This window comes from Scyliorhinus torazame, chromosome 7, assembly GCF_047496885.1.
Source record: "Scyliorhinus torazame isolate Kashiwa2021f chromosome 7, sScyTor2.1, whole genome shotgun sequence".
Lineage (NCBI taxonomy): Eukaryota > Metazoa > Chordata > Chondrichthyes > Carcharhiniformes > Scyliorhinidae > Scyliorhinus > Scyliorhinus torazame.
This window is the reverse complement of record NC_092713.1, coordinates 306,608,887-306,680,975: the sequence shown is the minus strand read 5'-3', so window position 1 is coordinate 306,680,975 and position 72,089 is coordinate 306,608,887. Positions and strand designations below refer to the sequence as shown.

At 51.8% G+C, this 72,089-nt stretch overlaps 1 long non-coding RNA gene across 1 annotated transcript; it reads right to left on the bottom strand.

Annotated features, from left to right (window-relative positions):
- Positions 1 to 24,675: 24,675 nt before the first annotated feature.
- Positions 24,676 to 59,319, bottom strand: LOC140427495 (uncharacterized). The gene is made up of 4 exons (XR_011948522.1): positions 59,205 to 59,319; positions 51,705 to 51,786; positions 39,225 to 39,303; positions 24,676 to 24,899 (listed from the first exon to the last, which is right to left on the bottom strand). It is a non-coding gene; the product is annotated as an uncharacterized lncRNA (long non-coding RNA).
- Positions 59,320 to 72,089: the final 12,770 nt, after the last annotated feature.

Below are 72,089 nucleotides of genomic sequence, written 5' to 3'. Positions count from 1 at the left end.
TGGGACGGTCAGCTCGGCAGTCTCCTGTTAGTTATGTTTATGTACGTGACTCAGTTCTTGTACTCCACTTTTTAACTATTCACTCTCGATGAGTGGACATCATAGGGGACATCAATAATTTATTGCTCATCCATCCGTTCCTGAGAGTGAGTGTTGACAGGATTCATGGACTTTCACAACAGCAAAACTGGCGTTGAACCTGGATCCATTCAGCGGCTGTGGAGGGGCTAGCACCAGAACCACGTGGAACACAACCGATTCCAATGCGAAACAGTGCGGAATTCGCCGGGTCTGTGATGGACACTCAGGAGGCTGACAAGCTGCGGCCGCACATACACATTACCCTCCCCGCACACACTCAGCCCAGCCAACAAGGTGGCATTGGTTGTGCTGGAACGCGCCCATACAGTTGATGTGTCGGCTGGGGCCAGAGGGCACCTGGGGGGGTGGCTTCGGGGACACCTCTATGACCTGTGGCCCATAGTCCACAGTGGGCAGTCAGTGGTGTGCGCAGCTGCACGGTTGCATTTCCGGCTGCGGCATTGGTGTTCCGTGTCCATCCGCCCTGACCCCACAGCCCTTCCCCTTTTCCTGGCACCCCCCCCCCCGCCCGCCCCCCCCCCCCCCCCCCCCCCCCCCCCCGCCCCCGCTCCTCCCCTCGGCCCTGGTAGAAGCCCCCCAGCCAGCGGACAATTGCCAGTAAACTAGGCGATGTTGGACACCTTCCATACCCCCTCTCTCCCCCTCAGCAGCCGCCACGCCGGTTTCACGGTTTTTAAAAGCGCAAGAGAACCGCGCCGTCGGGAACGCGGCCCATTGGAGGCGGAGAATCGCAGATTCCTGGAGAATACCGGGTCGGGTACCCACTAATGATATGCAAACGGAGTTAACTGAACGTGCGTTCCAGAACGCATTGACGCCGCTGTTGAGGTGACGGAGAATTACGATTTGCATTCAAATTGGCGACTGCCGTAATTTTGGCATCGGAACCTATTCTCCGCCCAATCGCGTTTGGCAATTTTGGCACCAGCCATTGGAGAATCCCGTCCTGTATATTTTCAAGAAGCAGTTAGATACAGCACTTGGGGCTAAAGGGATTAAAGGATATGGCGGGGACATGCGGGGACAGATTACTGAGTTGGATAATCAGCCATGATCATAATGAATGGTGGAGCAGGCTCAAAGGGCCGAATGGCCTAATGTCCTCCTCCATAAGGGCAGCACGGTAGCACATGTGGCTAGCAATGTGGCTTCACAGCTCCAGGGTCCCAGGTTCGATTCCCCGCTGGGTCACTGTCAGTGCGGAGTCTGCACGTTCTCCCCGTGTCTGCGTGGGTTTCCCCCGGGTGCTCCGGTTTCCTCCCACAGTCCAAAGACGTGCAGGTTAGGTGGATTGGCCATGATAAATTGCCCTTAGTGACCCAAAAAAGTATAGATGGGGTTATTGGGTTAAGGGGACAGGGTGGAAGTGAGGGCTTAATGAAAAACTGAAAATCACTTATTGTCACAAGTAGGCTTCAATGAAGTTACTGTGAAAAGCCCCTAGTCACCACATTCCGGCGCCTGTTCGAGGAGGCTGGTACGGGAATTGAACCGTGCTGCTGGCCTGCCCTGGTCTGCTTTAAAAGCCAGCGATTTAGCCGAGTGTGCTGAGTGGGTCGGTGCAGACTCGATGGGCCGAAGGGCCTCCTTCTACACTGTATGTTCTATGTTCAATAAGCCCATAGGACCATAAGACAGAGGGGCAGAATTAGGCTATTCTGCCCATCGAGTCTGCTCCGCCATTCAATCATGGCTCCTGCTCCTAATTTCTATGTTTTATGAGTGTAACTAACAACAAATGGACAGGGGACACCGGAAGGAGGACAAAGCCGTTCTCGAACTCAGGGCAGCCAGGGAAGTCTGTTCACAGGAGAACAGGACTTTCTGGGAGTTAAGACGCAGCCAGATGAATTTTGGATGGCTTGAAATTAATGGAGGGTTGAATGTGGGAGACTGGCCAGGAGTGTGCTGGAATAGGTAAGGTTCCTGGCCTAGATGATGCCTCCAGACCCACACTGAGGTGGTTGACACATAACTGCCCTCTGAAGTGACGGGGCAAGTCACTCAGTCATGACCAGGGGACTCTCCCAACACCAACTCGGGATGGGTAATAAACCCCAGCCTTACCAGTGACGGGAATGAATAAGAAAAAGCTTAATGATGTGCCAAACCAGTGTCGAACTGACTATTCTAGCCAGGCCTTTGTCTGTAAGCTAAGATTGTTGCTTCAAATGCACATCTGAGTCCCACGTCGAGTTTCTGTTGAAGCGACGCTTGAGGGCAATTATTTTGGAACAGATCTTCAGTGCGATTTATGCCAGCTGGATGACTTACTGAGTCAGGGCATGTTTCATAGCATAAGCATTTAGGCCCTGCAGAGTGTGTTACTGGGAGGCATGGCTCAGAATTGCAGATGTGACCTGTGTGGGAGGAAGAAAGAAACCAGGGCCCGTTTGTTTTTAAAACAAAAGTCGTGATCGATTCATTCAGCACAGGAGGCCATTCCGCCGACTGTGCATGTGCTAACCGTTTGAAGGAGATCCTCCTGTTCCTGTATTTCTATCGTGCCTGGTTTGGCGAGTTGTCTCGTTACCAAGACTGCACACTAATCACAAACTCCTGTGAAGCGCCTTGGACTCCTTATTGAGAGAAATGTGCTGTAGGAGCATGAGAAATGGATGCAGGGGTAGGCTGTATAAATGTAAGTTGTTGTTGGTTTCAGTCCACGGGCATATTTGCTGAGTAAGGGCATGTTTCATCGCATGCACAAAAGAACCCCCCCCACACACACTCACACACTCACACAAGGACACTCCCTCCCCTCATGGACATGGGGACCCTGTCCCCCATACACACACATGGTAACCCTCCCCCCATGGACACGCGGCCCCTGTCTCCCAGGCACACACACAGAGACCCTCCCCCCATGGACACGTGGCCCCTATCCCCCAGGCACACACACAGAGACCCTCCCCCCATGGACAAGGTCCCTGTCCCCCAGGCACACACACAGAGACCCTCCCTCCATGGACAAGGACCCTGTCCCCCAGGCACACACAGAGACACTTCCCCCATGGACATGGAACCCTGCCCCTCACACACACACACACACGGAGCCACCCACGATGGACAGGGGGACCCTGCCCCCCAGCAAACAACCCGAACCCAAGCCGGACTGTTAAGGGTAACCCGCACCAATGGTGAGCCCCAGAGGGACTCTTGGAACTGCCCCTGGCATCCTAACACTGCCCCTGGCATCCTGGGTACTGCCCGGCATGGCCCTCCCCCCAGGGGCTGTACATACCTGTGCAATGGCCCCTCAAGCACAAATCTGGTGTTCTTGAGTAATAAGGGGATTCGGGGTTATGGGGAGAAGGCAGGAGAATGGGGATGAGAAAAACATCAGCCAAGATTGAATGGCGGAGCAGACTCGATGGGCCGAGTGGCCTAATTCTGCTCCTATATCGCATGGTCTTAGTATGGTCTGTGCGCCCCTGGGGAGGTCCAATCATCTGGTTCCAGTTTTTTAAAATCACTGACATGAATTCCAAACCTGGGGGTGGAGGTGCGTGAAGGTGCGGATGGTGGGTAGGGGACCAGTGTTGGAGTGGGGGGGGGAGGGGGGGTTGGATACGTCAGGGAATTCTACTAATTGTATTAAAATGGATTTAAATGGGCTTCCTGACCTACCTGGTCAGGAACCGCGTGACATCAAGGTGAGTGGTTGGGGTGAATTGGAAAATGAGATCTTGCCGGCAAGAATCTCGTTCCCTGAGTCTCGCGATATTTAGCGTACACGTTGCTGTTCCCCCTTGCGACTGGCTGGAACACATAGCAACAGAAGTAGGCCATTTGGCCCCTCATTACCTCGTCATGAAATGACGAAATTGTCCCATCCCTGAGTTACAATCTTGCACTGCCATTAATTGTGTTGACTGAGTTCAACTTTAGCATTAGGTGCGGATTAAATATGAGACTTGTCGGTACATTTACCAATGCATACAGAGGGAAAACAAAGGGCTAGGGAACATCTTCAAGACACTCCTCGGACACTTGTGTTTTGCTAACCCAGCGATTGATGACTCATTGTTTACTGGGGAATGATCTGACCTGCCACAGCAGCTGGGAATGACTTTCACGATAACATTAAGGCAGTTATGTCTCTCTCTGATTTGCCAGTTCCTTTCTGTGTGAGTGTAATGATAGGAACAGATCTGTAGTTTGAGCTGTACTGGTCATGCTGATGTGATTCAGTTTCTTCCCAGACAACTTGACGTTTGAAAAATGTCCAACTGGTTTGCAAAGGAAATGAGCTTATTTTCTAATCTGAATTTATTTCTCGCTGTCCATTTCTTGGCAAGTTTATATTCCCTTCTTCCAAAGCCCTGACTCAAACCGAGGTACAGTTCTCCGGCTGCTAAATACCAACTTTAGTTGGGGTCCATTCAACTGAGTGCCGTTGCCCTGAAACTAATTGGGACACAGATCTATGGGTGCACTTTTTCGGGGACAGTTCCATTGGTGTACCTGCCCTGACTCTGAAGGCAATGCAGTTTCTTTAGCCACCCCTATGGTGCTTTGTTCACTCGCCACCATTCAGTTGTGAACATCGGAGGGTTGTTTGACCGGGAGGAGAACCACAGCAGAGCGGGAGGGGGGGAGGGAGGGCGGGAGGCCAGGGAAACGTGGTGGGCAGTGGACTGGGCCCTCTGTGCTTTCTGTCCAGCAGGGAGTAGCTGCAATGCAGGCAAGCGGGACCGGCTCGCGGTGAGTGGGAGCGCGAACGAGGCGGGTTTTTTTTCTCATTCGCAGGGTGTGGGTGTCAATGGCAAAACCAACATTTGCTGCCCACCTCTAATTATCTTGGAGAAGGTGGTGGTGAAAAGTGAGTGACATACTCGGCCACTCCAGAGGTCAGTTAAGAGTCAACCACATGGCTGTGGGGTCTGGAGTCACGTGTAGGCCAGACCGGGTGAGAATGGCAGATTTCCTTCCCGAAAGTCCATTTGTGAATCATTACCGACAATCCATCAGTTTGATTTCTATCAAATTTCAGATTTATTTCATTAATTGAATTAAGTGAGATAATGAAGTGGGCGAAATTGGAAAGGTTTCTGCGGGAATACAGTGAACAGTTGTTTCCAATGGTTGATGAGCGGAGATTGAGGGGAAAAGACCAAACATTCTCACTCCCAAAGGGAACAGGAAAGGAACTGAGGGTTAATTCGATGGTCAGATACTTCCTCACAAGTGACCATTGAGGTACAGTCTGGGGTACCAGTCGAGAACATTGGAGAACTAGGCTGAATATGGAAGTTGTGTCAAAGAAAGGGAAAAACAACGATAAGAAGCAAAGAGAGTGAGGGGGGGAGGGTTCAGTGATGATATCGTTTAAAACTGAATCGTTAGCATGAGTAGTTTTACGTAAGTTATTTTATTAAGGATTGAGATGAATTATAGGACTGAGTAATCATTATTAACCATTAAACATGTATTTTTAGGACATAGCAGTAATAAGTACTCAAATGGGACTGAGGATAGCTCACTTGACTAAAAGGACATTGGGCGTCATTCTCCGACCCCCCGCCGGGTCGGAGAATGGCCGTTGGCCACCGTGAATCCCGCCCCCGCCCCCGCCGAAGTCTCCGGTACCGGATGGGCCGAAGTCCCGCCCAGAAATTGCCTGTCCCGCCGGCGTAAATTAAACCTGGTATTTACCGGCGGGACCAGGCGGCGTGGGCGGGGTCCTGGGGGGGGGCGCGGGGCGATCTGACCCCGGGGGGTGCCCCCACGGTGGCCTGGCCCGCGATCGGGGCCCACCGATCCGCGGCGGGCCTGTGCCGTGGGGGCACTCTTTCCCTTCCGCCTCCGCCACGGCCTCCACCATGGCGGAGGCGGAAGTGACTCTCCCCACTGCGCATGTGCGGGAAACTTTCAGCGGCCGCTGACGCTCCCGTGCATGCTCCGGGAAACTGTCAACGGCCGCTGACGCTCCCGCGCATGCGCCGCATTCCCGCGCCAGCTGGCGGGGCAACAAACGCCATTTCCGCCAGCTGGCGGGGCGGAAATCCCTCCGGCATCGGCCTAGCCCCTCAATGTTGGGGCTCAGCCCACAAAGATGCAGAGCATTCCGCACCTTTGGGCTGGCGCGATGCCCGTCTGATTGGTGCCGTTTTTGGCGCCAGTCGGCGGACATCGCGCCGTTGGCTCTGGGCAGGCGATGGCGTGGCCGCAGTCTGAATGCGTGAGGAGAGGTGTGTCTCGGGTTGTGTGTGTGCGTGTACGGCGGGGGGGGGGGCGGGGGGGGTTGGTTAGAGTGGGCTGGGCTCTGGGGGGGTGCCGGGAGGGGGTCCGTGCCGGGGAGGGGGATGGGGGGGTCCGTGCCGGGGTGGAGGTTGGGGGGGGTCCGTGCCGGGGTGGAGGTTGGGGGGGGGTCCGTGCCGGGGAGGGGGATCGGGGGTCCGTGCCGGGGTGGAGGTTGGGGTCCGTGCCGGGGTGGAGGTTGGGGGGGGGGGTCCGTGCCGGGGTGGAGGTGGGGGGGGTCCGTGCCGGGGAGGGGGATGGGGGGGGTCCGTGCCGGGGAGGGGGATGGGGGGTCCGTGCCGGGGTGGAGGTTGGGGTCCGTGCCGGGGTGGAGGTTGGGGGGGGGTCCGTGCCGGGGTGGAGGTTGGGGGGGGGTCCGTGCCGGGGTGGAGGTTGGGGGGGTGTCCGTGCCGGGGAGGGGGATGCGAGAGCAAGTGAGTTGGTCCACCCGGCCAGATGCCAGCCTCCAACAGTTGGACCCATGCGGTCCATGCCACCTGGCTGGGGGGAGGAGGGGATATGGGCAATGATGACATGTCGTCGTTCCCCTCCCCCCAACCAGGCCGTCATGTTTTCCGATCATCCAGCGATGTTGGCCGCCGTGGCGGCAGCCGCTAATGTCTATGTTGCCCTGGAGGAGCGTGCCAGAGAGGCGGCGCAGGCTGCCGCAGAGGGACAGGCGGCAGCCGCCCAGGCTGGAGGGACACCTGACCGACAGGACGAGGAGGGGGAGGAGGACGTCGCGGCCCCACGGCAATGGAGGCACCCGAGGGCGCCCCGTGTGTACCGGCCCCGGCAGTCATACCAGGACCTCACGGACCGGGAATGCAGGAGGAGACTCCGGATGAGGCGGGAAACCGTGGCACACATCTGCCACCTGCTGGCACACCTGTCACCGCGTGGCACTGGCGGGGGACACCCTCTCCCCGTGTCCGTCAAGGTTACGGTGGCTCTGAACTTTTATGCAACGGGGTCATTCCAGGCACCGAGTGGGGACCTGTCCGGCATATCGCAGACATCGGTGCATCGGTGCATCCGGGCAGTGACAGATGCCCTATATGCCATGGCACACCGCTACATCCGCTTCCCCGTGGACCGGGCCAGCCAAGATGCCTGGGCCGTGGGCTTCTCTGCCGTGGCCGGGTTCCCCATGGTCCAGGGCGCGATCGATGGGATGCACGTCGCCGTGCGGCCACCTGCAGGTAACAGGGCCGTGTTCACCAATAGGAAGGGGACCTATTCGATGAACATACAGGTGGTCTGCGACACCGCATGATGTTCCTGCACGTTTGCGCCCGTTACCCAGGCAGTGTACACGACTCATACGTGTTGTCGCGGTCATCCATCCCCAGCCTGTACGAGGGACGCCATCCCCGGCTGAGGGGCTGGTTGCTGGGCGACAGGGGCTACCCATTGCGATCGTGGCTGATGACGCCTATACGGAGGCCACGCAATGAGGCGGAGAACCGCTACAATGATGCCCATGTAGCGACAAGGGGAGTGATAGAGAGGTGCTTTGGCGTGCTGAAGATGCGTTTCAGGTGCCTGGACCTCTCTGGGGGCGCCCTCCAGTATCGGTCAGATAGGGTCGGCCGCATCATTGTGGTGTGCTGCGTCCTGCACAACATAGCCCAGCAGAGGGGCGATGTGCCGCAGGCAGAGGAGGGCGGAGTGGAGGAGCAGCAGGAAGAGGCCCAGTCCTCCCCAGATGAGGGGGATGGGGGTAATGGTCAGGGCAGACGGGGTAGACACAGGCGGGTGGCTGTCCACCGTTACCGGCTGGCCCAGCGGGCACGGGACAGACTGATAGCCGCCCGCTTCACTGACTAGATGGGCTTGGGAATCGGGTAGTATGGCCACAGACCGCACACCATGGCAACAGCCGACCACCCACACCCCCCACCCATCCACCCACCCAGCACCCTCACCCCCCTCCCCAACCCCACCCACCCCACCCGCATGCACACCACCCCCCCCATTGCCGATCCACCTGCGGCACAATGGGCCGGGCTCACACAGTTGCGGGTGGACGCGTGTCTATTGCAGGCCACGGAGGATGATGACAACCCACCCTGCGGTGAGCTCCTGGCTCTACATCGTTGGACTATGTCTGACCAATGGCCACAGTACCACCATCCACCCGGACCATCCCTGCATGCGGCTGTGACACTGCAGCGCACGGTCCCGTCCTCTGCCCGGGGGATGTTGATGGTGGCCCAGGGGGAAGGGGGCAGACTCACCTGGGGCTGAGGTAAGACCACCCCTCACACACACACTTGCGCTCAACGTACATGACACCCCCCGCACGCTTTGGACAGAGCACAAAGGCAGCTTCTGTAGGTGTAACATTGACTTTAATAACCAAAGGAGTTCATGCACGTGCCCCAGCCCCTAAAACTCATCTGTGCCCTACACCCGTGCCAACTTACTCAGTGTCTAATTGTTTGGCCTTACGGGCTCTTTGGCTACGTCTACGTGGTTCCCCAGACGGTACAGCAGAACTGGAGGTGGACTCCTGTGATTCCTGCCCTCTGACACTGGATTCCTTTGGCGGCCGTTTCCTGGGGCGTCCTGGCCTAGATGGGCCAGGCTGCGGCCCGGGCGACTGGGATGGCGAGCTGCCAGCCTGTCCTGCCCGTTGCCCACCCGATGCACCTGGGACGGAAGGGGGGGAGTCCGAGGTGTCGCGGTGTACCGGGAGCTCCCCTACAGGGGGAGCTGGGACGGACCACACCACCTCCTCCTCCCTCGGGGTGCCCGATGGCCCCCAGGCCTCTACATGGGTGGGGGATGCGAACGGACTGGCCATCCGACGCCCCCCCGACATCTGCCGCTGCCAGTCCTGGAGGCCCGTGCTGGTATCGACAGGGGTCTGCAGGTTTGCAGCCATGGAGCCCAGGGGGCTGGCAAACCCTGTCTGTGACAGTGCGACGCCGGCTCGCACATGGCCACTGGCGCCGATGCCCTCAGCGATGGCCTGCAGAGACTGGGCCATGGCCTGCTGAGACTGGGCCATGGCCTGCTGAGACTGGGCCATGGCCTGCAGAGACTGGGCTATGGCGTTGAGCACCTCTGCCATCTGGCGCTGGCACTGGCTCATGGCCTCCTGTGAGAGGGCAGCCATGTCCTGGGCCACAGACGCCGCCTGCACGGAAAGCCCCAGGCCTCGCAAACCATTCCCCATGTCTGACACCGTCGCACCCATTGCCTCCACCGCGGACGCCACCCGTGTGGTGTCGGCCTGGGTGGCACGCATGACCGGGACCACTCCCAGCTCCTGGACGCGGGTGGACTCCTCCACCTGCGACTGCAGCCGCCACAAGCCGCCCGTCATCCTCTTCGCTCGTCTCCGGGTCGGTGGTTGCATCGGATCTATGTGTGGGTGTGGTAACTCCAGGAACCCGGGATCCATCTGGGCGGCAGATGTTCGCTTGGGCTGGGCTGCCCTCCGACCGCCCGGCCCCTCTGCTGCTCCTACCTCCACCTGCTGTACCGGGACGGCTGTGTTGTGCGCACCAGTGAGTGTAGCAGACGCCTCATCACTAAAGTGCCCAACCGAGGTGAGTGTTTCTGCGATGGTGGAGGGTGTTGGTGACAGCAGTGGCGTTGTGTCGTGCTCTTCGTCCCACTCTGAGTCCATGGCACTTTGGGGTGGGGGTTCGTCTCCACCCATCCACTCTGAGTCACTGTCCGGTATTTCGTCTTCCTGGGTAGTGCTGTCCCGGGTAGGGGTGTCCTGGGCAGTGCTGTCCCGGGTAGTGGTGTCCCGGGTAGTGGTGTCCTGGTTAGTGGTGTCCAGGCTCGGATGTGACGGGGGCCTGTGGCTGCCCCCCTCGTCGCTGGGTGGTCGCTCCCGCACGTGACGGGGGTGTCGTCTCCCTGTTGCTCCAGGTCTCTCCGTCTCCCGTGGTGTGCAAGGGGCATCCTGCGGGCGTCGCATGCTGGAGGGTGTGGGTCTCTCTGTCTCCCGTGGCCTCCGAGGGGCATCCTGCGGGCGTCGCATGCTGGAGGGTGCGGGTCTCTCCGTCTCCCGTGGTGTGCGAGGGGCATCCTGCGGGCGTTGCATGCTGGAGGGTCCGTGTCTCTCCGTCTCCCATGGCCTCCGAGGGGCATCCTGCGGGCGGTCTGCATCTGCGGGGATGGGTGCCTGGACGTTTGGTCCTGCGATACACAATGAAGCATGCATGGTTAGACATCAGGCAGTGATCAGGTGATATGGGGGAGGGGGATATAGGGGAGGGGGGATATGGGGACGTGCTGTCGGTGGCTCACTTGCTACTACGCCCCCGACCTCTGCATCAGCAACCTCCCAGTCGTCAGGTCTGCCAGCCAGTTCCAGGGCCCTTTCCTGGTGTTCGGTCAGTGGCCTCTCATCAGCTGGGCCTCCTCCAGTCCTCACATGCTCCCTATTGTTGTGTGCGCGCTTATCCTGTGGGGGGGGCGGTGGCAGGGGTAAAAGGCAACACTGTTAGGCAGGTATATGAATGCACACCATCGGTTGCGCGTGCATTGCAGAGGTTAAGGTTAGGGCTGGATTCACTTGGGGATATGGGGGATATGGGGAAGGGGGGATATGGGGGAGGGAGGGATATGGGGGAGGGGGGATATGGGGGAAGGGGGGATATGGGGGAGGGGGATATGGGGGAGGGGGAATATGGGGGAAGGGGGATATGGGGGAGGGGGGATATGGGGGAAGGGGGGATATGGGGGAGGGGGGATATGGGGAGGGGGGATATGGGGGAGGGGGGATATGGGAGCAGGGGGGATATGGAGAGGGGGATATGGGGAAGGGGGGATATGGGGAGGGGGATATGGGGGAGGGGGGATATGGGAGAAGGGGGTATATGGGGAGGGGGATATGGGGGAAGGGGGGATATGGGGAGGGGGGATATGGGGGAGGGGGGATATGGGGGAAGGGGGGATATGGGGGAGGGGGGATATGGGGAGGGGGGATATGGGGGAGGGGGGATATGGGAGAAGGGGGGATATGGGGAGGGGGATATGGGGGAAGGGGGATATGGGGAGGGGGGATATGGGGGAGGGGGATATGGGGGAAGGGGGGATATGGGGGAGGGGGGATATGGGGAGGGGGGATATGGGGGAGGGGGGATATGGGAGAAGGGGGGATATGGGGAGGGGGATATGGGGGAAGGGGGGATATGGGGAGGGGGATATGGGGGAGGGGGGATATGGGGGAAGGAGGGATATGGGGGAGGGAGGGATATGGGGGAGGGGGATATGGGTGAGGGGGGATATGGGGGAGGGGGGATCTGGGGGAAGGGGGATATGAGGGAGGGGGGATATGGGGAGGGGGGGATATGGGGAAGGGGGGATATGGGGAGGGGGGATATGGGGAGGGGGGATATGGGGAGGGGGGATATGGGGAGGGGGGATATGGGGGAGGCTCACCCTGCCTGCTCTGACGAGTTCGTTCACCTTCTTGTGGCACTGGGTGCCTGTCCGTGGTGTCAGGGCCGCAGCGGTGATGGCCTCTGCCCCTTCCCTCCACAGACGCCGGCTGTGGCGTGGGGCAACTCTGCGGCCGTGCCCGGGATACAGGGCGTCCCTCCTCTGCTCCACCGCGTCCAGGAGCGCCTCCACATCCCGTGACTCGAACCTCGGGGCTGAGCGGCGGCCAGCCATCCAGTCGGGTGTTCCGGTCGGGTGGGGGGGGAGCAGCGCGGCCTTATGAGCCGTCACGCCGTGCGGCGCGTATGACGCTGCACGGCGTGAACCACTGCGCAAGCGCGGATCCCGTTACGTCGCTGCTAGCCCATTTTGGGCCGGAGACTTTCGACCCATTTTTCCGACGTGTCGCAAGTCGGATTTGCGCCAATCAGCGGACTTTCCGCCGATAACGGAGAATTTCGCCCCTGGTCACTGCCGGCGGGAACAGCGCGGGAATGCTGGGGAGGCGGCCTGTGGGGGGGGGTTTCCTGCACCGGGGGGGGGTCTCAAAAGGGGTCTGGCCCGCGATTGGTGCCCAGCGATCAGCAGGCCGGCCTCTCTGAAGGAGAACCTCCTTTCCTCCGCTGCCCCGCAAGATCCATCCGACATCTTTTTGCGGGGCGGCCGCGGGTGGATGCGCATGCACGGGTTGGCGCCGGTCAACCTGCGCATGCGCGGCTGACGTTATTTACGCGGCGCCGGCCGTGTCCTTTACGCGGCGCCAAGGCCGGGCGCGTGTAAATGACGCGACGCCACTCCTAGCCCCCCGGGGGCGGGAGAATAGGGGGCTGGGAACGGCCTCCGACGCCGGAGTGAGACACTCCGGTTTTCACTCCGGCGTCGGCACTTAGTCTCCCGATGGGAGAATTGCACCCCTGGTCTTTGTGAAACAATCCAGGGTGCTGGTTCTGTTTCTCACAGTCAGCACAGGCTGCTGGGATTGTACGCAGCTGTCAGGATGAGGATCAATCATGCGCTGCTTGCGATTCTATTGGGTGAAGTTTAAACACTGCTTGCAATTCTATTCGATAAGTTTAAACGTAGTAGCTTCAGGGATTGGATCACGTTCAACGGGGGTGGGCTATTGAATTTTGAACGTTGTAAAAGTACTATGTTCTGGTCTTTGTTCGGTAGAACAGGTCTTGGCTGATATCCAGTCTGTTCTCCGTGTACACGTAACAAGCTTGATTAAATAGCCATCTTGTCCAGGTTGTGGTGTTTTTACTTCTCTCTGTACTGAGCTGAGCCACAGGGAATAACCCCACGTGGAAGAGCTCAATACACTGGTCTTGAAATCGCTCTTACAGAGAGAGTATGAAAAGAAAATGGCAGCAAACATAAAAGGGAATCATAAAGTCTTTAGGCATATAAATAGTAAAAGGGTGGTAAAGAGAATAGTAGGATTGATTTGGGACCAAAAAGGAGTTTTATACATGGAGGTAGCGGGGGATTCAATGACGTCAAGCCATTGGGCACGAGTTGATGCCATCACATGTCTTTCAGCCATTAAAATGGGTAATGTTGCAGTATAAATGGAGCCCAGATATTAAAAATGAAGCCCATTAAAATTAAATCATTTCAGAAGGAGACCCTAAAATGGGGATTTACTCTATTGGGAAGGTTGTCAATATTTAAAGTTTATACAGTCCCAGGACCGTATGAGATGCACCCAAGGATACTGAGGAAAATGAGGATGGAAATTGCAGAGGCACTGCCCAGAATTTTCCATTCTTCCAGAGACTCAGGGACACTGCCTGGGGAATTGCAAATCTCATACCCTTGATCAAAAGAGTTTGCAAAGATGAGCCCAGCAACTGCCGGTTTAACTTAAGTGGCGGGGGAAATTCTAGAAACAATGATATGGGGGGAAAATGAATAGTCACATGGACAAATGTGGGATAATTAAGGAAAGCCAGAACGCATACTTTGGAGGAAAACTTGAAGCGGTGACAGAGAAGGTTGATGAGGGCAATGCTGTCGATGTGATGTACACGGACTTCCAAATGGCATTTGATACAGTGTCGCACAGCAGGCGTGTGAGGAAAGTTACAGCTCATGGAATAGAAGGGAGAGCAACACGGATACGAATTGGCTGAGTGACAAGAAGCAGCGAGTGATGGTTTATGAAAGATTTTCCGGTTGGAGAAAGGTTTGCTGTGGACTTCCCCAGTGGTCAATGTGTTGGGACTCTACTCTTCCTGAAGCTAGGAATTCTGTGCTGAGTAACCCACTTAACTCCCTGAAGCCTGTACACCATTTACAAGAAGAATACCCGCCACTTGCCTGGATGAGTGCAGCTCCAACAACACTCAAGAAGCTCAACACCATCCAAGACTTGATTGGCACCCATTCCACAAATGTTGACTCCCTCCACCATGTGTACCATCTATAAGATGAACTGCACAAATTCTTCAGCAGTACCTAATCAACCCACGGCCACTACCATCTAGAAGGACAAGGGCTGCAGATACCTGCGAACACCACCACCTGGAAGCTCCCCTCCAAGTCACTCACCACCCTGACTTGGAAATATATCGCTGTTCCTTCACTGTCGCTGGGTCAAAACCCTGGAATACCCTCCCTAACAGCACAGTGGGTGTACCTACACCACTGGGACTGCAGTGGTTCAAGAAGGCAACTCACCACCACCTTGTCAAGGGCAATCAGAGATGGGAAGTAAATGCTGGCCGAGCCAGCGACGCTCACATCTCATGAACGAATGCCAAAAATATTCACCTAGGCCAAGGTGTAAAGGGCACAATATGCAAGTTTGCGAATCATACAAGACTTGGAAGTATTGTGAACTGTGAGGAAGATAGTGTGGAGCTTCAAAAGGACATAAGACAGATTGGTGGAGTAGGCAGACAGGTGGCAGATGAAGTTCAATGCGGAGAAATGTGAAATGATTCATTTTGGCAGGAAGAACATGGAGAGACAATGTGAAGTAAATGGATAACGCCAAAGGGGATGCAGAAGCAGAGGGAGCTGGGTGTATGTGTGCACAAGTCATTGAAGGTGGCAGGACAGGTGGAGAGAATGATTAATAAAGCAGAGATAGGGGGCAAAATTCTCCGGTATCAGCGCGATGTCCGCCGACCGGCGTCAAAAACGGCGCAAATCAGTCCGGCATCGCGCCGCCCCAAAGGTGCGGAATCCTCCACCCCTTGACCGGCCGAGTCCTAACTTTGAGGGGCTAGGCCCGCGCCGGACTGATTTCCGCCCCGCCAGCTGGCGCAGAAATGACATTAGCGGCCGCTCACGGCATCCCCGCGCATGCGCTGTGGAGGGAGTCTCTTCCGCCTCCGCCATGATGGAGACCGTGGCGAAGGCGGAAGGAAAAGAGTGCCCCCACGGCACAGGCCCGCCCGCGGATCGGTGGGCCCCGATCGCGGGCCAGGCCACCGTGGGGGCACCCCCCGGGGCCAGATCGCCCCGCGCCCCCCCCCCCCCCCCCCCAGGACCCCGGAGCCCGCCCGCGCCGCCTTGTCCCGCTGGTAAGAGAGGTAAGGTAGGTGGTTTAATCCATGCCGGCGGGACAGGCATTCTAGCAGCGGGACTTCGGCCCATCCGGGCCGGAGAATCGCTGGGGGGGGGGCCCGCCAACCGTCGCGGCGCGATTCCCGCCCCCGCCGAATCTCCGGTGCCTGAGAATTCGGCAACCGGCGGGGGCGGGATTCACGCCAGCCCCAGGCGATTCTCCGACCCGGCGGGGGGTTGGAGAATCTCGCCCAGGATTCTGGGGTGAAATTCTCCGGTATCGGCGCGATGTCTGCCGACTGGCGCCCAAAACGGCGCAAATCAGTCGGGCATCGTGCCGCCCCAAAGGTGCGGAATGCTCCGCATCTTGGGGGGGCCGAGCCCCAACCTAACGGGGCTAGGCCCGCGCCGGACTAATTTCCGCCCCGCCAGCTGGCGGAAAAGGCCTTTGGTGCCCCGCCAGCTGGCGCGGAAATGACATCTCCGGGCGGGGCATGCGTTAGCGCCCGCTGACGGCAATCCCGCGCATGCCCAGTGGAGGGAGTCTCTTCCGCCTCCGCCATGGTGGAGACCGTGGCGAAGGCGGAAAGAAAAGAGTGCCCCCACGGCACAGACCCGCCCGCGGATTGGTGTGCCCCGATCACGGGCCAGGCCACCGTGGGGGCACCCCACGGTGCCACATCGCCCCACGACCCCCCAGGACCCCGGAGCCTGCCCGCGCCACCTTGTCCCGCCGGTATGGTAGGTGGTTTAATCGACGCCGGCGGGACACGCATTTTAGCAGCGGGACTTCGGCCCATCCGGGCCGGAGAATCGCCGGGGCGGGGGGGGGGGTCCCGCCAACCGGCGCAGCGCGATTCCCGCCCCCGCCGAATATCCGGTGCCGGAGAATTCGGCAACCGGCGGTTCAGGATTCACGCCAGCCCCCAGCAATTCTCCGACCCGGCGTGGGTCGGAGAATCTCGCCCCAGGACTTTATTAATAGGGGCATAAAGTTATGTTAATCTGGAATAAGGCTCGATCTAGTTCATACTCAGCTGATGTACAGCATTCAGTTCTGGCCACTGCACCTGAGGGAATATGTGAAGGCAATGGAGAGAGTTGAGAAAAGGGGCGTCATTCTCCGACCCCCCAGCGGGTCGGAGAATGGTCGTTGGCCGCCGTGAATCCCGCCCCCGCCGGTTGCCGAAGTCTCCGGTACCGGATATTTGGCGGGGGTGGGAATCGGGCCGCGCCGGTTGGCGGGCTCCCCCGCTGGATTCTCCGGCCCGGATGGGCCGAAGTCCCGCCGATAAATTGCCTGTCCCGCCGACGTAAATTAGAGTACCTATTTACAGAGTACGGGACAAGGCGGCGTGGGCGGGCTCCGGGGTCCTGGGGGGGGGCGCGGGGTGATCTGACCCCGGGGGGTGCCCCCACGGTGGCCTGGCCCGCGATCGGGGCCCACTGATCCGCTGGTGGGCCTGTGCCATGGGGGCACTCTTTCCCTTCCGGCTCCGCAACGGTCTCCACCATGACGGAGGCGGAAGAGACTCTCCCCACTGCGCATGCGTGGGAAACTGTCAGCGGCCGCTGACGCTCCCGCGCATGCGCCGCCCCGACATGTCATTTCCGCGCCAGCTGGCGGGGCAACAAAGGCCGTTTCCGCCAGCTGGCGGGGTGGAAATCCCTCCGCCGCCGGCCTAGCCCCTCAATGTTGGGGCTCGGCCCCCAAAGATGCGGAGCATTCCGCACCTTTGGGGCGGCGCGATGCCCGTCTGATTGGCGCAGTTTTGGGCGCCAGTCGGCGGACATCGCGCCGTTTCGGGAGAATTTCGCCCAAGATTCACGAGGATGATTCCAGGTATGAGGACCTTCAGTTATGAGGTTAGTTTGGACAAGTTGGGCCGATTCTCGATGGAGAAAAGAAGGCCGCGAGGAGATTTGATAGAGGTGTCCGACATCATGCTAGGGGCTGGCAGAGTAGATCAGGAGAACCTGTTTCCACTTAGAATGATTCGAGAGGCACAGATTTAAAGCAATTGGCAAAAGACACAATAGAGACATGAGGAAATGATTTTTCAGGCAACGAGCGCTTAAAGTCTAGAAATCGCTGCCAGAGTGGGGTGGAGGCAGGTCCAACTGAAGAATTGAAAAGGGGTTTTCTGCGAATGTGATGAATTAGGGGAAGAAGGTGCGGAAATGGCAACAGGTGAATTACAAGTGAATTGTCCCCCTTCTATTCTTCACCATTTTGTGATTCTGTGAACAGAAGACCATAAGAAACGGGAACTGGAGTAAGCCCCCAATGCCACTGAACGACGCTGAAATCCCTGAATCATGAAGAGGATCAAAAGATCTGGGTAGAAGAAAGTTCCAGGAATGAGCAGCAATTCTAGCCCAGGCACCGAGGGCTGAATGGCCTATCCCTGTTCCCGTGCTGCAAATTCTATTATTCTGGGTTGAAAGAGATTGTGCAGTATTACCTCACACTGTGCACGGTTCTGAAATCCCGTGCCAAAATCTCCAGACAAATTAAATACCCCAACTCTGCTCTGACCCAGAAGACACAGTTTGTACAAGTTCCTGATTTTTTTTAAATTTACGAGTCTGTCACTTAGCCAGAAACTTATTTTATTTGATCGGTCTGCTCGACCTCAAATTACTACATAACATTTCTATGTTTTAACCCTTTGCTGCCCACTAGCATGGATCCGGCGACTTCAATACCTCTTAATGCTAAGAATGATAACACAACTTCTTGACTAGAGCAACAATGGCATTTATATAGCGACTTGAACATCCCATGGTGCAAGACCAGAGTGTTGTCAAAAACCATTCGACACTGAGCCACATGAAGGGACATTAGGGCATGAGACTAAAAGCTGGACATGCAGTTAGGTTTTAAGGATCATCTTAATGGAGGCGAGAGAGAGAAGTAGAGAGGTTTCGTGCGGGAACTCCAGAGATTAGAGAGCAGACAACTGAAGGTACAACTGGGGTGAAATGAGAGTTTATACCCTTCAGGAAATGTTGACCAGGCTGGGTCGCTTGAGAGGTGACCTGATCGAGCTCTTTAAAATGATGGAAGGCTTTGACAGCGACCATGTGTAGAAGATGTTTCCACTTGAGTGGAAACTAGAGGCCATCAATTTAAGACAGTCGCTCATAAGAACTCGGGAAGCACCTCTTCGCCTGTGCTGAGCGTAACGGTGGTACAGTGTGTGGTAGTCACCACAGTTGTATATAGTGCATGTATGAGGTGTAATACGGTAAGGCCCCTGTACTACAGGTACAGGGGTAGATCCCTGCCTGCTGGCTCCACCCAGTAGGCGGAGTATAAATGTGTGTGCTCACCGAGCTGCAGCCATTTCGGCAGCAGCTGTAGGAGGCCAGACATCTCTGCGTAATAAAGTCTTGATTACTCTCTACTCTCGTCTCGTCGTAATTGATAGTGCATCACAGTGATTAGCACTGCTGCCTCACAGCACCAGAGACCCGGGTTCAATTCCGGCCTTAGGTAACTGCGCGAGTTTCCTCCGGGTGCTCCAGTTTCCTCCCACAGTTCAAAGATGTGCAGATTAGGTGGATTGGCCATGCTAAAATTGTCCCTTAGTGTTCGGGATATACAGGTTAGGTGGGGTTTCAGGGATAGCGGGGGGGGGGGGGGGGGGGAGTGGTCTAGATAGGGTCCTCTTTCAGAGTGTTGGTGGACTTAATGGTCACCTTCTGGACTGTAGAGATTCTATTCTGTTCCAAGTGCGGTGAGAATGTAGAACTCACTGCCGCAGGAATGCTTGAGGTGAATAACACAGGTATATTTGATGTTAGCAAAATACTGCGGATGCTGGAACCCAAAACAACAACAGGGGATGCTGGAAAACTCAGCAGGTCGGTCAGCATCTATCACGGAGAAAGCTGGGTTGACGATTCGAGTCGATGGACCCTTCATCAGAACTGAAAGGAGGGAGAATGTAGAAACCGCAACAAAACGTAGCAACTTTAACAAGAAAAGACAGGTGGCCTGGTGTGAGAGAGGGAGGAGGGGGCAGTTTGCATTGAGGCCGTACATGTCTGGGATATTATAAAAGGGAGTTAAAGATGGAGGTTAAAGGTCAAAATCTAAAGTTGCCGAGCTCAATGTTGCGTCTCGAGGGCTGAAACGTGCCCAAACCGGAAGATGAGATGCTGTTCCTGTTTCAATGCAGCTGGACAAGGACAGACATGTGGGCATTGAGAGCAAGGTGCTGAGGTAAAATGGAAGCAACAGGGATGTGTAGGTCATGCTTGTGGACTGAGTGAAGATGTTCCGCAAAGCGGTTACCCAGTCTGCGTTTAATAATAATCTTGATTCGTGTCACATGTAGGCTTACATTAACACTGCAATGAAGTTACTGTGAAAATCTCCTAGTCGCCACACTCCGGCACCTGTTCGGGTACACAGAGGGGGAATTCAGAATGTCCAATTCACCGAACAAGCACGTCTTTCGGGACTTGTGGGAGGAAACCGGAGCACCCGGAGGAAACCCACGCAGACACGGAGAGAACATGCAGACTCCGCACAGACAGTGACCCAGGCCGGGAATAGAACCCAGGACCCTGGTGCTGGGAAGCAACAGTACTAACCACTGAACTACCGTGCGATTTGGTATAAGAATAAATGTAGGGGATTTAGGCCAGAGTAAGATGAACCGTTTCATGTGGGAGCTGGGTGGAACCTGTTTTTTAAAAATCTAGAGTACCCAATTCATTTTTTTCCAATTGAATGAAATGAAATGAATGAAAATGGCGTATTGTCACAAGTAGGCTTCAAATTAAGTTACTGTGAAAAGCCCCTAGTCGCCACATTCCAGCGCCTGTTCGGGGAGGCTGGTACGGGAATTGAACCGTGCTGCTGGCCTGCCTCGGTCTGCTTTCAAAGCCAGCGATTTAGCCCTGTGCTAAACAGCCCCTGCTTAAGGGGCAATTTAGCATGGTCAATCCACTTAACCTGCACATCTTTGGGCAAACACGGGGAGAATGTACAAACTCCACACGGTCAGTGACCCAGAGCTGGGGTTGAACCAGGGATCTCGGCGCCGTGAGGCAGCAGTGCTAACCACTGTGCCACCGTGCTGCCCTGGGTGGAACCTGGTTGAGTGCCCTGTTAACCATAGTGGGCGGGAAGCCTCGGTTAAGGAAAAAGGCAGAAACACCATTTTTGAAGGTGACGTAATCGGAATCCGACGGAGTTGGAGAAACCGGGGGAATGGGATGGAATCCGTACAGGGAGCGGGATGTGAGGAGTTGTAGCTGGGGTAGCTGTGGGAATTGGTGGGTTTGGAAAGAAGATTGGAGGTCAGCCCATCGCCAGAAATGGAGACAGAGAGGCCAAGGAATGGAAGTCACGTATTGAAGTTGGACCATGTGAGAGAGGGGTGGAAAGTGGAAGCAAAATTAATAAAATTTTCCGGGTCCAGATGAGAGCATGAAGCGTCATTAATGTGATGGAAAGTGTTGTGTGAGGGGACCAGAGTAGACTGGACCGTGGAATGTTCCGCATAACCCACAAAAAGACAGGCACAGCTGCGGCCCACGTGGGTATCCATAGCCACACTTTGTATTTGCAGGAAGTGAGACAATATAAAGGGGGAATTATTTAGTGACAGAAAAGGTTCAGCCAGGAGGAGGAGAGTGGTGGTGGAGGGGGGGGGGGGGGGGGGATTGTTCAGATCTCTGGTCAAGGAAGAAGCAGAGAGCCCTCAGACCCTCCTGATGGGGGTTGGAGGTGTGGAGGGATTGGACATCCATCGTGAAGAGGAGGTGGTTAGGGCCAGGAAACTGGAAAGTCTACATGTGTCGGAGGGCAGAGGAATTGCGGAATGTAGGTGGGAAGGGGCAGGACAAGGGGAGAGAGAATGGAGTTAAGATAGGAATAGATGGGTTCAGTGGGGCAGGGGCAGACTGATACAATAGGTCTACCTGGGCAGCTGTGTTTGTGGATTTTGGGAAGGAGGTACAAGCGGGCTGTGTGGGTTTGGGGGTCTATGAGGTTAACACTTGAGAGAGAAGGTGATAGAGTTGAATGACGAGCAGTGAGTGGAAGTTAATGTGGAGGATAAACACCAGTGTAGGGCAGTTGGGTTGAATAACCTGCCCCAGTGCTGTGCAGTTCATGTAACTCCACACAATATTTGCTAGGGGGCAGAGTTGGTAGGTTGACAATGTGGAACATCGGAATGGAGACTATTCAAATGAATGGACATTGAAAAGGGATCGAGAACATGAACTCTGGCTGATTTTCTCATCTCCGTCCTCCCAAACCCCAGGGTCATGTGGGTCAACTTCACAACCCCGATCTGATGCCCTGACTCACATCCTCCTACACACCTGAAGACAGGCAATGGCACCTGGCTTGTATGATCCTGGCTAAGGCCAGCTCAGCCCTAAGCTGTAGGCCTTGCTCCGAATCTTTGGCAGTGTTCTGTATTTTATATCTCAGAGCTATGCAGAGATGACACTAGTCTCTATGTGCAACAGGTTTTTATTCTCAGTGTTTTAAAATGTCTGCTCCATGCTTCAGCTCCAACTTACAACTTTGTTTACTTTCCTTCGAGTCCACGTACCCCCAGGCTTAACCAATCAAATGCAGTGATCATTAATACCAAACAGACTCACATAATCAAACACAGAATGACTGAGCACTATGCTCACAGTTGAAGGTCACCTTCCACCCAAAGCAGTTGAAACAGACCTTGTGGCCCCATTTATCCCAGGATTGTGTTTGTGGACCTCCCTGTTGGGTATGTTTCTTTCTGTCCTTCCATTTGAGGGATCCATCAATGATAAGGAGGGAGATTGAACATGTCTGCAGCATTCAAATTACTAGCAATACTTAAAAGTGAACCATTTGATATTCCAGAGTGTTTGGCTGTGTAACAGTTATATTTCTGGGCTAATAACTCAGCCAGTACAAATTCAAGACCAAGGAAGAGGATTTGAATGCAGTTTAAGGAAGAACTTGTGAAATACAAATGCTGGTCTCCATAGTGACCATGGAGCTGTTGCATTGTCTTTTAAAACCTCCACTGGTTCACTCATGTCCCACAGAATCACAGGATTGTTACAGGGCAGAAGGAGGCCATTCGGCCCATTGTTTCTGCACTGGCTTGCTGAAGGAGTAATTCGCCGAGTGCCATTGTTTCCTCTTCTTCCCACAATGCCGCACATTCTTCCTTTTCAGATAATAATCCGACTTCCTTTGCAAAGCCTCGGTTGGACCTGCCTCAGCCACAACCTCAAGCAGAACATTCCAGACTCCAACCCCTCGCTGTGTGAAAAGGTTTCATCGCATGTCTCCATTGCTTCCTTTGTCTTAAATCTGTGCCCTCTAGTTCGCAATCCTTACCAAGTGGGAATGGTTTCTCCCAATCTACTTCTGCCCTGACATCTCATGACTTTGAACACCCCCTCTCAACCTTCTCTCGCATGCGCCAACGTGGGACTTGTTTTGCGTGCCGGCCCCGACCAACATGGGGGTCGGTGTTCAGGGGCCGGCCGCGCCAGGTAATAGGCCCGGGGAGGGGGGGGGGGAAGAGGCCGGCCCGCTGATCGGTGGGCTCCGATCGCGGGCCAGACATCATCGGAGGCCCCCCCCTGGTGAAGGACTGGTTCCTGCAATGTCTCTGACTACTGGTCCATACACTGGATCCGGTCCATACACTGGTTCCTGCACTGGTTCCAGTACCAACACGTAGCTATTGCACTGCCAATGGCTCCTGAATGAACACTGGTTCAATGTATGAGCTTCCTATATTGACATTTGGTTCTGTACGAGGGTTGACTTCTCTCCCAACATTGGATCCTATTTGGACTCTGGTGCGTCATTCTCCCCGCCGGGTCGGAGAATGGCCGTTGGCCGCCGTGAGTCCCGCCCCCGCCCCCGCCGAAGTCTCCTGTGCCGTGGGGGCACTCTTTCCCTTCCGCCTCCGCTACGGCCTCCACCATGGCGGAGGCGGAAGAGACTCTCCCCGTCTGATTGGCGCCGTCTTTGGCGCCAGTCGGCGGACATCGCGCCGTTGGGGGAGAATTTCGCCCCTGGCTCTTGAATGGCTATTGATTCCTTTACTGACAGTGTCTCCTGTATGGACACTGGTCTTGAACTGGCACTGGCTCCTAAAAAACACTGACTCCTGTACCAGCACTCACTGTTTTACTGGACACTGGCTTCTGCACCAACATTCACTCACATTCCGATACCATCCCCTGCTCAACAACTGGCTCCTTATTGACATTGACTCCTTTACAGATAGGGGCTGTGTACAGATACCGGTGCCTGCCCCAGCACTGGCCCCTCGACTAGAGTTACCTTATTTACAGAATTGGTTGATGTACCGATATGAGTGTTTGCATCGATACAGGATCTTTTACATTTATTAACAGGGGGATTGGGTTTAAGAGCCATGAGGTTATGCTGCAACTGTACAAGACGTTGATTAGACCACATTTGGAGTATTGTGTGCAGTTCTGGTCACCTCATTATAGGAAGGGTGTGGAAGCATTGGAAAGGGTGCAAAGGAGATTTACCAGGATGCTGACTGGATTGGAGGGTGGGTCTTATGAGGAAAGGTTGAGTGAGCTAGGACTTTTCTCATTTGAGCGAAGGAGGATGAGAGGTGACTTAATTGAGGTGTATAAGATGGTGAGGGGGATAGATAGAGTGGACGTTCAGCGACTTTTTCCTCGGGTGGATGTAGCTGTTACAAGGGGGCATAACTATAAGGTTGGTGGAAGATATAGGAAGGATGTCAGAGGTAGGTTCTTTACTCAGAGAGTAGTTGGGGCGTGGAACGCACTCCCAGCTACTTTAGGAACTTTCAAGCGGTTATTGGATAGGCACATGGAGTGCACTAGAATGATTGGGAGTGTCAGACTCGTTCAGCACAACATCGTGGGCCGAAGGGCCTGAACTGTGCTGTACAGTTCTATGTTCTATGTTTTACAAACACTGTCTCACTGGCTGACATTGGTTCCTCTCCATCCACCTGTTCGTGTTCCAGCACTCAGTTTCTGTCTCCTGTGGCCCGTGTACAAACATTGGCTGCTGTTTAGACACTGGCTTGTGCACATCGACACTCGCTCCTGTAGACGCACTGGCTCCTCCGCCAGTACTGGCTGTGAAGTTGCTGTCACTGTTTACTGTTAACTGAATTCCCAATTAGAATGAACTGGACGGTTTTTCTACAATAATAAAGAACAGCAGATGATTTCTTAGCCTGTTTATCACCGCGTGATTTCTTTAAAATCGAAACCAGATGTAGAATTGTTTCCAATGCAGTGTTTGAGTGCATTCCGCTGCCAATTGGCCCACCACATTTTTTAAATGAATGAAAAAGGTAGATAAATGTGACATTTGCTTTTGAAGGACTTATTTTGGGCTTTATTTTCATCTTTAGACGCACTCCAACTTTAGAGTTTATGAACTCAGATTCTTGAAAGCAACTTGCTATGGATTGGTTAATGTGTCCGTCCCCGGCCTCAGCTCCTTAATCTCCTCCAGCTCCTGCAAGCCTCCGAGATTTTGGCTTGAGATGTGCAGGACATCCATCAGACCTAATCTAGAGGTATTGTGTTCAGTTCTGGGCCACGCACCTCAGGGAGGATCTACTGTCCTTGGAGAGGGAAGAGCATTGAATCAGCAGAATGACACCAATTCAAAAACAACAACTCCCAATTTTTGTTTTAGCGGATCTGTTCAAGCGCTGTTTGGGGAAAAGTGGGAGGATTCCTGAGCTGATTATCAGCCCATTGAGCCACGTTGAACACTCCTCCCATGTCCTGGTGTTGGCCTTGAACCTCGATCTTGTGGTCCAGAGGTAGGGGCCACTGCGCCACAAGACGTCCTAACTCCCAATAATCTTTATTGTCACAAGTGGGTTTACATTAACACTGCAATGAAGTTACTGTGAAAATCCCCTAGTCGCCACATTCCGGCGCCTGTTTGGGTACACGGAGGGAGAACTCAGAATGCCCAATTCACCTAACAGCACGTCTTTCGGGACTTGTAGGAGGAAACCGGAGCCGCAGACACGGGGAGAACGTGCAGACTCCGCACAGACAGTGACCCAAGTCGGGAATCGAATCTGGGACCCTGGAGCTGTGAAGCAACAGTGCTAACCACTGTGCTGCCGTGCCGCCCTCATACGAGACTTTAATCAAATGCAGACAACCCTTGTCATTCACAAACCCCTCTCTTCACAAATTCAGTTGCCCCTGTGAATGTGTATGTACATTAAATCATGGCCCCAAAAATTCCCTCACCCGCGATTCAGACTCTCATGTTAAACTGTTAGACTGTTAAACTATCGCCTTTTCTCCATCTTTTCCAAATAGGAATCTCACGCAGCGCATGCGCCATCTCTGCGCAAGTTCACCGTTCGCGATTTCGTCTTTCGTGAGATTTCGCGGGAACGGAACACCTGCGAACGCTGGGAAGGGACTGTAAAACATTCTTCATTCGAAAGAAGAATGAGAGGTGACCTTATTGAGACAACACGGAATCTTAGGGGGTTTGACAGGGTCGGTGCTGAGAGGATGTTCCCTCTTGTGGGAGAGTCTGGGACCGGAGGGCAGAATCTCAGAGTGAGGGGTCACCTATTTAAGAAAGAGATCAGGAGGAATTTCTTCTCTCAGAGGGTGGTGAATCTGTGGAATTCTTCACCACAGCGAGCTCCAGAGACCACGTCGTATGTTCAAGGCGAGGGCAGCGCGGTGGCGCAGTGGTTAGCACTGTTACCTCACGCCGTCGAGGACCCGGGTTCGATCCAGGCCCTGGGCCACTGTCCGTGTGGAGTTTGCACATTCTCCCCGTGTCTGCGTGGGCCTCGCCCCCACAACCCAAAAACATGTGCAGGGTAGGTGAATTGGCCACGCTAAATTGCCCCTTAATTGGAAAAAAAGAATTGGGTACTCTAAATTAAAAGTATGTTCAAGGCTGAGAGAGACAGATTTTTAATCAGTAAGAGAACCAGGGTTATGGGGATAAGGTGGGAAAGTGGAATTGAGGATTATCTCATCAGATCATGATCTCATTGAATGACAGAGCAGACTCGATGGGCTGAATGGTCTACTTCTGTTCCTACGTCTTATGGAATTATGGTCTTATGGTAATTCATAGGGGTGTTATCAAATAATATTTGACAGGGCAGCACAGTGGCGCAGTGGTTAGCACTGCTGCCTCACGGCGCCGAGGTCCCAGGTTCGAGCCCGGATCTGGGTCACTGACCGTGTGGAGTTTGCACATTCTCCCCGTGTTTGGGTGGGTTTTGCCCCACAACCCAAAGATGTGCAGGCTAGGTGGATTGAACACACTAAATTGCCCCTTCATTGGAAAAAATGAATTGGGTACTCTCAATTAAAAAAAACATTTGACACTGAGTCACAAAAGGAAATAGTGGGACATGTGACCAGAGGCCGGGTCAAGGAGCTAGGTTTTAACGAAGATCGTGCAGGAGGGGATGAGAGAAGTGAGAGCTTTAGTTTCGAGGTTAGGGCCCAGGCAGCTGCAGGCATGGCTACTAATATTGGACCTATTAAAATGAGAAATGCTCAAGAGGCCAGATGGAGCACAGCGCTGCCACAGACTGAGGGGCAAAGTTATGCTGACAGGGTACAAAATACATAGTTTACAGAGAACATACAGTGCAGAAGGAGGCCATTCGGCCCATCGAGTCTGCACCGACCCACATACGCCCTCACTTCCACCCTATCCCCCAAACCCAGTAACCCCTCCTAACCTTTGTTTTGGTCACTAAGGGCAATTTATCATGGCCAATCCACCTAACCCGCACGTCTTTGGACTGTGGGAGGAAACCCACGCACATACGGGGAGAACGTGCAGACTCCGCACAGACAGTGACCCAGCGGGGAATCGAACCTGGGACCCTGGCGCTGTGAAGCCACAGTGCTAATCACTTGTGCTACCGTGCTGCCCCAATACCTGGCTTGTGTTCCATTGAGTAATGAAAATTAAAGGGTGAAGACAGGGGCGACGTAGAGAATCAAAGGATTTTGATGGAGTTCATGGGGAGAAGCCATTTCTCTGGTGGTGGAGTCCAGTGTTAAAGGATATCATCATAAAATTAGATCCGGGCTGCTCATGGGCGAAATTAGAAAGGACTTTTTTCACACAGAGTGAAGTGGAAATCTGGAATTCTCTCCCCCAAAAGGCTGTAATTTCTGGGGGGGGGTTAATTGGACTCTCAGGACTGCGATGCGTGTAGATTTTTGTGGGGTAAGGGTATCGAGGGATATTGAGCAAAAGCGGGTAAATAGAGCTGAGATACGAATCAGGCATGACCTCATTGAACGGCACAATGCGGGGGCAAGCACGATAGCACAGTGGTTAGCACAGTTGCCTCGCAGCGCCAGGGTCCCAGGTTCGATTCCCGGCTTGGGTCACTGTCTGTGCGGAGTCTGCATGTTCTCCTCGTGTGTGCGTGGGTTTCCTCTGGGTGCTCCGGTTTCCTCCCACAGTCCAAAGATGTGCAGGTTACATGGATTGGTCATGCTAAATTGTCCTTTGTGACCAAAAAGGTTGGGTGGGGCTACTGGGTTACGGGGATAGGGTGGAGGTGTGAGCCTAAGCGGGGTGCTCTCTCCAAGGGCCGGTGCAGACTCTATGGGCCGAATGGCCTCCTTCTACACTGTAAAGTCTATGATTCTATGACTGATCAGCTGTCGGCAATTAGGCTCCACAGATAATGTAACTGAGAAATCTAGTCTGGGAGCATCTCTGTATGACTTGTGTGCTCTTTACCCAATAAGGTGCACCCCATCTACTTAAACCTGAAGAGATTGAGTATTATGGGGCAACTCAAGCATGGGTAGGGATAGGGCTGGAAGTTTGATCAGCTGAGAAGGGCTCACTACCATGGCAGGATGTTAGAAACCTTCCCGCTTGTCCAGCTAGGATACCTGTACCTGTCAGGAGATTGCAGGAGTGTTCCAAACTGAGTGAAAAGATTCACATGTTCCAATGATTGAGTGATAGCTATGCTGACTACTCTATTGTAGCCATGATGTGGAGATGCCGGCGTTGGACTGGGGTGAGCACAGTAAGAAGTCTTACAACACCAGGCTAAAGTCCAACAGGTTTGTTTCGATGTCACTAGAATTCTAATTCTCCATTGCCACCTGAGGGCCAACTCAAAACCCCAAGGAGGCTCCATTGCATTCCCTTCTCAACTTCCCGAGACTAGTTGCGCTGTCAGTTGCCGGGGCAAAATTCATATCAGCTCCTGGGATCGCCTTAGAAACTCTTTTTTTGAAAACCCATTATGAGGGATGTAGCCATTCCTGACAAGCCCAGTGTTTATTGCCTTTTCCAATGTTGCCCCTGAGAAGGAGGTGGTGAATTGCCTTGAACCTTTGCCGGCCATGTGGTGTAGGTACACCCACAGTGCTGTTAGGGAGGGAGACCCAGGATTCCTAACTAGGCAGTGGTGAAGGAACGGGCGATATATTCCCAAGCCAGGATGGTGTGTATATGTGCGACTTAGAGGAGGAAAATCAGGATAATTGCGCTCCCGGGTGCCTGAGATATTCATTGTGAACCATCTTTCAAATGAGGTGGGGAAAATAACAGATGAAATCCAAAAAGAAAAGGAGACTTTTGCACAGAGCAGAGAAACACCCTTGTTTAGCACCGCGGGTGAAAGCTTTAAATCTTCACACACTCACAAAGAGCACACGTGAAAAGGGAGCTTGTTTATCCAGCCACTGCGCTCACACACTGCTGCTCATTAATCTAAATGCCCCGGGACACGAGAGCTCATGTCTCAAATACACATCACCTGCAAGAACTGCCAACGGGGAATGGGGCCAATAAATATTGTGCAACTGTTTACAACTCAGCACCAAACAGTCTTATCCAAATGGCTCATTGTGCAACCCGTTTTTCCCCAGTACAAGCCAAGAGTTTGTCTGGGCAATGCTTGCCTTGACGCATAGGACCTAGGGTCATAAGGTCCAAATATCATTGCACAAAGTAATCCAGGCCTCAATGTTGGCCAAATCATTGATGAGTGATGCAGTCTTACTCAGTGGCACAGAGCGAGAGGACGTCTCACACACTCACATGATGCAGGTAAATACACTTCTGTAATGAATGGTTACTGCCTTGTCAACATGTAAGGTGATGTCCCCTTTAAGACCGGGCTTGGAACCCTGGGGACTCCGCCTCTGGCTCCGCCCATCTGTGAGCCATATATAAGGGGCTGCCTTGTGGGCTGTGCAGCAGTTAGCACATGTCTCAGCTCTAGCATAGTTCTTAGTCTATTAAAGCCTTCTTTACCGTTTACACTCTAAGCTTCGTTATTGGGGGGACCACAACTTCTCATGTGCGTAGTTACTTAAAACATTCAGGAGAAACTGTTTCCAGCATTAGGAGGGAAGGAAAACCGAGGAGGGGGGCGTAGACTTAACATAATTATCTGAAGAACCTGAGGCGGCATGGGAAAATGTTCTTCTCTCCAGCAGGTTGTTGTAATCTGGGATGAAAGGGCGCTTGAAGATGCACGGTAGCACAGTGGTTAGCACTGTTGCTTCACAACGGCAGGGTCCCGGGTTCGATTCCCGGCTTGGGAGTCTGCACGTTCTCCCCGTGTCTACGTGGGTTTCCTCCGGGTGCTCCGGTTTCCTCCCACACGTCCCGAAAGACGTGCTTGTTAGGTGAATTGGACATTCTGAATTCTCCATCCGTGTACCCAAACAGGCGCCGGAGTGTGGCGACGAGGGGCTTCTCACAGTAACTTCATTGCAGTGTTAATGTAAGCCTACTTGTGACACTAATAAAGATTATTATTCTGACTATTATCATTATTCGGAACTTCAAAAAGTTCTTGAAGAGGAAAGAAATCTGGGCAATCAATTCACAAAGCGGTTATTTGAATAAGTATTGAAATCACGTACCCAATGACAGGGTCAACCCTTTATTTTTTATTTATTCATCGGAAATGTAATCTGAGGGCGGCACGTGGCACAGTGGTTATCACTGCTGCCTACGGCGCTGACGAGGACCCGGGTTCGAATCCCCGGCCCTGGGTCACTGTCCGTGTGGAGTTTGCACATTCTCCCCGTGTCTGTGTGCGTTTCACCCCCACAACCCAAAGATGTGCAGGTTAGGTGGATTGGCCGCGCTAAATTGCCCCTTAATTGGAAAAAAAATAATTGGGTACTCTAAATTTATTTTAAAAAAGAAATGTAATCTGGGCTCCCAAACGGCCACCAGTGGCTAACAGATTGGCCAACTCTGCACCATGATCCAATAATTGCTGTTTGTGGAATCTTGCTGTGCACAGATTGTCAGCACATTTCCCCCATTAAAACAGCCTTCTGATTCTAAGGCAAGATGGCTACCCACTCATTGAGTGGAATTGTCCCCTGCCCCTGCCAGTGTGTTCAATGACGGGGGGGGGGGGCGGGGGATTTGTCAGGATTTTCTGTGGGAGCTTCCACTGGTGCCCATCATGGCGGATCGGGAATCCAACTGGAGGCCAACATAAAGCTGAATTGGATTCCGTCAATGGGAGGCAGGTGAAGGCCGACCAGAATCTTCACCGCAAGCTCGATTCTCCGGGATGCGGCTGGGAAAACACACTGGTCCAGAATACGTCTGGAACAATGTAGCGGGCAGAGGTCGGAACCTTGCCTGGGGCTGCCTCCGGAGTTCACGATGGAGAGGCTCCAAGCAACCATGGACCCTGGAACAGCCTGGGTGGTGTACGAGGTGCACGCTCCCTTTTACCCTCACTGTTGGTTCTTGACTTCAGGAATTTGTAAAATACAAACTTATCCAGACAGAGGGTTCAGGCCCAAATACAAACCTGTTCATTAAAAGAACACTCCGAATGCCCCAACATAAGAGCCACACAAGAGCTCTAAACTAGTGTAATGATGCTGCACAACACTTGACTGGTTAGCGGGAGTTACCTCCAATTCCCATAAACACAGATACACATCATCAACCCATAAACACATTAGGCTCATGATGCTCGATCAATAACTCCTGAGACGGGATTGGAGAAATTGAAGGCTTTATTGGACTAGATGTTTCCCCCAGCAGCGCAGGCACAGAATGCAGCTGCTGGGGAGACACAGGCTCTTATACTCCGCCTTACTGGGCAGAGCCCAGCAGGCAGGCTTCACCAATGAAAATAGCAGTCTCAGGTACCTCCCACACCAATGGTGTTACAGCATTATTCAGGGTACCGTAATACCCCTAATACCGACTGCCACAGCTCATTTAGTTGGTGCCCAATTATCCTGGACCCAAGAACAAAAGCCCCCGCCTGAGAGACTTCACCAAGGCGCCGTTTAGCACCGCCACACAAACGTGGACCAGGCATAATGACACCTGGGGAGGGGGGGGGTCTCCCAGGTGCCACTCAGGCACCTTGGCAATGCCAGCATGCCACCCGTGCACCATTAGAGTGCCCAGGTGGCACTGCCAGGCTGGCAGGATAACCGTCAGCGTGCCAGGTTGGCAGTGCCAAGGTTCCGGGTGCCAGGTTGCCCATGCCAGGGATCGGGCCCGGGTGTGCCCTGCCCTTAAGAGGTGAAGCGAGTGGGGGAGGAGGGGGGTTGCTCCCAGACCTCCTCAGAGGTCAGATGGCGGGGTGGGGGGATCGGAGGCTGTACTGGGTTGGCTAAGAGGGTTGGGAGATTGGGACAGCATTTCGAAATGGCACCTCGATCTTTTCCTGCATTGCGAGCTGAGCTCTGAGGTACGTGCGGCCTAGGCGCAGAGGCCCAATAAAGGACCAAAGTCCCATTTGACAACAGGCTCGCTCTCGCCGCTGCAGGCTCCGAGAAGCACCCCGCTAATCCCGCCCGAAACGAGACTCTGTTTTCTTTTGTTAAAGTGCAGCCAACGCCGTGAGGTGGCTTCACCTGGAAATCGGCGGGAGCAGGGAATCCTGCCCGCACGCTCGGCGGAGAAACAGGTGGCTGGGAGGCCGGAGAATCACCCCCGTACTGTTTCGCTGTTTATGTGTCACCATTAAGACTCTCAGCAGGCTGTAAATAAACTCCAAGCATGTATAGTCTAAATAAAATCATTCATATCAGTGGGGCACAGAATCCCATCTGGAGCTGTTTGATTGCTGAAAACACACCATCAGCTGTGTGGACAGACTGTGTATTATTGTAATAAGATCCATTCGCTGCCAGTATGGACCAGCTGCAAGAAACAAAACTCGGTTTGTATGTTTAATTTGCACGCAGTGGAAAATATTTTTTGGAAGCCGGATATGTTCAAGAACATTGAAGGGATGATTGCTCAGTTTATGCACATTCGAGTGTGCAATCCTGGCCACGCCTCAGTGGTGACACTCTCACCTCTCTGGCCGCCACACTATAGGAAGGATGCGAACACGTTGGAGAGAGCGCAGACGTCGTTTACAATGGTGGTTCCCGGGATGAGAAACTTCAGTTGTGAGGATAGATTGGAGAGGTCGGAGTGTTCTCCTTGGCGAGGGGAAGGCGGAGAGGAGATTTGCGAAAGGTGCTCAAAATCATGAGGGGGGGGGGGGAACACACGTGGTTAGCACTGCTGCCTACAGTGCTGAGGACCAGGTTCGATCCCGGCCCCGGGTCACTGTCCGTGTGGAGTTTGCACATTCTCCCCATGTCTGCGTGGGTTTCACCCCCTCGACCCAAAGATGTGGTGGTTCGGTGCTGGTTTAGCACACAGGGCTAAATCGCTGGCTTTGAAAGCAGACCAAGGCAGGCCAGCAGCACGGTTCAATTCCCGTACCAGCCTCCCCGAACAGGCGCCGGAATGTGGCGACTAGGGGCTTTTCACAGTAACTTCATTTGAAGCCTACTTGTGACGACAAGCGATTTTCATTCATTTCATGTGCAGGGTAGATGGATTGGCCATGCTAAATTGCCCCTTAATTGGAACAAAATTTTTGGGTACTCTAAATTGATTTTTTTAAAAATCAAATTCATGAGGGAACTGGACAGAATAGACGGGGAGAAACTGTTCCCACTCGTAAAAGGATCAAATGCGGCGCGGTGGCGCAGTGGTTAGCACTACTGCCTCACGGTGCCCCGGACCCGAGTTCGATTCCCGCTCCAGGTCACTGTCCATGTGGAGTTTGCACATTCTCCCCGTGTCTGGGTGGGTCTCACCCCCACAACCCAAAGATGTGTAGGGGAGGTGGATTGGCCACGCTAAATTGCCCCGTAATTGGGAAAAAAATTACAAAGTAAAAGGACGAAGAATGCGAGGGCACAGAATTAAAGTGAATTCCAAAAGATGGAACTGGGATGTGAGAAAAATATTTTTCACACCACCAGTGGGCCTGGAAGAGCGGTGGAGGCAGGATCAATCGAGGCCATTCAAGTGGCCGTTAGATGTTAATATGGATATAATGATGTGGAGCTGCCGGCGTTGGACTGGGGTGAGCACAGCAAGAAGTTTTACAACACCAGGTTAAAGTCCAACAGGTTTGTTTCGATTTCACTAGCTTTCGGACCGCTGCTCCTTCCTCTGGTGAATGAAGAGGTCTGTTCCAGAAACACATATATAGACAGATTCAAAGATGCCAGACAATGCTTGGAATGCGAGCATTAGCAGGTGATTAAATCTTTACAGATCCAGAGATGGGGTAACCCCAGGTTAAAGAGGTGTGAATTGTGTCAAGACAGGACAGTTGGTAGGATTTCGCAGGCCAGATGGTGGGGGATGAATGTAATGCGACATGAATCCCAGGTCCCGGTTGAGGCCGCACTCATATGTGCGGAACTTGGCTATAAGCTTCTGCTTGGCGATTCTGCGTTGTCGCGCATCCTGAAGGCCGCCTTGGAGAACGCTTACCCGGAGATCAGAGGCTGAATGCCCTTGACTGCTGAAGTGTTCCCCGACTGGAAGGGAACATTCCTGCCTGGCGATTGTCGCGCGATGTCCGTTCATTCGTTGTCGCAGCGTCTGCATGGTCTCGCCAATGTACCACGCTTCGGGACATCCTTTCCTGCAGCGTATGAGGTAGACAACGTTGGCCGAGTCGCACGAGTATGTACTGCGTACCTGGTGGGTGGTGTTCTCACGTGTAATGGTGGTATCCATGTTGATGATCTGGCACGTCTTGCAGAGATTGCCATGGCAGGGTTGTGTGGTGTCGTGGTCACTGTTCTGAAGGCTGGGTAGTTTGCTGCAAACAATGGTTTGTTTGAGGTTGCGCAGTTGTTCGAAGGCAAGTAGTGGGGTGTGGGGATGACCTTGGCAAGATGTTCATCTTCATCGATGACGTGTTGAAGGCTGTGAAGAAGATGTCGTAGTTTCTCCGCTCCGAGAAAGTACTGGACGACGAAGGGTATTCTGTCGGTTGTGTCCCATGTTTGTCTTCTGAGGAGGTCGGTGCGTTTTTTTGCTGTGGCGCGTTGGAACTGTCGATCGATGAGTCGAGCGCCATATCCCGTTCGTACGAGGGCATCTTTCAACGTCTGTAGATGTCTGTTACGCTCCTCCTCGTCTGAGCAGATCCTGTGTATACGGAGAGCTTGTCCATAGGGGATGGCTTCTTTAATGTGTTTAGGGTGGAAGCTGGAGAAGCGGAGCATCGTGAGGTTATCCGTGGGTTTGCGGTAAAGCAAAGTGCTGAGGTGACCGTCCTTGATGGAGACGAGTGTGTCCAAGAATGCAACAGATTTTGGAGAGTAGTCCATGGTGAGTCTGATGGTTGGATGGAACATATTAATGTCATTGTGTAGTCGTTTCAGTGATTCTTCGCCGTGGGTCCAAAGGAAAAAAATGTCATCGATGTATCTGGTGTATAACGTCGGTTGAAGGTCCTGTGCAGTGAGTAGGTCTTGTTCAAACTTGTGCATGAAGATGTTGGCGTATTGGGGTGCGAATCTGGTCCCCATGGCTGTTCCGTGTGTCTGGATGAAGAACTTGTTGTCGAAGGTGAAGACGTTGTGATCCAGAATGAAGCGGATGAGTTGCAGAATTGCGTCTGGAGATTGGCAGTTGTCGGTGTTGAGTACTGAGGCTGTTGCAGCAATGCCGTCGTCATGGGGGATGCTGGTATAGAGTGCCGAGACGTCCATTGTGACGAGGAATGTTCCTGGTTCAACTGGTCCATGGGTGCTGAGTTTCTGTAAGAAGTCCGTCGTGTCGCAACAGAAGCTGGGCGTACCTTGTACGATGGGTTTCAAGATGCCCTCGATGTAGCCAGAGAGGTTCTCACACAGGGTCCCATTGCCTGAAACGATAGGACGGCCTGGTATGTTGGCCTTGTGTATTTTCGGTAGGCAGTAGAGATCTCCAATGCGGGGAGTACGTGGGATGAGAGCACGTAGGGTGCTCTGAAGATCTGGATCCAAGGTCTTGATCAGTCTGTTAAGTTGGCGTATGTGTTCCTTGGTCAGATCTGCGGGTAACTGTCTGTAGTGTTCTTGGTTGTTCAGTTGTCGGTATACTTCTTTGCAGTAGTCCGTTCTGTTCAGTACGACAGTGGCCCCTCCTTTGTCTGCTGGTTTGATGACGATGCTGCGGTTGGTCTTGAGAGCGCGGATGGCATTGCCTTGTGCTTGGGTGACGTTCGGGGCTGTCTTGTGAATGCGACTGATGAATCTGGCATTGACGCGACTCTTGACGGCTTGAGCATACACGTCAAGTCGAGGTACATTGGCGAGACCATGCAGACGCTGCGACAACGAATGAACGGACATCGTGCGACAATCACCAGGCAAGAATGTTCCCTTCCAGTCGGGGAACACTTCAGCAGTCAAGGGCATTCAGCCTCTGATCTCCGGGTAAGCGTTCTCCGAGGCGGCCTTCAGGACGCGCGACAACGCAGAATCGCCGAGCAGAAACTTATAGCCAAGTTCCGCACACATGAGTGCGGCCTCAACCGGGACCTGGGATTCATGTCACATTACATTCATCCCCCACCATCTGGCCTGCGAAATCCAACCAACTGTCCTGGCTTGACACAATTCACACCTCTTTAATCTGGGGTTGCCCCATCTCTGGATCTGTAAAGATTTAATCACCTGCTAATGCTCGCATTCCAAGCATTGTCTGGCATCTTTGAATCTGTCTATATATATGTTTCTGGAACATACCTCTTCATTCACCTGAGGAAGGAGCAGCGCTCCGAAAGCTAGTGAAATCGAAACAAACTTGTTGGACTTTAACCTGGTGTTGTAAGACTTCTTAATATGGATATAGAAAATGTGCAAGGGTGTGGAGGAAAGGCAGGAGAATGGCACTAAGTCATGATGCTCATTTGGGCAGACACAAAGGACCAAATGGTTAGCACCGTTGTCTCATCGCACCTGGACCCGGGTTCGATTCCAGCCTTGGTCACTGTCTGTGTGGAGTTTGCACTTTCTCCCCGTGTCTGCATGGGTATCCTCCGGGTGCTCCGGTTTCCTCTCACAATCCAAAGCTGGGCAGGTTAAGTTATGAGGCTATTGGATAGGGTGAAGAAGTGGGCTTGGGTGGAGTGCTCTTTCATCAGTGCAGACTTCTGAACTGTAGGGATTCTATGAAATGGCCTCTTTTACGCCATGATCATTCTGATATTCTGTGAAGCACTGCACTATCAGCGGGTCAGTACTGAGGGAGTGCCGCACTGTCTGAGGGTCAGTACTGAGGGAGTGCGGCACTGTCAGAGGGTCAGTACTGAGGGAGTGCTGCACTGTCAGAGGGTCAGTACTGAGGGAGTGCTGCACTGTCACAGGGTCAGTACTGAGGGAGTGCTGCACTGTCAGAGGGTCAGTACTGAGGGAGTGCGGCACTGTCACAGGGTCAGTACTGAGGGAGTGCTGCACTGTCAGAGGGTCAGTACTGAGGGAGTGCTGCACTGTCAGAGGGTCAGTACTGAGGGAGTGCCGCACTGTCAGAGGGTCGGTACTGAGGGAGTGCTGCACTGTCAGAGGGTCAGTACTGAGGGAGTGCGGCACTGTCACAGGGTCAGTACTGAGGGAGTGCTGCACTGTCAGAGGGTCAGTACTGAGGGAGTGCTGCACTGTCAGAGGGTCGGTACTGAGGGAGTGCTGCACTGTCAGAGGGTCAGTACTGAGGGAGTGCCGCACTGTCAGAGGGTCGGTACTGAGGGAGTGCTGCACTGTCAGAGAGTCAGTACTGAGGGAGTGCCGCACTGTGAGAGGGTCAGTACTGAGGGAGTGCTGCACTGTCAGAGGGTCAGTACTGAGGGAGTGCTGCACTGTCACACGGTCAGTACTGAGGGAGTGCCGCACTGTCAGAGGGTCGGTACTGAGGGAGTGCTGCGTTGTCAGAGGGTCAGTACTGAGGGAGTGCTGCACTGTCAGAGAGTCAGTACTGAGGGAGTGCTGCACTGTCACAGGGTCAGTACTGAGGGAGTGCCGCACTGTCAGAGGGTCAGTACTGAGGGAGTGCTGCACTGTCACAGGATCAGTACTGAGGGAGTGCTGCCCTGTCAGAGGGTCAGTACTGAGGGAGTACTGCACTGTCAGAGGGTCAGTACTCAGGGAGTGTTGCACTGTCAGGAGGTCAGTACTGAGGGAGTGCCGCACTGTCAGAGGGTCAGTACTGAGGGAGGGCTGCACTGTCAGAGAGTCAGTACTGAGGGAGTACTACACTGTCAGAGGGTCAATACTGAGGGAGTACTGCACTGTCAGAGGGTCAGTACTGAGGGAGTGCCGCACTGTCAGAGGGTTAATACTGAGAGAGTGCTGCACTGTCAGAGGGTCAATACTGAGGGAGTGCTGCACTGTCAGAGGGTCAGTACTGAGGGAGTGCCGCACTGTCTGAGAGAAGTACTGAGGGAGTGCTGCACCGTCAGAGAGTCAGTACTGAGGGAGTGCTGCACTGTCAGAGGGTCAGTACTGAGGGAATGCTGCACTGTCAGAGGGTCAGTACTGAGGGAGTGCCGCACTGTCTGAGAGAAGTACTGAGGGAGTGCTGCACTGTCAGAGGGTCAGTACTGAGGGAGTGCTGCACTGTCAGAGGGTCAGTACTGAGGGAGTGCTGCACCGTCAGAGAGTCAGTACTGAGGGTGTGCTGCAGTGTCATAGGATCAGTACTGAGGGAGCGCTGCACTGTCCGAGCCGAACTGTCAGAGGGTCAGTACTGAGGGAAATCTGGGAGTGTCCGGATTTTTGAGATGAGATAGTAAATTAGGGCACAGCCTGTCCCTTCCGTTGTACATACACAACCACTATTTAAAAGAATAGCAGGTGTCCTCATCCCACAACCACCAGCCTAGAAACAGAGGATCTGATCATGTCTCTCACTGCCGTTTTGGGAGCTTCCTGTGTGTGGTAGTCACCACTGTTTGTATAATACGTATATGAGAAGTAATACGGTAAGGCTCCTGTACTACAGGTACGGGGTTAGATCCCTGCCTGCTGGCTCCGCCCAGAACATAGAACATACAGTGCAGAAGGAGGCCATTCGGCCCATCGAGTCTGCACCGACCCACTTAAGCCCTCACCCACTCTATTCCGGTCACCCACTAACCTCTCCTAAACTTTTTTGGTCACTAATTTATCATGGCCAATCCACCTAATCTGCACATCTTTGGACTGTGGGAGGAAACCGGGGCACCCGGAGGAAACCCACGCAGACACGGGGAGAACGTGCAGACTCCGCACAGACAGTGACTCAGCAGGGAATTGAACCTGGGACCCTGGCGCTGTGAAGCCACAGTGCTAATCACTTGTGCAGAAGGCGGAGTATAAATGTGCGTGCTCACCGAGCTGCAGCCATTTCGGCAGCAGCTGCAGGAGGCAACACATTTCTGCTTAATAAAGCCTCGATTACTCTCTACTCTCGTCTCGTCGTAATTGATAGTGCATCAAACCGCGGGACAGATCTGAGGGCCTGTTCCTATGTTCCTAATAGGGCTAGTAGAATTTGCTAATTGTTGCGCTCTGCATACATCCCTTTAATATCTCCCTGGTCACTCTCCACTTAAAAAATACACCCCCTGTCCTACCTTCCTGTCCGGCAATTAGTCCTTGCCAAATCTTGTTTTCTTCTCCAACGTTTTTCAAGTAGATTAAAGTTGTGTCCTCCTTAGTGAAGATAGAACCAAAGTACGTATTCAGTTGGTGAGCCATTTATTTGTTCCCCGTTGTACATTCCCCTGTTTCTGACTGTATCTCCGCCAACCTTTTTCTCTGCGCATAGCTGTAGAAACTTTTACAGTCAGTTTTCCTGTTCTCCCGCAAGCTTACTCTCACACTCTATTTTCCCTTCTTAATCAATTCCTTTGCTGAATTCCAAACTGCTCTCAATCCTCAGGTCTGTGGCGCAGTGGTGAGCATTGCTGCCTCACGGGGCCGAGGTCCCAGGTTCGATCCCGGCTCTGGGTCACTGTGTCCGTGTGGAGTTTGCACATTCTCCCCGTGTCTGTGTGGGTTTCGCCCCCACAACACAAAGATGTGCAGGGTAGGAGGATTGGCCACGCTAAATTGCCCCTTAATTGGAAAAAATGAATTGGGTACTCTAAATTTTAAAAAAAGCCTGTTGTTCTGCTGGCCAATTTGTATGCCTTTTCCTCTAATTTCCCTTGGAAGCCATGGATTGGCCATCTTTCCTGTTTTAGTTTTGTGACAGACAGGAATGAACAATTGTTGAGCCCCCCCCCATGTGCTCCTTGAATGTTCGCCATTGCCGACCACCGTCATCCCTTTAACTCTTGTTTCCCAATCGATCATAGCCAACTCGCACCTCATATCATCGTAGCTTCCTTTATTCAGGACCCTCGTGTCAGAATCAACTACATCACCTTGCTGAAAAATTCTATCAATTCGGGTTGGTCATCCCCAAGGGATCTTACACGACTAAATTGCCAATTATTCCTTCCTCATTACACAATACCCAGTCTAGGATGGCCTGTTCTCCAGTTGGTTCCTCAATGTATTGGTCCAAAAAACCATCCCGTACACACTCCAGGAATTCCTCCTCTACGGTATTGTTACAAATTTGATTTGTACAATCTAGACGCAGATTAAAGTCACTCATAATTACAGATGTTCCTTCATTGCATGTGTCTTTAACTTCCTGTTTAATGTCATTCCCAACATCACCACCACAGTTTGGGGGTCTATATACAACTCCTACTTATGTTTTTTGCCTCTTGGTGTTTCTCAGTTCTACCCATATAGATTCCACACTGCCGGAGCTAATACCCTTACTCAGTATTGCACTAATTTCCTCTTTAACCAGCAATGCAACTCCACTGCCTTTTCCTTTTTGCCTGTCATTCCTGAACACTGAATATCCCTGGATATTCAATTCCCATCCTTGGTCACCCTGCAGTCATGTCTCCATAATCCAGTTTACATCTAGTTTCACGATTAATTTATCCACTTTATTGCAAATGCTCCACGTGTTGAAGTGCAAAGCCATTAAGCTAGTCTTTTTAACATTCCTTGCCCTGTTCTCAAGATTTTTCACTGTGGCCCTGTTTGAATCTGGCCCTTGATTTCTCTACCTATCACTTTTCATATTTCCCTTTCTGTCTTTTGTTTTTGTCCTTGACTCCCCTCCTCTGACTCCTTGCATAGGTTCCCAACCCCCTGCCATTTTAGTTTAAAACCCCCCCAGCCACTCTAGCAAATACTCCGCCTAGGATATCAGTCCCGATCCTGCCTCGGTGTAACCCGTCCAGTTTGTACTGGGCCCACTTCCTCCAGAACGGGTTCCAATGTCCAAGGAACCTGACACCCTCCCTGGCTCACCATCTCTTCAGCCATGTATTCATTGGCTATATCCTGCTAATTCTACTCTGACTAGCTTTTCGCATCGATAGAAATCATGAGATCATTACCTTTGAGATCCGACTTTTCAACTAACTTCCTAACTCCCTATATTCTGCTTTTAGGACCTCATCCCATTTTTTAACCTTTGTCGTTGGTATCGATGTATTGCTGCTTTCTCCTGAGAGCCATTTCCCTCACCCAATCCAAAGCGATATATCTATTTTGCAGAGGAATGACCACAAGAGGTTCCTGCTCTGCCTGCCTCGCTCTCTTGTTCTGCCTGGTGGTCACCCATTCCCTTCCTGCCCGTGGAGTCTGAGCGTGCGGTATGACCACATGTTTATACGTGCTATCTGCGACACTCTCGGATGCTACAAACTGTCCCCAACCGCCGCTCCAGTTCCGAAACCCAGGACACCTCCTTCCCGCCCCGGGGAACAGGGTGGCCCGCCGTTCCTCCACGGTGTCCAGCAGGGTCTCGAGCTCTGCGTCCGTGAACCGCTGAGCGTGTGTGAGGAGTGGGGTGCTAATCTGCGGCTGCAGCTGGTCGGCCTCTCGAGTGGCAATCCCCACCATGGCGAATCGCACCCCGTTTTTCATTGCAATCGATCGAGTTCCACGTCGGGCTGGTGCTCGCCCATTAATGGATCATGAATTGCTCTGGGAGCGGCACCAAGTTCGTTGTCGTGGAAGTCCACCGATTCAGTCACGGTGTCAACACTTAGTTTCTGAAATGGAGAATCCTAGCCAGTATAAAATAAAAGGTATAATTGTAAAGGGGATGCTGGAGCAGAGGGAGCTGGGTGAATATATAGTTGAAGATGGCAGGAAGGTGTAGTGATCTTTACATGGGTATGTACAGAAGGGGTTGATGGGAAATAGAAAGATCACTAGGGGGCAGCACTGGCGGGTATAAAAGGAGAAGCAAGCAGCCCTCCGGGCCCTTTAGCTGATTCGACTGTGAGGAGAGCAGAAGCAGAGATTTATAGCTCAGGGCTGTTAGTGTGGTCAGGCCTAGTTGTTGTATGTAAAAGTTGTAACCTTTCCACTAGTAAAGTTCTTAAAGTAAGAATCCACACAGTTGTTAAGTTCTGTTACTCAATAAGCCTTACATAAACTTCTGGACAACTCGAGCCTTCTTCCGGAAGCCTCTGCTGTAACTGGATTGAGTAGCACATGTTACCTGCCACACAGGTAACAAAACATGGTACCAGGTTGGCTTTAATCGAACAGTACTAGATAGATTAGGTTAGAGACAAGAAAGGAAACAAAAAATAAAGGGGTGAATAAATAGTTGAAGATGGCAGGAAGGGTTCAGAGTGTGGTTAATAAAACGATGACACCTGGGTTTCATCAATAGGAGCAATGGGTACCAAAGCAAGGAAGTTATGTTGAAACTTGTTTCGCCTCAACTGGAGTATCGCATCCAGTTCTTAGCATCACAATTTAGGAAATGCCTGCAGGCATCAAAGAGAATGCAAAAATGATTCACAGGAATGGTTCCAGGCCAGGGATGAGGTTCAGTTACAAAGAAAGTTTGGAGACGTTTGGGGCCGGTCTCCTTAGAGAAGAGAGGTTAAGGTATTTAAAACCATGAAGGATTCTGGACAGGGTAGATAGGGAGAAACTGCTCTCATTGGTGGAAGGGGCGAGGGTTAGAGGACACCAATTTAAAGCAATTGACAATAGAAGCAATGACGACATGTGGGGAAACTTTTTCATGCAGTGATTGGTAGGATCTGGAATGCAGATTTTGGTGGGGCGAGGTCCAATCGAGGCTTTCAAGAAGGAATTGGATTATTATCTGACAAGGAAGAATGTACAGGGGTAGTGGGAGTTGGTGGGGGGATGGTCCCAATTAAATTGCCCCTTCAGAGGCCCAGTACAGGCACAATGGGCTCAATTGACCATCTTCTGTGTTGTAACCATTCTGTGATCCTGTGGCTTGGAGAAAGGGTATTCAATGACCTGATTGTTTGTTGCACAAAGTGAAACGGCAGCATCAAGGCCGGCAGAACCTCTGCCCTAATGTTGAGTTGGTTGATCTGAACCAAGCCATTATTGGGGGCTGGATTGAGTTGGTTTCTGTGCCTCTGTGCTTGGGATTGGAAACTTAGCCAAGTCTCGTCCATCAATCCAATAGGGAATTCTGAGGAAACTGCTTTACCGGAGAGTGTTCAGAATGTGGAACTTACGAAAAGATAGGCTGCGATTTTCCCGCTCTGTCAACAACAGGCATCATCGTGGGTGGGACGGGAGCATTCGGAGATCTCTCGATGATGCCTCTCAAGACCTCAGGAAGTCCCAAAGTCAATTAAGTGCTTTTAAAAAGCAGTCACTGTTGTGATGTCAGAAACCAGGCAGCCAATTTTTGCACAGCAAGATCCCAGAAGCAACAACCCGATAATAACCAAATAATCAGGTTTTAATAATGATTGTTAATAATCGCTTATTGTCACAAGTAGTCTTCAATGAAGTTACTGTGAAAAGCCCCCAGTCGCCACATTCCGGCGCCTGTTCGGGGAGGCTGGTACAGGAATTGAACCCACGCTGCTGCCTTGTTCTGCATTACAAGCCAGCTGATGTTGTTTGAAAGTTGAGTATTAGTTAGGATGGTCGGGGGGGGGGGGGGGGGGGGGGCGGGGTGGCAGTGGGGGTGGAGCTCAGCTGTTTTCCTTCAAAACACTGAACAAAGAACAAAGAACAGTACAGCACAGGAACAGGCCCTTCGGCCCTCCAATCCTGTGCCGACCATGCTGCCCGACTAAACTATAATCTTCTACACTTCCTGGGTCCGGATCCCTCTATTCCCATCCTATTCATGTACTTGTCAAGATGCCCCTTAAACGTCACTATTGTCCCTGCTTCCACCACCTCCTCCGGCAGCGAGTTCCAGGTACCCACTACCCTCTGTGTAAAAAACTTGCCTCATACATCTACTCTAAACCTTGCCCCTCTCACCTTAAAGCTATGCCCCCTAGTAATTGACCCCTCTACCCTGGGGAAAAGCCTCTGACTATCCACTCTGTCTATGCCCCTCATAATTTTGTAGACCTCTATCAGGTCGCCCCTCAACCTCCGTCGTTCCAGTTAGAACAAACTGAGTTTATTCAACTGCTCCTCATAGCTAATGCCCTCCATACCAGGCAACATTCTGGTAAATCTCTTCTGCACCCTCTCGAAAGCCTCCACATCCTTCTGGGAGTGTGGCAACCAGAATTGAACACTATACTCCAAGTGTGGCCTAACTAAGGTTCTATACAGCTGCAACATGACTTGCCAATTCTTATACTCAATGCCCCAGCCAATGAAGGCAAGCATGCCGTATGCCTTCTTGACTACCTTCTCCACCTGTGTTGCCCCTTTCAGTGACCTGTGGTCCAGTGCACCTAGATCTCTCTGACTTTCAATACTCTTGAGGGTTCTACCATTCACTGTATACTCCCTACCTGCATTAGACCTTCCAAAATGCATTACCTCACATTTGTCCGGATTAAACTCCATCTGCCATCTCTCCGCCCAAGTCTCTAAACGATCTAAATCCTGCTGTATCCTCTGACAGTCCTCATCGCTATCCGCAATTCCACCAACCTTTGTGTCATCTGCAAACTTACTAATCAGATCAGTTACATTTTCCTCCAAATCATTTATATATACTCCAAACAGCAAAGGTCCCAGCACTGATCCCTGCGGAACACCACTAGTCACAGCCCTCCAATTAGAAAAGCACCCTTCCATTGCTACTCTCTGCCTTCTATGACCCAGCCAGTTCTGTAATCCACCTTGCCAGCTCACCCCTGATCCCATGTGACTTCACCTTTTGTACCAGTCTAACATGAGGGACTTTGTCAAAGGCCTTACTGAAGTCCATATTGACAACATCCATTGCCCTACCTGCATCAATCATCTTTGTGACCTCTTCGAAAAACTCTATCAAGTTAGTGAGACACGATCTCCCCTTCACAAAACCATGCTACCTCTCACTAATATGTCAATATGCTTCCAAATGGTAGTAGATCCTGTCTCAAAGAATTCTCTCCAGTAATTTCCCTACCACTGACGTAAGGCTCACCGGCCTGTAGTTCCCTGGATTATCCTTGCTACCCTTCTTAAACAAAGGAACATTCTCCAGTCCTCCGGGATATCACCTGAAGACAGTGAGAATCCAAACCTTTCTGTCAAGGCCTCAGCAATTTCCTCTCTAGCCTCCTTCAGTATTCTGGGGTAGATCCCATCAGGCCCTGAGGTATTATCTACCTTAATATTTTTCAAGACGCCCAACACCTCGTCTTTTTGGATCTCAATGTGACCCACGCTATCTACACACCCTTCTCCAGACTGCCACGGGATCTTTTATGATGAGGGCTGGCGGGAACTAGCATCTGATCGAAAAGGAGACACCTCTGATAACACAGCACGCACTCAGTACTGCACTGGGAATTCCACGTGGAAAAGCGGAGACATACTTCGGCGAAGCTGGATAAACACGCGAGGGAGAAAGGCTATACTGAAGAGGATGGGAGGGGATTTGAGTGGTGCATGGAGCTGCTGAGCGCTGTGACCCGTTTCTATGCTGGAAATACTTTGTCAGATTTGGAATGTGACCAATGGGCCTTCAGCAGGAGAGATTGAGTTTGGCTGCTTTAGAATTTGTGAAATTGGCATAAGTGCCGGTCTTGAAGATACGAATTATCAACAGAAATCTCCCGAAATGAAGCTTATCGTTATTGTGTACCTAAGCGCCAAGATCAGGACATGACCATGTGGTGGGGGGGGGGGGTTACCAACTCTTCGGGATGGCTCTGGACTCTACATCAATTGAAGATTGATCTCCCAGGGCACGTTTGGGAACAAAACCATCAGAAAAGCCTCTGAGGGGCATTGGGGAAAAAGTATGTGTGTTCCATTTGCTTCAAACCTTTTAGTTACAAAAATCTTGGAGATGAAGTCTGTTTGATTGAGAGTCAAGAATCATCTTTGCCGGTTAATGAAGTGCCTTTGAACTTTCCAATTAGCTGTGGGAAGGCAAGGCCCCATGAGGATGACCATGAGGCGGCATGGGGGGTACAGTGCTTGGCCTTGGGTCACTGTCTGTGTGGAGTTTGCGAGTTCTCCCCGTGTCTGCGTGGGTTTCCTCCGGGTGCTCCGGTTTCTTCCCACAGGTCAAAGATGTGCAGGTTGGGTGGAGTTACCCGGATAGGGCGGGGAACTGGGCCTTGGTAGGGTGCTCTTTCAGAGGGTCAGTACAGACTCAATGGGCCGAACGGCCTCCCCTTCTGCACTGTCAATCAACGATGGGAGGGTGAGGAGGCGGGGCATTTGGAAGCCGGACGTCAACCAGGGGCAGAAACGATCGGTGCGGAGACGAGAGAAGTCAGGAAATAACAAATGTGTGACACCGCATTTGGATTTCAAAGTGAGACAGAACATACTTTGGTCTTTTGAAAGGATGATTCAGTGTCGATGATGATCGATAAGCTTTCTTTCACCTGACAGTTTTTTTTATTTGGGGGCATTCCTGGCTGAGCATTTATTGCCCGTCCATAGAACATAAACATGCAGTGCAGAAGGAGGGCATTCGGCCCATCGAGTCTGCACCAACCCACTTAAGCCCTCACTTCCACCCTATCCCCGTAACCTAATAACCCCTCCTATCCTTTTTTGGTCACTTACGGCAATTTATCACGGCCAATCCACCTAACATGCACGTCTTTGGACTGTGGGAGGAAACCGGAGCACCCGGAGGAAACCCACGCACACACGGGGAGAACGTGCAGACTCCGCACAGACAGTGACCCAAGCCGGGAATCGAACCCGGGTCCCTGGCGCTGTGAAGCCACAGTGCTATCCACTGTGCTACCGTGATGCCTGAGGGCATTTAAGAGTCAGCCACATTGCTGTGGATCTGGAGTCACATGGAGGCCTGACTAGGCAAGGACAACATTAGTGAATCAGATGGGATTTTAGCACAATGGTTTCATGGTTACCTTTTAGACTTTTAATTCAATTCAAATTTCACCATCTGCCCTGGTGAGATTCGAACCGGGGTTCCCAGAGCATGACTCTGGGTCTCTGGATTACAAGTCCGGCGACTATAGCACTACCCCACTGCCTCCCTTTTCTTCTTCTTTACTCTAATAAAGCCCCTTATGGTCTTGAATTCTCTCCTGCACCTTCTCTGCTCTGAGGAGGACGGCCCAGCTTCTCCAGTCCTCCCAGATAACTGAAGCCCCTCGTTCCTGGTCACTGCCTTGCAAATCCTTCCTGCACCCTCTCGAAAGCTTCCTTCCTAAAGTGCGATGCTTGGGTTGCCAACCCTCCGTGATTGGCCTGGAGCCGCCAGGAATTGAAGATCGTTCTCCAGGACGCTGCTGTGTGCGACCCCGGAGAAAAATCATTGGGATAGTAAAAAGATTGGAGTCTTTTTTTTGACCGTTTTCTCCTTACCAGATAGAGAAATATTGAAAATGGGGGAAAGCAGGCTGTTTAGCTGACAGTCAACCACTGGACATTGATTCGTTTTCGTTTTCCAATTGGTGGAGGAAGAGCTGTACGTCACAAGGATGGATGTGTTGGCCGACTAATGTCTGGAGCGTGGGCAAAAGCCATGTGATGGAGCCTCCAGGAATATATTCAGTCACAGTTGGCAACCCCGTGTGGTGGCCAGAATTGGACAAAGTACATGCAGCTGAGATCGAACAAACCAGTGGTGTGTAAAGGGTTAAAATGACAGCATTTATTTGGGGGAATGTGGACAGATAAATGCCCACATACAGTGAAGCAGTGGAAGGGTTACTTTAGTGCCGTGTTTCGATTAATTGGCAGATGCGAAACCACCCACAAATCTGATTTACATTATGAAGGAAAACAGAGCCAAGTGCAATGAGAGAATGCTGAAAAAAAGAGACAGATTGTGATTTTTTTTACCCATGATTATAAACAGATGTCTAGGAGACAGGCCTCTCTCCATGAATTCTGACTGCAGTGGACAGAGCAGTGTTGACAGGCCTGATTAGAAGGAAGCTCCTGACTGTTAAGGGATGTATGGCCTGCAGGTTGCCATGACAGCTTGATCACGCACTGCCAACAAGAATTCCTTCATCCTTTGACTCATCTCCCCCCCCCCCACCGGTCCCTCTCCTTTTATCTAAACATCGGTGGCTGAGTCTTCAGATCCTTCGAGTCTCACACACTCTGGAATTTTCTCCCTAAACCTCTCTGCCTTTCGTCAGTCCGCACCCTCCTTCGGGCCAGCTTTGATCATTGTTCCTCTTGTTATAACATCGCTTGCGTTGACTCAGCACACAATTTCTCCTTTTATGGTTCCATGAAGCACCTTGGGGGTCGCAGGACTGGAGCTGACAGGGCAGCCAAGTTGCGCACAGCAAGCTCCCACTGACAGCAAGACGGAATGACCAAACAGTCCGTGTTTTCGCCATGTGGATTGGGAGATGAACATTGGCCCAGGGCAGGGAGGGGAACTCTCCCTCAGTTCTGTGAATTGGTGCTTTGGGGTCATTCACTATCACAAGAGGGCAGACCTCTTACTGTCTCAACCAAAAGACGGCGCCTCCGTCAAACTGCACTGCAATTGTCAGCCTAGTTTTTATGCTTGGGTGTCGGGAGAGTGGGCTCGAACCGACAGACCTCTGTCTCAACAGTGAGAGTGCTGTCACTGAAGGAACAGCTGACTCCAGATCTCAGAACTCACACAGTGCGGAAGGAGGCAATTCGGCCCATCGATTCTGCACCAACCCACCGAAAGGGCACCCTAACTAGGCCCAGTCCCCCACCCGAAGCCCGCAACCTTGTGACCCCCCACCTAACCCTTAGACATGAAGGGGCAATTTATCATGGCCAATCCACCTCACCTGCACATCTTTGGACTGTGGGAGGAAACCGGAGCACCCGGAGGAAACCCACGCAGGCATGGGGAGTATTTGCAAACCCCGCACAGACAGTCACCCGAGGCCGGAACCAAACCCAGGACCCTGGCGCCATGAGGCCATAGTGCGAGCCACAGTGCTACCGTGCCGCCCTGTGTGAGTGAGTGAAATCCTGTGTGATATTGATGGTTGGGGCAAGGGACACTGAGCAAATGTCAGTCGGTGGTGGGTGCAGATTCTCCCTGGGAAATTGCTTTTCTCTTCCAATTAAGGGGCAATTTAGCGTGGCCAATCCACCTACCCTGCACACCTTTGGGTTGTGGGGGCGAAACCCACGCAAACACGGGGTGTACGTGCAAACTCCACATGGACAGTGACCCAGAGCCGGGATCGAACCTGGAACCCCGGCGCCCTGAGGCAGCAGTGCTAACCACTGTGACCCCCCTCTATGCTGGGAAAACACAAAGTGAAATCAGGCAACGATGCTGACACTGAGAACAGTATCATAGTTACGAGACTAATGGGCTAGAGACCTGGACTAATGATCCGGAGATGTGAGTTCAAATCTCACCATGGCAACCAGGGAATTTAAATTCAGTCAATGAAATAAATCTGGAGTAAAAGCTCGTCTCAGTAATGGTTACCATGAAACTACTGAATCGTTGTTAAAAAAAACCCATCTGGTTCACTAATGTTCTTTGTTTAGGGAAGAAAATCTGGTGTGCTTACTCTGTTCTATAGTAACACCGGACCCGCACAATGGAATTGCACCATTGAACATACAGGGCAGAAGGAGGCCATTCGGCCCATCGAGCCTGCACCGACCCACATTAAGCCCTCACTTCCACCCTATCCCCATAACCCAATAACTCCTGCTAACCTTGTTGGACACTCAGGGCAATTTATCCTGGCCAATCCACCTAACCTGCACGCCATTGGACCGTGGGAGGAAACCGGAGCACCCGGAGGAAACCCACGCACACATGGGGAGAATGTGCAGACTCCGCACAGACAGTGGCCCAGCGGGGAATCGAACCTGGAACCCTGGCGCTGTGAATCCACAGTGCTATCCACCTCTGCTACCGTCTTCTGAACTGTGCTCTCAAATGGCCTCGCAACCCATTCCATTGTCAATAAAGAGTCCCACCATCACCCTCTCAAGGGCAGTTAAGGAGGGGCAAGGAAAAAGAAAGATTTCAATTATGTAGCACATTTAACAAACACTGAATGCCTTGACATGCTTAACAGCGAATGAAACACGTTTGAAGTGTAGAACGCAACAGCCAATTTGCACACAGCACGCTCTCACCAGCAGCAATGTGATAATGGTGATAATGAGATAGTCTGTTCTGTAATGCAGACTGATGTGCTCTGAAGCCTGTCACATCCACCCTGGAGGGCCCCGGTTTAACACCACCGATAGAGCATCGCATCCCCAGTGCTGACGCTGGGAACGCCAGTCTAAACCTTCTGCTCCAGGTTCTGGAGTGCGACAACAGACACGCTTCTGATTCAGGTGACGAGAGTCCTGCCTGAGTCATGGCTAACACAGCTCAGGTGGAAGTCGCCCTGAAGACATTTACAGACGAGGCTGCTCATTTTCAACTGGGTGCACTGAGGGAGAGCGAATGAGTGTTGGGACAATGAAGAGGGCATTCCTAGAGGAAAGGCCATAGTGGCAGCTCTCGATGAGTTGGGGTTGTAGATACTCCCGTCACAGCTTCTAGACATCTATCTACGCACACTGCCGTCTCAAACTTCCAACTCAGGCCAGAGAAGGAGGTCAACCAAGTGGTCACCAACTGTCGACAGTGTTAAGCGCTGTGACAAAGAATTGTGCTGATGAAGGAAGTGTTTTTTCACACCTTCAGGGGATTTAAAAGTGCTCCAGAACCAGTTATTTTCTTCCACATTGTAGTCACTGTTGTTTTGGAAGCAGATGCCACAGTTAACTCGTACACAGCAAGCATCCACAAATTGAAATGAGATGAGTGGGGTGGGAATGGAAGGATACGAACTCCGTAAGTGCATACAGTGCATTATGGGCCAGGGTTTAGAGAACTCCAAAGTATATCATGGAGATCACCTGACCCATGACTTTTACTGGATTGTGGTATGGGGAGCACACGGCCCACTCGACAGGTGTGGTACAGCAGAAATGGAAAAGTATTTTTCAAAGCAAAACAGTGTTTATTCTATGAACTTCGTTAACCTTTTTAAAACATACAGTGAACATCTTAGCAACCATCAATTCAAATACAACCCCTAAAGAATACAACACTCTAAGTAATCCTTAAACTTTCCTTTTAACATCCATAAGACAAAAAACCTTTTAACAGAAGCACATCAGGTTTAAGTTCTCTACTGAGAGCAGTTATCACTCTGAATTTACCAAATCATTTCGAGACAGTCTTTAGATGGCAGAGAGAACAAAATTACACCTTCTTTGGCTGGCTTCAGCTCCAACACTAAAACGGAACCAAAAAACACAGACACACCCAAGCTTTTCCTCAAAGCGAAACTAAAAAGCAGAGCCAGAGCTCAGCTCCACCCACACTCTGACATCACTGCAGCCCCTTGAGCAGCCAAACATTTCTTAAAGTGACATTCCCATGACAAGTTTTACTTTCGGCAGGTACCATGGTCGGCGCAGGCTTGGAGGGCCGAAGGGCCTGTTCCTGTGCTGTATTGTTCTTTGTTCTTTGCCTGGCCAGTTAATCTGTTTTTATTTAATGCCATTGACTGAGATTTAAATATTGTCCAGGACACCCGAGAGAACATCCCTGCCCTTCCCTAAAAAAGTGCCCCAGAACTATTTTTTACCTAATAAAAGCAAATCACTCCGGATGCTGGAATCTGAGACCAAAACGAAAATGCTGAAAAGTCTCAGCAGGTCTGGCAGCATCTGTAGGGAGAGAAAAGAGCTAACGTTTCGCGTCCAGATGACCCTATTTTTTTACCTATCCTCTTCAAAGCCATCCAAGTTTAATGGCTCATTCAAATGTGGCACCTCTGACAGTGCAGCACTCCTTTGGTACTGCACTGCAAGTGTCAGCCTTGATTCTGTGCTCTGGGGATGGGAACCTGGATCCATAACTTCCTTGGCTCAGTGGCAAGGGGACTACCCACTGAAACTTTACGTCCAGGCTAGCCAGCCTGAAACAACAACACTGTCCCTAAATTTAATACTGACCCCATTACTTTGGACAGGCTGTTAGTGTCGCATCTTCCGCAAGTTATATTTCATCACCTTCTCAGCCAATATTTTTGCAAAGGTACCTTTGAGAATCTTGCTCCACTACAGGTCAAGGCCCTAATCTCTGGAATTCTCTCCAAGCCGTTCCACCTCTCGATCTCCCTCTCTCCTTTTTGTTTTGAAAAGTATTTTTATTCAGGTTTTGCAGAATGTTTCATAATACAACAGTAGTAACAATAATAGCAAAACAAACTAGAGTGAACATTGTGGGCAGCACGGTAGCATTGTGGATAGCACAATTGCTTCACAGCTCCAGGGTCCCAGGTTCGATTCCGGCGTGGGTCACTGTCTGTGCGGAGTCTGCACATCCTCCCCATGTGTGCGTGGGTTTCCTCCGGGTGCTCCGGTTTCCTCCCACAGTCCAAAGATGTGCAGGTTAGGTGGATTGGCCATGATAAATTGCCCTTAGTGTCCAAAATTGCCCTTAGTGTTGGGTGGGGTTACTGGGTTATGGGGATAGGGTGGAGGTGTTGACCTTGGGTAGGGTGCTCATTTCAAGAGCCGGTGCAGACTCGATGGGCCGAATGGCCTCCTTCTGCACTGTAAATTCTATGAATTAACATAGTGTAAAAAGAGAATATACAATAACAATTAAATAGACATTACCCCACGCGACTCAGTCTTCCCGCACCATCCCAATGAAGCACTCACCACCCCCCCCCACCCACCCCCCCACCCCCCACCCCCACCCCCCCCCTACGGATTGCTGCTGCTGCTGACATTTTAATTTTCCCCGAGAAAGTTGACGAACGGCTGCCACCTCCGAGACAACCCTAGCGTAGATCCACTTAAGGCAAACTTTATTTTCTCGAGGCTGAGAAACCCAGCCATGTCGTTAACCCAAGTCTCCACACTCGGGGGCTTCGAGTCCCTCCACGTTAATAAAATCCATCTCCGGGCTACTAGGGAGGCAAAGGCCAGGACGTCGGCCTCTTTCGCCCCCTGAACTCCCGGGTCTTCTGACACTCCAAAGATCGCTACCTCTGGACTCCTCACCACCCGCGTACCTAACACCTTGGACATTGCCCTCGCGAACCCTTGCCAGAACTCTCTAAGCTCCGGGCATGCCCAAAACATGTGGACATGGTTTGCAGGGCTGCCCTTGCACCTCATACAACTGTCTTCTACCCTAAAAACTTGCTCATTCTCGCTGCCATCATGGGTGCCCGGTGGACCACCTTAAATTGAATTAGACTGAGCCTGGCACATGATGAGGAGGAATTAACCCTGCCCAGGACTTCTGCCCACAGACCCGCTTCCAACTCCTCACCGAGCTCCTCCTCCCACTTGCCCTTGAGCTCCTCCACCGGGGTCTCCTCCGCCTCCTGTAGTTCTTGGTAGATATCCGACACCTCCCCCTCCCCCACCCAGGTGCCGGAGACCACCCTGTCCTGTATCCTCAGTGGCGGAAAGGCCACTACCTGTTTTTTCAGGAAGGCTCGTACTTGCAGATATTTAAAGGCATTTCCTGGTGGCAGATTAAATTTGTCCTTTAGCGCCTTCAAACTGGGAAAGCTTCCGTCTGTGAACAGATCTCCCATCCTTCTGATGCCTGCCCTCTGCCAGCTCTGGAACCCACCATCCATCTTACCTGGGACAAACCTGTGGTTGTTACATATCGGCGTCCAGACCGACGCTCCCTCCACCTTCTTGTACCTCCTCCACTGTCCCCAGATCCGCAGTGTCGCCACCACCGGACTTGTGGAGTAACGGATCGGCAAGAACGGCAAAGGAGCCGTTATCAAAGCTCCCAGACTAGTATCTTTACATGACGCCGCCTCCAACTGCTCCCACGTCCCCCCCCCCCCTCCATTGCCCACGTCCTAATCATAGCTATATTGGCCGCCCAGTAGTAGTTGCGAATGTTTGGCAGTGCCAACTCACCCCCCCTCCCCCCCCCCCCCCCCCCCCGACTGCGTTCCAACAGCGATCTCCTTACTCGCGGGGTCTTATTCGCCCACACAAAACCCGAAATGATCCTACTCACCTGCTTAAAAAAGGCCTTAGGGATGAAGATGGGGAGGCACTGAAAGATAAACAAAAATCTGGGGAGGGCAGTCATTTTCACAGTCTGTACCCCCCCTGCCAGTGACAGCGGGAGCATGTCCCACCTTTTAAAGTCCCCTTCCATTTGCTCCACCAACCGGGTCAGGTTGAGCCTGTGCAGGAAATCCCAGTTCCTGGCCCCCTGTATACCCAGGTAACAAAAACTTTTCTCTACCATCCTGAGCGGCAGTTCTTTCAGTCTCTCCTCCTGCCCCTTGGCCTGGATCACAAACTACTCACTCTTTCCCATATTCAGTTTGTACCCTGAAATACTACCAAAATCCCTCAGGATCCGCAGAACCTCCCCCATCCCCTCCACAGAGTCCGAAATGTACAGGAGAAAATCATCCGCGTATAGCGAGACCCGTTGTTCCACCCCCCCGAACCAGTCCCCGCGAGTTCCTCGAGGCTCTCAGCGCCATAGCTAGCAGTTCTATAGCTAGGGCAAAGATTAACGGGGAGAGGGGACACCCTTGCCTTGTTTCCCCAGTGAAGCTCGAAGTATCCCGACCTCAGCCGGTTTGTACATACACTTGCTACAGGCGCCTGGTACAGCCATTTCACCCAGCCAATAAAGCCCTCACCAAACCCGAACCTCCCCAGCGTTTCCCACAGGTACTCCCACTCCACCCGGTCAAAGGCTTTCTCTGCGTCCATCGCTGTTACCACCTCCGCCTCCCCTCCCTCTGAGGGCATCATAATAATATTCAAAAGTCTCCGGACAATGGCATTGAGTTGTCTGCCTTTAACAAACCCAGTCTGGTCTTCCTCTATCATCCCTGGGACGCAATCCTCAATTCTTGTGGCCAGAATCTTAGCTAGCAATTTGGCACCCACGTTCAAAAGCGAAATCAGCCTGTATGACCCGCAATGTTCTGGGCCCTTCCCTCGTTTAAGAATGAGTGAGATCAAAGCCTGTGACATTGTTGGGGGGAGGGTTCCTTTCTCTCTTGCCTCATTGAAGATCCTCATCAGGAGTGGGCTCAATATTTCCGAAAATTTCTTATAGAATTCTACCTGGCAACCGTCCGGCCGCAGGGCTTTACCCGATTGCATGCCCTGTATACCCTTGACAATCTTCTCCAATTCAATCGGGGCCCCCAGCCCCTCCACCAGGTCCTCTGATCTCCCTCTCTCTCCTGCTACACAGTGTTAGAAACTCAGTTGTGAAGGTCACATTTTACAAACAAAAAAACCCATGGACTGAGTTTAAAGACTGTTCTCAAAAATGGCTTCAGGCGACCAGACAGAGGCATTGATTCCATTCTGCTTTCTCTTACCATTGGGAACCAGCGTGCATTCCTCAAACATATGTATTTGAAATTCAATGAATGTTCCGAACGAGTCAATAGAAACTCGCTATAATATAAAAGCAAATTACTGCGGGTGCTGGGATCTGAAACTAAAATAGAAAATGCTGGACAATCTCAGCAGGTCTGACAGCCTCTGCGGAGAGAGAAGGGAGCTGATATTTCGAGTCTGGATGATGACTCTTTGTCAAAGCCGGAGAGAACTGGGAATAGGATCAGTGTGTGTGTGTGTGGGGGGAGGGGAGGGGATCAGTGTGGCTGGATAGAGGGCCAGGTGGAGATGTTGAGGACAAAAAAGCTAAGGGAATGTAACTTCATGGCTCTTCCTCCAAACACAAAGGCTCTGACTGTTAAACCGCTGTGATGTGTGTACAACATTAAAGCTTTTGATCACTGCAGCGGGTAAGGAGTCTTTAGATAACTGTCATGGAATTACCACTTGGTTTGTATGGGAAAGTGACTCGCCTCTTTCAAACAGCTCACAAGGCAATGCTGCCCATTTTGCCTTCCCTGCAGGAAGCATTGTAAAGGGCAGGAAAAAGGCAGATCTGCGGAAAACCATCTTGAAACATCTTTCGAGAAACAGACATGAGTTTCAACCCAGGGAGAGAGAGAGAGAGAGAGAGAGAGCGAGAGGCTTAGAGACATTCCAAAAGAGCTGGTCGTCTGGTTGCAAGTAACGAAGTCAGTTTTACAAATGCCGCTTCTGCAAGAACGGGATTGATTCCACCTCCCAAGCTTACCTGTTAAAGCAACCTCCGGCAATTCGACTGTGGAAGTCATCACAGCTGCAGAGGCAATCCTACAATTTCAGAACCTTGACTTCAGACAACGCAACATCCTGATTTCAAAAACTACTGGGACTGCATTGAACTTGATTCATGTTTCCAAGTATCATTTTTATTTTCATCTGCCACTAATCTTTGTGTGTATGCATGCGTTAGTAACTTTGGGCGCGATTTAGTGGCCTCATTGCGCCCGACTTGGTGTCGGGACTGTAATGTTCTTTCCGGATGGCCTGATTTATATTACAAGTATACCTGTAACTAAAGCTATAAACGATTTATTAACATTAACTGTGGGTCAACTATATACAAAACAACAGATGAATAACAGTATGAACATGCACAGGCAACCTCTCTCTTCCCTGCTCTCCTGTCAGTCTGAGGTCACCTGACTCTAACATTCACTTATATATTAGTGAGACTCCTTGTGGTCAGTCGGTGAATTACAACACAACCAAGATATCACTACAAGGACGAGAACGTTGAATCTCACGAGAGGCCTCTCACAAAATTTGCGATGCTCTAAACGCCTCATGAGATTTAAAGGCTCATTTAAATATGCGTTTGCCGGATTCTGTGGGCACCTGGGACCTAACGCCCGTGCCTGCGAGACCTCGCCAGGGTGCCATCTCGTACTGGTTTCCGCAAAAGTGGACTGGACGTAATGGCACCTGGGGGGTTTCTGTCAAGCAATTAGAAACCCCCGGGGTGGTTGGGGCCAGGGCAGGGTGTCACCATGGCACTCCCTGTGGCACCCAGACACCTTTTCACTACCAGGCTGGCCAGGTGGCACTGCCAGGGTGGCAATGCCAGGGTGCCCAGGCAGCAGGTTGGCACAGCCAGTGATCAGGCTTGAGGGGGGCGTATCAGGTGGTGGGGGGCTGACGGGGTGTTCCCAGGGACCTCCACAAGGTTGGGGGGTGGGGAGGGGATTGTAGGAGCATTTCCAATGCCTGAGTATTGAGCTAGCTTTAACGTGGGGCTCCTCTATCTTAATTACAGCTCAGCTGAACACAGATCTGCAGACACACCAACTCCGGTTAACACGGCTTTATTTTTCCAACTTTAGTCCATGTACATGGCAGAGGGATCTGGATAAATGCCAAAATCACTCTACTGACACTTGTACAAACAGGCCAATTATACAGTTTTCCAAAAATCAATTGCCCACCCCAGTCAGACTTGATCCAATCCTTGGAGCTGTCAATTTTATATTGACCAGTGATATTTACGTGAAGCAAAATGATGACTGTGATCAGCTCATGATTTAACCCCATCCTGCCACCTGTTGTTTAAAAGGATACTGTATCCACTATAAAGTTATTTTTCTGACATTCCCATCTTGGTTATCGCAGCCCAGTTCCTGCCCACCTCATTGTTCATCCAGGGGCAGGATGCCAAAGTTAGTTCCTCTTTACACCATGAATTGTCTGAGACAGGATATTGGAAGCCCTGATAAGAACTGCTCAGTGAGCTGACTGTGTTATTGCTCTGGGCTCGTCAGCAGGAAATGACTCAACGGAGAGAAACTCGCCAGGGCCCCCAAAAAACGGCAACGTGCGGTTAAATAGCGGAGTACTTCTTGGCACTACAGCAGCAGAGAAACAACCGCTAAATGCACCCAAAACCAGAGAGTGTTTTTTTCCAGTTAAATCAGGCCCTTCATCTTTCCTTTCCAGAACAATGGTATAAAATAAACTAACACTTTATTTCCCCTTTTTAAGCAAAAAGGCTGCTGGATTACGTTAAATTGAATTATTCAGTCCAAGAGTAAGATATTCACACTCACATACATACACACCATTCATGGGAGACGTTGCGGCAATACCTTTCAAAGCATCCGCGACAGTTCCTTTATGGCAATCGGGGAGAAGCTGACAGAATGGTAATGTCAGTGGATTAGTAATCGGTAGCACAGTGGTTAGCACTGTTGCTTCACAGCTTCAGGATGCCAGGTTCGATCCCCGTCTTGGGTCACTGTGTGGAGTCTGTGTGGAGTCTGCATGTTCTCCCCGTGTCTGCGTGGGTTTCCTCCGGTTTCCTCCCATAAGTCCCGGAAGACGTGCTTGTTAGGTGAATTGGACATTCTGAATTCTCCCTCAGTGTACCCGAACAGGCGCCGGAGTGTGGCGATTAGCGGCTTTTCACAGTAACTTCATTCCAGTGTTAATGTAAGCGACAATAAAGATTATTATTATATTAGTTTCAACCCCAATGCTCCAGCCAAAATGCTCTCATAATCTCACACAGCTGAACGTGCCCGTTCAACAGCAGCAAGGACCCCCAGCTGCTCCATTTAAATGGATCGTTGCCCACTTGTGACAATAAAGATTATTATCATTATAATCCAGAGACCCAGACTGTGTTCAAATCCCACCACGACAGCCGGTTCGACTTTAAATTCAATTAATAAAAAATCTGGGACACTAAGCTCGTCTTAGTAATAGTGACAACGAAACTATCGTTGATTTGTGTTAAAAACCCATCTGATAGGGCAGCGCGGTGGCGCAGTGGCTTAGCACTGCTGCATCACGGCGCCGAGGTCCCAGGTTCGATCCTGGCTCTGGGTCACTGTCCGTGTGGAGTTTGCACATTCTCCCCCGTGTTTGCGCGGGTTTCACCCCCACATCCCGGGGTAGGTGGATTGGCCACGCTAAATTGCCCTTTAATTGGAAAAAAATGAAATGGGCACTCTAAATTTATATTTAAGAAAAACCATCTGATTTCAGGGAAGGAAATCTGCCGTCCTTAAGCAATCTGGCCTACATGTGACTCCAGAGCCACAGCTAATGTGGCTGACTCTTAACTTCCCTCTGGAATGGCCCAGCGAGACGCTCAGTTCAACGGCAGTTAGGAATGGGCAATAAACGCTGTCCGAGCCAGCAACACTCACTTGTGATAAAACGTTTTATAAATGCAAACCCACCTTTCTTTATTTCCAGGCCTCAGGCAGACCTTCAACTCAGAAGGAATGAAGTTTCTTCTAGATTCCGCTCACCTCCCAGTCACATGCACCATCCTGACCCGGAACCATATCACTATTCTCTCAGAATATCAATGTCCTGGAACTCCCCGCCTCCCCCTTGTCATAATATCCACTCATGTATATAATGAGATGCAGACTGGCAGTGATTGACACACAGGATGACCAGTAAGCACACAGCACAGTGCAGCCAATCACCAGACAGGACACCACCACTATAAAGCCAGGGGGCACTAGGTTTCCCGCTCTCTCGGGACCCAGCCAGTGAGACAGTCAGAGTCCACAAGCTAGCAAGCACAAACACCATGCGGTTGCTAGTACGTCTGGTCAGGCTACTACAAGGTCTCCAGTCAGTTCAGTACAGTGTCAACCCACAGCTGAATATGTATATCAGTTCTATTGTTGAATAAAACAGTGTTGGATCTTCTCCAGTGTTAGACGTCTGTTTCTAGCTTCCCTGCATCGAGTGCAGTCCACATCGAACCTACCGGCCTGAAACATCATGGTACCAGAGTGATACTGATCTTGACGGACCTACCTCGAGTGAATCAGCATTGACCAGCAAGCAGCCATTGGTGAAATGGAAAACATCCAGCCTCCTCCGCAGCTCCGCATCTCCGGCAAACTCGGCGCCAACTGGAAAATCTTCAAGCAAAAGTTCCTCTTGTACATCGAGGCCTCCGACCTCGAGGCAGCATCGGCTGCCAGGAAGATCGCTCTATTTCTCTCCACTGCGGGGGACCACGCCATCCACATCTACAACTCCCTTACGTTCGCTGACGGCGGAGACAAAACAAAATTCAAAACAGCCCTGCTGAGGTTTGACAGCCACTGCGACATCGAGGTGAATGAGAGCTTTGAACGGTACATTTTCCAGCAGAGGCTTCAGGGTAAGGATGAACCTTTTCAGCCCTTCGTGACCCATCTCCGCATCCTCGCGCAGTCATGTAACTATGACTCGACGGCTGATTCCATGATCCGGGATCAGATCGTTTTCGGGGTCCGACTCCCTTCGGCAGCAGCTCCTGAAAGTCAAACAGTTGACCCTCTCTGTCGCTATCGAGACGTGCGTTGTCCATGAGCATGCTAAGAATCGCTACTCCCACATCAGAGCGGCAGAAACTGCGAAGCTGGCCTCCCACGAGGCGGTACGGGTGCAGGCCATTGCACAGATGCAGGGCCTGAGCATCGAGGAGAGTGACCATTTTGCACGCTTTTCCCGGGTCCCTGCGCATGCCGAGGCCGACAATCCGACTCCGCAGGTGCGTACGTCGACCGACTGCCCTGCGCATGCGCGATGGCGCACGGAACGCACTGACGTCGGCGTCATGATGTGTCCGAATTGTGGCTCCGCCCATTTAAAGCGGCAATGTCCGGCAAAAGGACGCCAATGTCTACAGTGTGGCAAGCTTGGCCACTACGCAGCCCTTTGCAGATCTGCTCCACCGCTCAGCAGCCAGCGATCCTAGCTGCGGCGCAGAAGTGTCCGCTCAATACAACAAGGCATGCCAGATTCCGATCCCGACAGCCCAACAGACCCTGATGCTAAGTGCCTCAAGTCCCCATACCCGGTTGTCATCATAACTACACATGCGCTGCCTTCCACCACAACGGCGAAATGCCTCTCGATCCTCAGTGTGGATCCCGACGACGAGTGGTATGCTGTCCTCACAGTTAACAAGGCTCGCATCCGCTATAAACTGGACACTGACGCATCGGCGAACCTCATCTCACAATCCGACCTCGACACCATCCGCGTCAGACCAAGCATTCTTCCACCGGCCTGCCAGCTCCTTGGCTACAATAGCAATGCCGTAGCTGCCAGTGGCTGCTGTCAACTAGGGGTATCCAACAAGGCGATCAAGGCAACACTGCAGTTTGAAATCGTCGGGCCTGACAGAGCGTCCCTGCTCGGTGCTCGAGCCTGCAAGCTCCTGAACCTGGTTCAGCGAGTCCACCCCAAGTCATCATCACTGCCGACGGCCTTGCCTGATGGAAACTTACAAGCCGACATAGATGACATTATCACGAAGTTCCACAGCATATTTGATGGAATGGGCACGCTCCCTACCGATATAAAATCCTGCCCAAGCCGAATGCCACACCTGTAATTCATACACCACACCGGGTGCCGGCACCCCTCAAGAAGCAATTGAAGAAGCAATTACAGGACCTCCAAGACCAGGCCACCATATCAAAGGTTACAGAGCCCACAGACTGGGTCAGCTCCATGGTCTGCGTAAAGAAGCCGTCAGGGGAGCTTCGCATTTGCATTGACCCTAAGGATCTAAACCGCAACATCATGCGGGAGCATTACCCGATACCAAGGTGTGAAGAGTTGACCAGTGAGGTGGCTCATGCCAAAAGCTTTACTAAGCTGGACGCCTCCAAGGGTTTTGGGCAAATAGAGCTGGACGCGTCCAGTCGCAAGCTGTGCACGTTCAACACCCCGTTCGGTCGCTACTGCTACAACCGGATGCTTTTTGGGATCATATGTGCCTCCGAAGTATTTCACCGCATCATGGGACAGATGATGGAGGGCATCGAGGGGCTGCGAGTATACGTTGACGACATAATTATCTGGTCCACAACACCCCAGGAACACATCGCTCGCCTCAAGAAGGTATTCCAGAGAATTCATGAACATGATCTCCAGCTCAACAGGGCCAAGTGCTCATTTGGTCAATCGGATATTAAGTTCCTGGGTGACCACATCTCGCAGCAGGGCGTGCGGTCAGATGCCGACAAGGTCTCGGCGATCAATGCCATGAAGACCACGGAGGACATGAAGGCGGTCCTCCGCTTCCTCGGGATGGTCAACTTCCTCGGGAAATTCATTCCCAATATGGCATCCCACACTACGGCCCGCCGCCATCTCGTCAAGAAGTCGACGGAATTCCAGTGGCTGCCCACGCATGAAGAGGAATGGCGTGAGCTGAAAGCAAAACTCACGACAGCCCCGGTTTTAGCGTTCTTCGACCCAACCAAGGAAACCAAGATATCGACTGATGCAAGCCAGGACGACACTGGGGCGGTGCTCCTTCAGCGGGATGATTCCTTGTCCTGGGCTCCAGTGGCGTACGCCTCCAGGGCCACGACGCCCACTGAGCAACGGTGCGCTCAGATTGAGAAGGAGTGTCTGGGCCTCCTGACAGGGAGAGTCAAGTTTCACGACTACGTTTGCGGCCTGCCAAAATTCACGGCAGAAATGGACCACAGGCGTCTAGTCCATATAATCCAGAAGGATTTAAAAGACATGACACCTCGGTTACAGCAAATTCTTCTTAAGCTACGCCGCTACGACTTCGAACTTGTCTACACGCCAGGCAAAGGGCTGATCGTTGCAGATGCCCTATCCCGGTCCATTACCACACCATGGGAACAAAGTGACTTCATCTGCCACATAGAAGCGCAAGTGCAGATGTGTGCCTCGAACCTTCCGGCCTCTGATGAACGGGTGGTCCAAATTCGTGAGGAGACGGCCAAGGATCCTCTGCTGTAGCGTGTGATGCAGCACCTTACCCATGGCTGGCAGAAGGGACAATGTACCCAGTTCTGTAACGTAAAAGATGACCTGACGGTGGTGGAGGGAATCCTTCTGAAACTCGACAGGATCGTAATTCCTCAGAGCATGCAGGCTATGGTACTGGGCCAACTCCATGAGGGTCACCTTGGGGTCGAGAAATGCCGACGCAGAGCTCGGGAGGCGGTCTATTGGCCGGGCATCAGCCAGGACATTGCCGACACAGTCCTCAACTGCCCTACCTGTCAGAAGTTTCAACCAGCTCAACCCAAGGAAACGCTGCAACAGCACGAGATCGTGACCTCTCCATGGTCCAAAGTAGGTGTCGACCTTTTCCACGCCAAGGGGCGTGACTACGTACTCCTGGTCGACTACTTCTCCAGTTACCCAGAGGTGGTGAAACTGTCCGACCTCACGTCGAAGGCGGTAATCAAAGCCTGCAAAGAAACGTTCGCCAGGCATGGGATACCGCTTATGGTAATGAGCGACAACGGTCCTTGCTTTTACAGCCAGGAATGGTCTGATTTTGCACAGTCCTTCAACTTCCGTCACGTAACCTCCAGTCCCCACTACCCGCAGTCAAACGGGAAGGCTGAGAAAGGGGTCCATATTGTAAAGCGGTTCCTGTGCAAAACTGCAGACTCAGACTCAGATTTCACCCTGGCGATGCTGGCATACAGAGCAACCCGACTGTCCACTGCAGATGCTCATGAATCGCACTCTGAGGACCACAGTTCCAGCCATCTACGTTCCCGACCTTGACCACCTCACGGTCCGACAGAAAATGCAGCAGTTACGGGCCCAACAGAAAGCCACGTACGATGCTCATGCTGCGGATTTACCCGAGCTGGCCCCAGCTGATCATGTTCGTGTCCAGTTGCCTGAGGGCGGCTGGTCTGCCACAGCTGTTGTGATCAAACAAGGGGCCCCAAGATCGTTCCTTGTCTGCGTGCCTAATGGCTCCCTGCTACGGCGCAACAGACGGGCACTGCGAAGAGTTCCACGCCCGCTACCTGACCAAAGTGCCCCGCCGCCTATGATGCGTCCTCCGGACGTACCCTGCCACGAGGCCACCGATCTACCAGCAATCCTGCCGACCCATGCGACCACCGCGATGGCAGCGATCCCGACTATCCACGTGCAGGCGGCTCCTGATCCACCTCTGCGGCGATCGACAAGAATTTGTCGCCCACCACAAAGACTGAATCTGTAGATGGAACTTTTGTACACTTTGTGACTTCACCGATTTAACCTCTGTAAATATTGTTTTGTTTGCCATGTATCTGCACTATCGACACCTTCCTATGTATATATGTTCATTTAGACACCTTTTATATATAGTCAGGCATATACGCACGCACACCGTAGTATTTATTTATCTAAAAAAAGGGGGGAGATGTTATAATATCCACTCATGTATATAATGAGATGCAGACAGGCAGTGATTGACACACAGGATGACCAGTAAGCACACAACACAGTGCAGCCAATCACCAGACAGGACACTGCCACTATAAAGCCAGAGGGCACTAGGTTTCCCGCTCTCTCGGGACCCAGCCACTGAGACAGTCAGAGTCCACGAGCCAGCAAGCACAAACACCATGCGGTAGCGAGTAAGTCTGGTCAGGCTACTACAATGTCACCAGTCAGTTCAGTATAGTGTCGACCCACAGCTGAATATGTATATCAGTTCTATCATTGAATGAAACAGTGTTGGATCTTCTCCAGGGTTAAACGTCTGTTTCTAGCTTCCCTGCATCGAGTGCAGTCCACATCGAACCAACCTGCCTAAAACATCACCCCTAACAGCACTGTGGGGATACCTACACTGCGTGGACTGCAGCGGTTAAAGAAGGCAGCTCAGCACCACCTTCTCAAGAGCATTAAGCGATGGGCAATTAATGCCTTGCTAATAATCCCCAGATCACATAGAATCATAGATACGGTACAGAAGAAGGCCATTCAGCCCAGCTAGAACATACAGTGCAGAAGGAGGCCATTCGGCCTATCGAGTCAGCACCGACCCATTTAAGCCCTCACTTCCACCCTATCCCCGTAACCCAATCACCCCTCCTAACCCTTTTGGCCACTAAGGGCAATTTATCATGACCAATCCACCTAACCTGCACGTCTTTGGACTGTGTGAGGAAACCAGAGCACCCGGAGGAAACCCACCCAGACATGGGGAGAACGTGTAGCCTCCACACAGACAGTGACCCAAGCCGGGAATCGAACCTGGGGCCCTGGTGCTGTCAGACAGCAGTGCTAACCACTGTGTCACCATACCCCAACATATTTTTTTAAGAATGTTTTTATTGGGCGATATACATGGTATATTTACAGATGTACACACAGAGAAACCAAAATGAAATAACAAAAACACTCCAAGGGGTCACAAAAACACTCCAAGGTGTCACAAAAACACTCCAAGGGGACACGAAAAGTCATTGGCAAATAGGGTTAAGGAAAATCCCAAGGATTTTTACACGTACATAAAAAGCAAGAGGATAGCCAGGGAAAGGGTTGGCCCACTGAAGGACAGGCAAGGGAATCTATGTGTGGAGCCGGAGGAAATGGGCGAGGTACTAAATGAATACTTTGCATCAGTATTCACCAAAGAGAAGGAGTTGGTGGATGTTGTGTCTGGAGAAGGGTGTGTAGAAAGCCTAGGTCACATTGAGATCCAAAAAGACGAGGTGTTGGGCGTCTTGAAAAATATTAAGGTAGATAAGTCCCCAGGGCCTGATGGGATCCACCCCAGAATACTGAAGGAGCCGAGAGAGGAAATTGCTGCGGCCTTGACAGAAATCTTTGGATCCTCACTGTCTTCAGGTGATGTCCCGGAGGACTGGAGAATAGCCAATGTTGTTCCTCTGTTTAAGAAGGGTAGCAAGGATAATCCAGGGAATGACAGGCCGGTGAGTCTTACGTCAGTGGTAGGGAAATTACTGGAGAGAATTCTTCGAGACAGGATCTACTCCCATTTGTAAGCAAATGGATGTATTAGCGAGAGGCAGCACGGTTTTGTGAAGGGGAGTTCGTGTCTCCCTATCTTGATAGAGTTTTTCGAGGAGGTCACAAAAATGATTGATGCAGGTAGGGCAGTGGATGTTGTCTATATGGACTTCAGTAAGGCCTTTGGCAGACTGGTACAAAAGGTGAAGTCACCCGGGATCAGGGGTGAGCTGGCAAGATGGATGTAGAACAGGCTAGGCCACAGAAGGCAGAGAGTAGCAATGGAAGGGTGCTTTTCTGATTGGAGGACTGTGACTAGTGGTGTTCCGCAGGGATCAGTGCTGGGACCTTTGCTGTTCGTAGTACATATAAATGATTTGGAGGACAATGTAACTGGTCTGATTAGTAAGTTTGCAGACGACACAAAGGTTGGTGGATTGCGGATAGCGATGAGGACTGTCAGAGGATACAGCAGGATTTAGATTGTTTGGAGACTTAGGCGGAGAGATGGCAGTTGGAGTTTAATCCGGACAAATGTGAGGTAATGCATTTTGGAAGGTCTAATGCAGGTAGGGAATATACAGTGAATGGTAGAACCCTCAAGTGTATTGACAGTCAGAGAGATGTAGGTGTACAGGTCCAGAGGTCACTGAAAGGGGCAACACAGGCGGAGAAGGTAGTCAAGAAGGCATACGGCGTGCTTGCCTTCATTGGCCGGGGCATTGAGTATAAGAATTGGCAAGTCATGTTGCAGCTGTATAGAACCTTAGTTAGGCCACACTTGGAGTATAGTGTTCAATTCTGGTCGCCACACTACCAGAAGGATGTGGAGGCTTTAGAGAGGGTGCAGAAGAGATTTACCAGGATGTTGCCTGGTATGGAGGGCATTAGCTATGAGGAGAGGTTGAATAAACTCGGTTTGTTCTCACTGGAACGACAGAGGTTGAGGGGCGATCTGATAGAGGCCTACAGAATTATGAGAGGCATAGACAGAGTGGATAGTCAGAGGCTTTTTCCCAGTGTAGAGGGGTCAATTACTAGGGGGCATAGGTTTAAGGTGCGAGGGGCAAGGTTTAGAGTAGATGTACGAGGCACGTTTTTTACACAGAGGGTAGTGGGTGCCTGGAACTCGCTGCCGGAGGAGGTGGTGGAAGCAGGGACGACAGTGACATTTAAGGGACATCTTGACAAATACATGAACAGGATGGGAATAGAGGGATACGGACCCCGGAAGTGAAGAAGATTTTAGTTTAGACGGGCAGCATGGTCGGCACGGGTAAGAGGGCCGAAGGGCCTGTTCCTGTGCTGTACTTTTCTTTGTTCTTTGTTCTCCAAACCAAAAAAAACTCCAAGGGGTGGGAAAATAAAAACAGGGGAAGTTTATATACAGAGAGGCAAAGAAGAGAACATTTTGTTACTCTCTTTTGCCCTGCTGTCCTTGTTGTGGTCATTGTCATCCCTGTGCTCTCCCTCCAGATTGTGTTCCCTCATCTTCCCTCCCCTCTGGCTCCCCTCTGTGTTCTCCCCCCCTCGTCCTTCCTCCCTCCCTGTACCCCCTCCTCCCCACTTCCCTGCACCGCCCCCCCCCCCCCCCCCAGATAGGTCGGACAGCTAGCCTGCAGGATTCGGTGGTGCTGCTGACCGCCAGCTGAGCAAGTTTCTACGGTGGGCGATCAGGGAGGCAAAGGCAAGAGCATCCACCCTCCTCTCCAGGAATAGATCTGGCGGGTCTGATACCCTGAAGACCGCCACTTTCGGTCACCTGACAGGGTTAGACGTGAGGCCACCCACGCTGGGGCGGGGGTGGTATTCGAGTGAAGCCCACGGCCCAGTTTGGAGCTCTGCCTCTTTGCTGAGTTGACTGAGAGGGTTTCACTGAGGGTGAAAACAACAACAACAAAAGCTGCCCCTGGAATGTGCAAGTCAGTTATCGGGCGAAGGCAGGGGTCAGAGGTGACAGCCCACATTTCCTGCCAGACTCACATGTTAAGAACTGGGCCTGAAGCTTTGTTAAGTCTCCGTACAGCTGCAGAGATATTGCCATGTTCGGAGAAGCAAAGTAATGTGAGAAAAACGGGAAATGGAAAAATGGATGAGGCTCGACTTGGCTGTTCTGAGGGCCCAGCATTACATTGGCTGCAGAAAAAACAGCACAGATGAAGATCGGCGAACTGGCAGCAGAATCGATCGGCATGTGAGTGATTTCAGTCAGCCACAGCCTTGGTTCTCACCTCATCGCGATCCGACGCATAATATTTCCACTCATTAACCAGCACAGTGGAAACATTGGATCTGCCGTCAGTTCCTCTGCATCTTGACTCAGCTCCAACCCGAATCAATGTGATGGAATATCACAGTCTGTGCAAGGGCAGGCGTGCCTGGGTACCGACAGAGTGAAGTACTGTCGACACCAGCCCATTGTGACACGCAAACAGAAAAGCGCTGGAAGCACTCAGCTTGACTGGCAGCACCTGTACAGAGAGAAACAGAGTAAACAGGAGTTGGACAGATTTTTAATTGGTAAAGGGTTGAAAGGTTACAGAGAACGGGCAGGACGGTGGCGTTTCAGGCCAGGACGAGATCAGCCATGAGCAAATGGCAGAGCAGACTTTTTTTTAATCAACATTTTATTGAGGTATTTATGGTTTTACAACGACAAAATGAACAGCGTACATGAAAGCATAAACATAGTGCAAAATCCGTCTTCCTCCCTTACAGGTCGCACCTTTACTAACCCCCTACTCTAAACAAAGCTAACCCCCAACCACCGCCCCCCCCCCCCCCACCCCCCCACCCCCACCACCACCCGCCCTTCTGCTGACGGTTAATTTTCCCCAAAGAAGTCGACGAACGGTTGCCACCTCCGGGCGAACCCTAACAGTGACCCTCTCAGGGTGAACTTGATTTTCTCCAAACAGAGAAAGCTGGCCATGTCCGATAGCCAGGTCTCCGACTTCGGGGGCTTTGAGTCCCTCCAAGCTAATAGTATCCATCTCCGGGCTACCAGGGAAGCAAAGGCCAGAATGTCTGCCTCTTTCTCCTCCTGGATTCCCGGGTCTTCCGACACTCCGAAAATCGCCACCTCTGGACTCGGGGCCACCCTTGTTTTCAACACTTTGGACATGACATCCGCAAACCCCTGCCAAAATCCCCTAAGCTTCGGGCATGCCCAGAACATGTGGACATGGTTCGCTGACCCACCCACACACCTTGCGCACCTATCTTCTACCCCAAAGAACCTGCTCATCTGGGCCACTGTCATGTGGGCCTGGTGAATGTCCTTAAATTGTATCAGGCTGAGCCTGGCACATGTTGTGGATGCGTTGACTCGACTCAACGCGTCTGCCCAGAGACCATCCTCTATCTTTCCTCCTAACTCCTCTTCCCACTTGCGTTTCAACTCCTCGGTCTGTGTATCCTCGAACCCCATGAGTTCCTTGTAAATGTCAGAAACCCTCCCTTCTCCCACCCACACTCTGGAAACTACCCTGCCCTGTATCCCCCTTGGTGGTAGGAGCGGGAAGGTTGAGACCTGCCTGCGTAGGAAGTCCCGCACCTGCAGATACCTAAACTCATTTCCCCTCGCCAATCCAAATTTCTCCTCCAGCTCCCTCAGGCTAGAAAAGCTCCCCTCCATAAACATATCCCCCCATCCTCTCAATCCCTGCTCTCATGGTGGAGCAGACTTGATGGGCCAAACGGCCTAATTATGCTCCTATATCTTATGAACTTATGAACATTGCGAATCGAACATGACTCTTGCATGGAAACTGAAGAAGTCATATTTGACTTGAACCTTTAAATCTGCTTCTCTCGCCACAGATGCTGCCAGAACCGCCGAGCGGCAGAATTTTGTGTTTTTATTTCTGATTTCAAGCATCTGCAGCATTTTGCCTTTATTTAGCTGTGATGAATGATAACTGTATAACTGTACCTTTAATGTGATGACCCCTTTAAGACTGTGTTTGGAACCCTGGGGAACTCCGTCTCCGGCTCCGCCCCCCCCAGGGAACTGTAAGGTAATGTTCAGTGGGCAGCGTGCAGTGAGCACACTTCTCTCATAGATCCCTGATTCACACATAGATCCCTGAAAGTTGCCACCCAGGTTGAGAGGGTTGTTAAGAAGGCGTACGGTGTGTTAGCTTTTATTGGTAGAGTGATTGGGTTTCGGAGCCATGAGGTCATGTTGCAGCTGTACAAAACTCTGGTGCGGCCGCATTTGGAGTATTGCGTGCAATTCTGGTCGCCGCATTATAGGATGTGGAAGCATTGGAAAGGGTGCAGAGGAGATTTACCAGAATGTTGCCTGGTATGGAGGGAAGATCTTATGAGGAAAGGCTGAGGGACTTGAGGCTGTTTTCGTTAGAGAGAAGAAGGTTAAGAGGTGACTTAATTGAGGCATACAAGATGATCAGAGGATTGGATAGGGTGGACAGTGAGAGCCTTTTTCCTCGGATGATGATGTCTAGCACGAGGGGACATAGCTTTAAATTGAGGTGAGATAGATATAGGACAGATGTCAGAGGTAGGTTCTTCACTCAGAGAGTAGTAAGGGCGTGGAATGCCCTGCTTGCAACAGTAGCGGACTCGCCAACACCAAGGGCATTCAAATGGTCATTGGATAGACATATGGACGATAAGGGAATAGTGTAGATGGGCTTTAGAGTGGTTTCACAGGTTGGCGCAACATCGAGGGCCGAAGGGCCTGTACTGCGCTGTAATGTTCTATGTTCTCGGCAGCTGTCTGGTTCTCTGCTAATTAAAGCCTTTGAATTATCAATCTGCTCTCTCGAGTTGTAATTGAGGGTATCTCATTAGCCCCTGGTGACAGCTTTAGATAAACCATTAACAGTGAAGAGGCAATTTAGCCCATCAAGCAGGATCCTCCAATCTTCATACAGTCTACCTTGTCACGGGCTTTAACCTCCCCCCGATTAATCTCCTTCCGAAGCCCATGTACACTTCAAAGAAGAAATAATTGAGGGAGTGGAGAGAGAATCATTCTCCTGTTGTTATAATCTATCTATCGGTTCCATTCTTATCTATCCAATCATATCGAGAGAATCATTTACAATGGCTTCTCTTCCTGCTCCTGCGCCATTATCTCTGATGTTCCCCGAAAGAGGAATTCTTGGGCCGCCTGCCATTTCTCAACCACAAGCTGCCCCTTGGTGACTTCATCCGAAGGTTAGTTTTTACACATTCATTGAAGACACCCAATGACCCTCACCATCGCCTCTCCTGACTCCACAGCTGCCACTCAATTATCAGACTGAGCGTAATCAGCACTGGATAAGCAAATAAAGCCTCCAGTTACTGTTTCCTGCCCCCCCCCCCCAATCCAAACTCCATTCTCTAACTACCGACACCGGCTCTCTCCCTGGTAACGGTCTGAGATTAAGCCAGTCTGTTCACAATCACATTTGATCCTAAGGTGAGTTTCCGACCTCATATTCACATCATCCCCGAGGCCGCCTATTTCCACCTCCGCAGCATTGATCGACTTAGCCCCAATCTCAACTTGCCTACTGCTGAGATCCTCATCCATGCCTTAGTTATCTTTGGACTCAACCCTTCCAATGTATACTTGGTTGGCCTTAGCATCTGTAAACTTGAATTCATTCAAAACTCTGCAGCCAACATGTGTTTTATCTCACAGCAAATCCCATTCCCCGACCATGCCTGCGCTCGCTCACCTTTGGCTCCCGATCCAGCATCATTTGTTTTTAAAATTCTCATGCTTATTTGTAAATGCTCCCATGGCCTCGCCCCTCCAACTCCACAACCCTGTCAATGCTCCTCGAAGTCCGGCCTCTCACGCATTCCTAATCATAATTGCTCTGCCATTGGTGGCCGTGTCTTCAGTTGCTCCAAGTATAATGATATCATGGTTGTGTTGTAATTCACCGACTGGCCACCAGGAGTATCATTAGTACATAAGTGAATGTTAGAGTCAGATGACCTCAGACTGACTGGAGAGCAGGGAAGAGTGAGGTTGCTTGTGCATGATCATACAGTTATTCATCTGTTGTTTTGTATATAGTTTACCCACAGTTAATGTTAATAAACCGTTGATAGCTTTAGCTACAAGTGTTCTTGTAATATAAATCAAGCCATCCGACAAGAACATTACACCGAGCTCTGATAACCTCTCTCTGCATGTCTTCATCTCTCTATCTCACCTTCCTCGTTTCTGACACTCCTTTGACCAAATCTGACCCTAATATCTCCCCATGTGCCTCGGTGTCATACTTTGTTTTACAGCGCTCTTGAACAGCGCATTGGGATGTTTCGCTGGAATGTTAAAGGCGCTCTATCAATGTAAGTTGTTGTTGTTGCAAGTGGAAATC